The sequence below is a fragment of the Bidens hawaiensis genome, unplaced genomic scaffold (genome assembly GCF_021521415.1).
Source record: "Bidens hawaiensis isolate Kalapana, Puna unplaced genomic scaffold, B.hawaiensis_p1.1 tig00011614_1, whole genome shotgun sequence".
Taxonomy (NCBI): domain Eukaryota; kingdom Viridiplantae; phylum Streptophyta; class Magnoliopsida; order Asterales; family Asteraceae; genus Bidens; species Bidens hawaiensis.
In genome coordinates this window covers 272,411-344,499 of record NW_027491907.1, presented here as the reverse complement: position 1 = coordinate 344,499, position 72,089 = coordinate 272,411, and the positions used below count along the sequence as shown (strand labels likewise).

The 72,089-nt window shown below is 38.2% G+C and overlaps 1 protein-coding gene across 1 annotated transcript; it reads left to right on the top strand.

Moving 5' to 3' along the window:
* The first annotated feature begins 26,257 nt into the window (after positions 1 to 26,257).
* On the top strand, positions 26,258 to 29,392 carry LOC143538379 (ACT domain-containing protein ACR6-like). The gene is made up of 5 exons (XM_077031952.1): positions 26,258 to 26,392; positions 26,457 to 26,524; positions 27,296 to 27,895; positions 28,808 to 28,912; positions 29,008 to 29,392. Exons 1-5 carry the CDS (start codon positions 26,386 to 26,388, stop codon positions 29,344 to 29,346), a joined length of 1,119 nt encoding a protein of 372 aa, XP_076888067.1. The 5' UTR covers positions 26,258 to 26,385; the 3' UTR covers positions 29,347 to 29,392.
* Positions 29,393 to 72,089: the final 42,697 nt, after the last annotated feature.

The window sequence follows — 72,089 nt, the reverse complement described above, 5'->3', positions numbered from 1 at the left end:
ATTCGTTAAAATTAAAGGTAGCGAATCAAGACATGATTCGTTAAATATGCATAACGAAGGGATGATTCGTTACAGAGTGCGGAAGCGAATTAGGTTAGCGAACCAGAGGCTAGTTCGCTAAAGAACCACCTAGTTCGTTATCCATAAATAACGAATTAGATTCTAATTAAAAAATCTTTTATTTAATTTTAAATTAAATAATTAAATGAATTAAATAATTAAATAAAATAAATAAAATTAGGCTATCGAGAGACCTTTTATCCCGACAACCAAATACCTTAAAAAGAACGTTTCAGTTTTCCGAAACATAACTTAAAATTATTTAAGTATTTTGTACAAAGAAGACGAAAATATTTTTGGAATTTTTGTAAAAATATTTAAAGAATGTATTTACAAAAGAATATCCGGTCCAAAAAAAATAGACAATCTTTTTGTGTTTTTCAATGATTTTATCAAACGCAGTACATATTTTTGTATTTTTGTTGAGTTTGAGCAGAGAATCATATTGACTAAATTGCCCTTCCATCACAGTTTTATATTTCAGCGATATTATGACTGGCGATAAGTCGGTCATTTGTATTGTTATCCACATAAATCTAATAACACACATTCAAGTATTTTTGTGATATGATTAATTTGTTCAATTAAAGCACAGAATATCAGAAACTATCAGCCTCTAATCTCGGTTCAAGCTTAATTTGATTTTTGCCAAATCACCCCAACTTGACTTAAACCATTATATTGTTGATCAAAATTTTGATACCGATTTCGAAATTTTAAGAAATGCATCAAGTTTCCTTTGCTGTGAGTGAGTATGCACGAGTCCATCTGTCGGCTTACATACATTGTATCCCCTAGGGTCCTTTTCTTATTGGTATTAAGACGCACGCAAGGGAGGAACAATTGTATGACTAACAGCGGATTTTGATCAAGTCAGTAATTTAAATTGTACGAAGTACAGCGGTGATTAAGTTTAATGACTTTGGGTTTGCTCTAGAAAGCGAGTGAAATATTCATGCTTATGAATACTAAGACGGTTAAGCCGCATAAAGACTCAGAGTGTCCAGAATCTTAACGCTTGTCATTTGCTTTATTTTATTTTTGGGTGATCAACAAATATAAGGCTTGAGTATGACTAGTTATTACGTTTCTGCCATCCTCACCAAGAATTTTTCTAGCGACTAACATCCCTTTCAATTTGGCATTTCTTTATGTTTATATCACATACTATACTCTACTGGGTTGTTTTAAGATCTACCAATGCACCAATGCAACTAAGCACACAGTTTTTTAAGCTTACATTTTGCTGAATTTGGGGTCAAGATAATCAATGTACTATCATATTCTCTTTTAGCTTCAAAAACTCAAAATTTTGAGGAGCATAAAGTAAAGAAAATATAAATTAAAAACACAATATTTTTGTCTTTTTCAAATTTCTTATAAACAAAATAAGTTTCACAATCTTTTTGGATTTTCGGATTTTTCTGTACAAAACATAAATCACATTCTTTTTGGTTTTTCAAAAATTTTAAAATGTTTTCGGTTTTTCTAAATATTTAAACGAAAAACGTTAAAGAACAGAAATCACAATATTTTTTGAATTTTGAATTTTTAATGTTGTTGGATTTTATCTAACCATCAAAAAAACACACTCTTTTTGTATTTTCTAGATTTTCACCCCCTAAAACCAAAATAAATTTTAAAAGAAAAATATGATAGAAAATAGAGATAGTCATCCTTGTTTAAGGATATCAGCGAGGGTCTTCAATCCGTTTAAATCAAGCAAAAATTTAAAACGTGTTTTGTCAAAAGCTTTAGTAAACAGATCGGCTTTCTGAAAATCAGTATGTACTTTCTCAAGATCGATTAATTTCTTTTCATGGAAATCCCGTATAAAATGATATCGAATGTCGATATGTTTCGTTTTAGAATGTTGTACGGGATTCTTGGTGATACTAATAGCAGCAGAATTATCAATCAAAATAGGAGTAGTAAGAAACTTCAAACCGTAGTCGCGAAGATGTTGTTGTATCCACAAAACCTTGGAACAGCAACTCGAGGCTGCAACATACTCGGCTTCGGCGGTTGAAGTGGAGACCGTTGTCTGCTTCTTACACTGCCAGGAAACAAGCCGGTTTCCTAAAAATTGACATCCCACAGTCGTTGATTTGAAATGGTTCTTGCATCCTCCATAATCTGAGTCTGAGTAGGCAGTAAAATCGAAAGTATCATCCTTGGGGTACCACAACCCGATGTCTGGATTTCCCCTCAAATACTGAAGAATTCTCTTGACTGCAGCTAGGTGAGTCACTCGTGGACTTGCTTGAAACCTAGCACAAAGACAAACAGCAAACATAATATCAGGGCGAGAAGCCGTTAAATACATTAAAGAACCAATCATGGCACGATAAAGGGTAGGATCAACGGAATCCTCCAACTCATCTGGTGATAAATTGTGCCCTACTGGAAGAGGAGTAGAAGGGATTTTTTCGACAGAAATCTTGAATCGGCTCAAGACGTGATTCACAAACTTAGTCTGGTGAATAAAAATTCCGTGAGCAGACTGGTGAACCTGCAACCCTAAAAAGAAATTCATCTCTCCCATCAAGCTCATCTCGAACTTTGATTGCATGGACTTCTCGAACTCCTTACACAATGTGTCGTTCGTAGACCCAAAAATAATATCGTCGACATAAATCTGGACTAGAAGAAGATCATCACCAACAGTTTTATGAAATAAAGTGCAGTCAACAGTTCCTCGTTTGAAGCCATTATCTGTCAGATGGTCGGCGAGCGTGCCATACCAAGCTCTCGGGGCTTGATGTAGACCATACAAGGCCTTGTTTAGTCGGTAAACACGGTCCGGATAATCAGGATCTTCAAAACCAGGTGGTTGTTGGACAAACACTTCCTCGTGTAATTCACCATTGAGAAAAGCACTTTTAACATCCATTTGATAAACCTTGATATTCTTATAAGCTGCATAAGCCTGGAAGATTCGAATCGACTCTAATCTTGCAACTGGAGCATATACCTCTGTGTAATCAATACCCTCTTGCTGATGAAAACCTTGCACCACTAGACGTGCTTTGTTTCTGACAATCACCCCTCGATCGTCCTTTTTACACTAAAATACCCACTTAGTCGGAATGGCTTTCTTGACTCTAGCAGGTTTGTCTATTAAATCCCAAACACCCAAACGTGCAAATTGCTGTAATTCTTCTTGCATAGCTTCTACCCAAGAAGGATCTTCAAGTGCCTTACGAGCTGTCAGTGGCTCAACTTGAGATAGAAAGTAATAGAATTTAGCAATATTCACAATTCCCGAAGAATGTAATTTAGTATAAGCACACAATACATTATTATCACTTGACAAAGAAACTTTATGACGTGTACGAACGCCCACATAAAGTTCGCCAATGATGTTTTCCTGTGGATGATATCCATGAATCCGAAGAGGAATTCTCAGGAACAACAACATTATCGAATAAGTTAGTGACGAAACATTATCACTGTCAAGATCAATAACTTGAACTTCAGCTTGATCATCATCCGAAGAAATAGAAACATTATCAATAGCAACTGGAGAAACAACTTGAGGTTCTTCAGTTGGAGCATCTGGTTGAGCTTCAACTTCATTAGAACTTGAAGATCTTGGAATGGTCAAATGATCTTCAAAGTATGCTCGAACCAGATCTTCATCGATGTGTTCAGTCGAAGGAGTAAATGAATTAAATAAACTCTCATAGTCAGACATCCAGTCTTGACCTTTCCCTTGAGGAGGAGTTGTGTACTTTTGACAGTCCACATGGTACCATTCTTCAACACAACCAGATGTGAAATTAAAAACCCTTTTCTTTGGAGATGCATATCCCAAGAAATACCCTTCGATAGCTTTTTCTTCAAATTTACCCGAATCCTTCTTCAACATTGTACACGGACACCCAAATGGTTCCAGGTACTTTAAATTAGGTTTTCTATTATTTAAGATCTCGTAGCTTGTCTTCTTGAATCGTTTCACAGTTAGAACTCTATTAAGCGTATAACAAGCTGTATTCATTGTCTCATTCCAGAATTGGACAGGAAGCGTTGAATCAGCAAGCATAGTACGTGCAGCTTCAATCAGAGTTCTATTTTTCCGTTCAGCAACACCGTTTTGTTAAGGTACATAAGGTGCACTATATTCTCTGTGAATTCCCTTTTGAATACAAAAGAAATCCAATATAGTGTTTTTTAATTCAGTACCGTTATTACTCCGGATTCTTCTCACCTTTTGTTTATACAGTGATTCGATCTTAGTAATAAGGTTTTGTACCAAAACCGGTGTTTGATCCTTCGAACTCATAAATAACACCCAAGAGTATCTTGAATAATCATCAGTCACTACAAGACAATACCAGTCTCCAGAAATACTAGCACGATTCACTAGACCAAACAAATCCATATGAAGTCGTTCAAGAGGAGTATCAATGGAATTCAATAACTTAGAGGGATGTGTCTGCTTCTTCTGCTTGCCCTTTTTGCATGCAACGCAGTGATCGGATAACTTAAAATTCTTTAACGAGACACCCTCAACTAAGTCATTTTCCATTAAATAATTCATCTTTCTGACATGTATGTGACCCATTCTACGATGCCATAGAATCGAGTCTTTCTCGGTTGCTTTCGAGACAATACATGTTTCGATCGATGCAGATACTTTAGAACTCATATTTTAGACATAAATATCATTTGATCGTGGTGATCTCATGACAACCATGTCCTCGGGAATAACATAACCCGGTTTCAATATAAGACATTCTTTGTCAGTAAATATCGTAGTGTACTTTTTATCACAAATCTGCGATACACTCAATAAGTTATGATCAACTTTGTCGCAATAATTTACTTTCTCGAACGTAATGTGGCCATTTGAAACTTCACCCTCTTGTGTGATCATGCCTCCAGAATTCCCTGCAAATGCTACATAACCCCCTTGAATATTTCTTACGTTGGTTAATAGGTCGAGATTCCCAGTGATATGACGAGAACATCCGCTATCCATGATCCAGTTTTCACCAGAAATGGTCTTGGATGAACCCTACACACAAACAAAAGTGATTAGTTTAAAAGGGAAGCCCAGGCCTCAGTCTTGGGCACCTTGTGGTTTTCTCTTTGATCATTAACTTTAACAGATTTCAACTGTTGTTCAGCTACTTGTGAATAAGTTACCGGCTTCCTAGACTTTCGTCTTAAATAAGCTGCCTGAACAATTTTTAAATTCTTGTTTTGACATATGGGCTCAGTTGGAATGAATTTTGGTTTCACTTGACCGTGTGTCTCATTGACATGAAGAACCTTCCGAGGATTCACATTAGAAAACAAAATATGAGTATCATCAGCATACGACACAGGTCGTTTCAGGATCTCCTTGACCACTGGAATTGGCTTAAATTTGTCCTTGATAAAAGGATGAAGATTCTGATATTTCTGCTGACTACAATTCCTTACAACATGACCTTGTTGACCGCATAAGAAACAAGTTCGCATGTCTACATGATGATGTTGTGAAGTAATTGGAATAAATGATGCAGACGGTTGAAGATGACTCACATTTTTAGTCATGCTCTTAGCAAACTCATCAGATAATTCAGATTTTTTCTTTAAATAAAAATCTAAATTAGAACAGTTCAAAAAACTTTTAAGTGTATCTGTTCCTGTTGACTTCACAAAATTAACTTTCTTAGCTTGTTTTACAAATTGTTTTGCCTTAGTCAATGGGTCAGATTGAACTGATGTTTTTGTTTGAGCATACACACGTTCAAGTTCTTAAATTTTTGAAGTTTCATTGACAAAAATACTCTCAATAAGTTCAGGTTTGATAATACTTATTGGAATATCATTTTCAGTGAACATCGTATCCATTCCCTTTAACTTAAAAACTCTAGCCGATGAAGACTTAGAACTTGGAGGATTAATAAAACGCATTAAGTCCTCGTCATAAATCTTTGGCTTAACTGACTTCTTTGCCCTCACTGGTTTGGTTTTCACAGTTTCTTCCTTGTTCATTTGAGATTTGAATGAACCATACACAGCTTCCTCAAACTCTTGAGGTTTGCAAAGAATATGATTAGAACTAGGAATGTTCTTATTCTTGTGTATAATCTCATGTTCAAACACATCCTCAATAATCACTTTGTCAAAATTTTCAACAAAGACCTTTTTACTTTCCACATGAGGTTTTTGAAGAGTAACTTGGGGTTTGACAGTTTCAGATTTAACCAATTTAGGTTTTTCAGAAATCACATTCATTTTGACTCAAATCCTCTTCTTTTCTTGCAAAAGGATTAATTTTATAATCATTATGAAAATGTGGTGGAATTTCAACAAAACAATACCTTTCTTGGAATCTTTTTGTTTTCCAGATACCTGAATAATTTCATTCAACAGAAAAGATGAATTTCTAAATTTCCCCAATTTATTCTTCAATTCAAGAACCTCATTCTCAAGCTCAGTTATCTTAGAACGATGTTTCAAAATTTCCTAAAACTTTTGGTCATTAATGGTCATTTTCACAGATAACTCGGCTTTGAGGTCGTGGTTACTTGTTGACAATGCTTCAATCTTTTCACGAGATCTCCATTGAGATTCAAGAGATTGTCGATAAGTATCCATAAGAGAAGCAATTTCTCTTATAAGATTATCATTTTGATTTTTCAATGCTTCTAACTTAGATTTGTTAGATTCACAATCAACACATCATGTTTTAACAACTGAAGTAGCAGAAATAGAGTTACTAACCTCATTGATCTTGGCCATACAAGCAAACATTGATTCAGAAGGCTTGTTGCAAGAGTCGTCAGACTCAGATCCAGAATCGTTATCAGAAGACATCTCACTACCAGTAGCATCTTAGCAATCTTTATGTAACCCAAACATAGCCAAATTTGCTTGAACATCATTGCATAATAACCGTTGTGACCAATCAGTTCCATCTGCTAACATTGCTTGTGTTGTAGAAGAAGATGGTTTCTTTTCAGCATCACTTCCTCGTGGTGTAGAAGCATTTTGACTTTGACCACGAGGTCCAGTGTATTCTTTCCTTGGTTTGTCACATTCCTTCGCGAAATGCCCAAATTCTTGACAATTATAACACTTTACTTTTAATTTGTCAAAACCCATCTTTTTATTTAAAGCTGGAAGATCTTTTCCAGTTCTCTGCATGAATCTTTTAACTTTTCGAACGATCATAGCCATGTTCCATTTTAAATCCATGATTTCTAGATCATCTGGATCTATCTGATCATAGTCCTCATCTGTTAAATCACTAGTGGCAATCTTACTACTCACTAAGTTTTCATATGAAGACATAAAAGCTGTCAGAAAAGCAAAATTTTGCTCAGCTTCCTTCATATTAACACTAGGTGGTGTAGCAAATGGATTGGTATTGGTTGAACTTCCAGAACCACCCGAATTACCAGCAGAGTAGAAACAAACTTTTGGATCATTAAACATAGCTGATTCTTTTTCACTTGCAACATGAGTAAGAAAACAATGATTGGAGAGATCGTTGAACTAAAGGCATACTTCCACCATAGAAAGCTGGATCTTGATTTTCTTTGGAGGATTTTTGACACTTAAGATCATATTCTCTAGCTTCGATCTTTTGTAGAAATTCAAGTGCCGTCAAGTCTTCATTCAGAAAATAATCATTTTCTTTCAAAACCATTAGAAATGTTGAGTAGGAACTTGGAAGCACACTTTTAATAGTGTCAATTTTATCTCTTTCAGAAATTTCCATTTTCATCTTGTCCATTTCAGCAATTAAATGACTAAATGTTGTAGTCATCTCTTCAAGTGTTTCTCCTTTCAATAAGTTAAAGTTTCGAAACTGAAACTTGAGCATCACCTTTCTTACTCTCAGCTGTGTTTCCCATGCTTCTCATACGCAGATGTTGAAATAAAGACGCACATCTCTTGATACTACCAACTTGATGAAAAATATTTTCTGGTAACGCCATAGTCAAAGTAGAATATGCTTTTATCTCGATTTCTAAAGCTTTCTTCTCTTTTTGTGAGTATTGAGAAACGGCTTTAGGAGTATACCCAATAGTATCATCACCAATCATTGGTGCAACATAAATTTCATCAAGACAATATGAGCAGTCAGGATGAACAGATTCCAAATGTGCACGAAACCGAGGTTCCCACTTGGCAAAGTCACTGAACTTCATCAAACATGGACATTTAGAATGTGAACATATCTCGGTATCAAGTTGCAAAATCTGTTGCATCAACATATTTTGAGACGCTAATGCATACATACCAGCCATCTTTGAAAAATTTAAGTGTTTAACGAATCAGATATGAAATGGCTTAACGAATCAGTGAACAGTTATAGCGAACTGTGAACAGTTATAGCGAACTGTGAACGAATCAACCCTTAACGAAGTTAAGACTGATCAGCAACGAAGTACCTTAACGAATGAGGTGAGTGTTTTAACGAATCAAAAGTCAACTTAACGAGTCAACTTAACGAATCACAGATAAGGTTAACGAATCATCCAAATGGCAAGTAAGATGATGGTTTAGCGAATCACAAGTCAATTTAGCGAATCACAAGTTAACTTAACGAATTGACTAAACGAATCACAAAGGATTAGTTTAGCGAATCAAATGATAATCAACAACGAATCACTAAGAAATACTTAGCGAATTAATATAATGAATCAGCTACAGTAGACTAGTGAATCACACTATAGCGAATCAGGTTGTTACAACCGTTTGTAACAAACTCTGACACCTTATGCCACGTGGCAAAGGTTGTTATGACACAAATCCTAAGAAGAACACGTGTCACACGAATCGGTTAATCTAGTTAACGAACTAGATAACACGAATCAATAACTCACACGAATTGATTAACGAACTGGGTAGCGAATTAACACTGTTGATAACGAATCACCAAGAAGAAGATAACGAATTACATTCATCTTCAAATCTTCAAAACTTCAAACGAATTTCCAGAAATTTTGAAGATCAAACCCAGAAACTCAACAATACCAAATTCGTAATATAACCTCGTTACTCAACCAAAATGCACAAATAACCTACCAATCTACTCGTAAACCAAATCCGAATCCAATACACATAACCTCGTAACCTATTAACACCTTAAACCAAATCAATTTGATCAAAAACAAACCCCTGCCTCGGACTTAAACCAAAACCAAAACCAAACCACACAAATCCAAATCAAACCTCAATCTCTCTTAATCCACACCTATCCAATACCTTAACCAACACAAATTCCATTCAATCCGTCCATAATTCAACCAAACTAAACACAAATTGATTCAAAATCAAACAAAAACCGAAAAACTTGATAACAATAACAATTAACACATCAAATCAAGTGTAAAGAGCACCAACAGCTCTGATACCACTTGTTGGAACCCGGATTAACAATCAATAACAATTAACAGATCTCAGATCTGTGAATATCCGATTAATACTATTAAAGATCTAGCTCATAATTAACCTTGATTTAATGTTATGTATATGTATATATTATCAATATATTAGATGTATAATGTTAAGGTGAAGCTTGAGAGAGAGCAATAACTCAAAATCCTTTCTATTATTCTCAAAAACTTACATTAAAGTGAACAGTAGTTCACTATATATAGAAGGTGACCTGGTTCGCTAACATCCCCTAGCGAACCAGCTTCCCCTTCGTTACTGTAGGTTCCTGGACGGATCGTACACGGGATGTCGCTAACAACGCAGGTGCGGAATCCCTGCGTAGGTAGATACGAGTGTAGAGTATGTAGAGATCGAACACACAAGCAATAAACCAAACACGTTATATTGATAACGAACACGTGACCCGAGGTCACTATTACAGACAATGACACGTAACACACGAAGTGAACAACTGAAACGTAAACCCTAAAACGATCAACACTAACTGTTTCGGCTGAAACAGTATATAAACATGACAACTTCGCCATAGGCGACTTCGCTGATTCAACAAGTTCGCCAGAGCGAACTTGTTGACAACTTCGCGTGTTACAAATATAAACATAATCAAAACATAATTGCATTACAGACTCGATTACAAATGCTAGACTATGAACTACTGACACACATGTACCAACAGACTCCCCCTTGGCAGTAGCTTCATATCTTGATCTTCAAATCTTGAGTCTTGTAATCTTGCATCTCTACGCGTGCGCCCCTTCTCTAACACATACCGACACCACCCGTTGATATTTCCTAGCTTGATCCTTCCAAGCAGGAATGTAGAAGATCTTCTTCTCGTTGAGCACTTTCAGATCAGCCTGCGATAGATTAACAAGATGCATCGGGTCGTAAACCCGAAGTACTTCTTGTTCATCCTCATCTTCCATTACCGCCTCAGCTGTCTCACAATCCACGTACCACCATTTTAGATCTTTGAGCACGTCCTTGGGCATGAACTTCATCGGTACTTCTTTAAGGCACCGGATCGGTTTGTATTTCATGACCATCCAAGGTTTTCCATCAACTCTCAGACCTCTATCCTTGTCTTCGACAAGTTTCCCCTTTTGTGGTTTCAGTAGCTCAAACTTTTTCTCTTTAACGCACTCTTTCCACACGATCTTCGCAATGATTCTAGCCATGTTGTCTTCACTTCTGTTTATCAATCCCAATCTGGCTAAATCTTTTACTTCACATTCTGGCAGTGTGTTTAGAGATCTCAACTTTCTCTGGAAGTACTGAATGCCATCGTATCTCTTGATCACGAAGAGCCGCAGCTGCTCGTCGTATAACCAGCAGATAATACCTTTCTTGGCTTCCGCGTATCCCTTAATATTGTAACTTTTTCTGAACATCTTAGGGACCGCCGGCTTCTTCGTCTTTACGAACCAGTGGGCACAACCCTCCTTCCATTTCGGTTGTTCCTCCCACTCAGCATCTTCCTCCGCGTTCTCATCACCAATCTCTGGTCTCTCAACCTCCGGAATCTCGTGTTCCACGGAGTCATCTATAATCTCACCCTCCTCTATCACGTTTTCAACCGTAATCTGCTCTCCAATCCTCTCGATCTCATCAACAGACAGCACATCATCTTCAATCATAAACTCATCATCCTCCTCATCCAACTCTTTCAATGCGTCGATAACATCTTCAACATCAGCATCATCATCACCATCTACAACGTCGTCACCAGCTGCATTTGTAGACTCCCCCTCAGCTGTGGAAGCCCCAAGAGCCTGAGAGGTTCTTGGCAGCTCACCACCTGCATCTTCCGGTGCATTGGGATCATCGACATGATCTTCTCTCCGTTTCGTCCTCAACTCATCTCCCCTACAAGTCTTCTCCCCCTGAGATGCCAAGAATGCCTTGAAGGCATCTATAACTTTACCGTGTTCAACCAGGAGGGCTGCTTGTAGTCGATTGGATTCCACTAGGCTTTGAATGGTCTTTGTCTGTTCAGCAACAATCCGCTCTAGTGATGTAATCCTCTCGGAATCTGAAGTAGGCGTTGGAGTTGGCGGGACATCAGCAGCAGAAGTGACCGCAAGTGGTACACTTGGTAACCCTGCAGTAGTAGTGATGGTCGACTCAACAAAGCGTGCAACTACCACCGGTGGATTAAGCGGTTGGGGTGGTAGAGACACAATTGCTGGGGCCGACGTCTCGACAGCAGTAACCTGTGCTGTGGAAGGAATAAGAGACATACCAGACAAGGCAGGTGGAGCAAAACGTACCAGCCTCGAAGATTCTCCAGCTCCGGAACCCATACCTGTCCGTTCTCTTCGTGAACGTCTGAGCACAATCTGCACTGCCTCCTCTTCATCAACTTCGTCCTCATCCTCGTCTACAGTTCTCGGCCTCTTTCCCGTAGTTCTCTCCCGAGACACCATAAGTCGTCTCACTTCAGCAAACGTTTCGTCTAGATCGGAGTCAGCTACCGAAGTAACTGCTCTAGTAACATCCATAAACTGAGGACCCGAGACATCCATATCAAACAAACCATGTCCGCCAAAGGCAGCATCAAGATCAACGTCTTCAGCAGTAGACACAGCAGGAGATACCGCAGCTGGCACAGCAGCAGAGGCAACAGTAGATACAACAGGCGCAGCTGATACAGCATGTAGTGCTGCCGCCTGATGTGGTTGCGGGTCTCTGAACTCGTCCCCTCCTGCAGGAACATACTCCGGATTGATGAGATACCCGAATAATGGAGTATGCCTGGGACGCAGCTCAGGCTTGCTATGAGTGCTCGAAGTGCGGCACTGAGCAAAGATACGTTTCGTCACGCATTCGACGTATCTAATCGGGCGTCTCTGCGGTAGCGACGGAGCGACATGATTCAAAATCATCTGTAAGAAACGAGGATACATAGTGAATCGCTCGCGTGCCACAGCCCTTCTCTGACGATCGATCTCGTAGAATATCAGCTGACTAAAAGAATATCGGCGGTTGTAAGTCAGCGCTATCATGGCTGACTGCATCGTCGCGCCCATCCCATCTGTTCCTGCCTTCCTGCCGGACATGCATACAATCAATACATGCATCAGGAAGCGCCATTGATCCAGCAAAAACCCTTTCCTCCTCTGCGAGTCCCCCAGCGGACCCGAATAACCCATCCTCAAATAAGCTCCATCACGGAAAGGAGCTACGAACTCCGTTGGGTCATCTCTTGTTTCTTCACCGAACTGCAGAGCCAACCGTATATCTTCCGAGGAAAACTGTATGTTATGACCATTTACGGTTGCTCGCATCACCGGAGGCTCAGGCCTGCAATCATAGTACACTGTCTGCCAAAAGTCTTCAATGTTAGGCAGAGAAATGGGCAGTGTATTTGTGATCGCATGAAAGACTCTTGATCGCTGGAGAAATGTGATTATCTCCCTGTAGTCTTCTACGCCTCTTACGTCTGGATCTAAAATGATGTACTGGTTATGGGCCGGAAAGAATTGTCGTTGATCATCACCGTCATCACCACCAGCACCTCCAACAGCGGCCATATCTGCACAAAACAAACAAGTTAGAGAACAGTTAAGCAACTCACAAGTTCGCTTGGTACCACGTGCGAAGTTGTGATTAAACCTGTACAGGCGAACTTAAAGGTGAGGCGAAGTTGGGAACAACTTCGCTTCAACTGTAATTTCGTCTAAAAACTGTTAAATAAATTGGTATAGGCGAAGTTGATGATAACTTCGCTTTATCACAACATCGCCTCAGGCGAACTTGAGTTCAAGGCGAAGTTACGGATAACTTCGCCACAGGCGAAATTAAGCTTCAGGCGAAGTTGCGGATAACTTCGCCTTAACCATAACTTCGCCTGAATCTGAAACGGCGACTGTTCAGATTCAATCGGCCAAATCCGATGTTTTCGCACAAATTTGACGATTTAGGAGTGACGAACAACACATAATAATGGTGGTAAGACGTAAAGCTCGTCCATGAACACGTAATACACGGTTGAAAAACTAGGTTTTGAAGGTTCGACGTCCCGAGGTCTCGAACCGGGTAAAACTATAACGAACGAGTAAGTTTGGGAATGATATTGACAACACATACCGTCAATGAACACTAGAAACTGAAATCAAGGATCGAAAACGGAAGGTAAACAAGATCGCCGGATAATTCGGTTTTTGATTTATATGTTCGCCGGAAATTTGAATATATGGTACTGTTCCAGATTTAAGAATCCTTATATAGGGCGGAGTTTGTTCAGGCGAAGTTACGCTTAACTTCGCCTAGGCGAAGTTAAGCACAACTTCGCCGAATTCAACAAATTCGCCCGTAATTTCAAAATCAGCCCTTTAAGTTTGAATAATCTTGCACTTAACATTAGAAGTTTCCAAAAAGAGTTAAACAAAAATGATCAAGACCCAGTAACCAACGATAAATTTATATAACTACAAAAATAGAAAAACTTATAAAAATCTTAACGAAATAAGGGATCAAATTTCAGTCTAGTCAGGGACCACTACGTTTTTAGAAAAGATCCTAACAGGAATCATACTAACTACGTGACTGTCACTTGGATCCGTGTTTAGCTGTATTATGACATAAAGAAACAGGTTGTAAGCATGTAAATAACTTAAATGGTTTTCATCGTTTCTGTGATACGGATTAAGGTTCAGTTAAGCTCAAAATTTTAAGTGGGCAACAACTCAGAGATAATGATGTCTTCTATCTATTCTCAAAGCGTATTTGGCTATACCCAAGTCACCCCGAATTAACTTCGACCCATAGTGTCTGATTAACTTGTATATACTCGTTGTCTGCTTCCCGTTCTTTTCTTACTCCAGAATTGAGAAGTCTTGATTGTGACTATGACTCATAAGTACTGAAAATATACACATTTTTTTTTTTTTTTTAAACCATACATACTTATAGACTTCGGAGTACTAAACCACTGCAAGTCCCGAATCTGGATCACTGCAGTGTCTTGAAATGCTTTCTTTACGGGAATCAGAACACTCACGGGCTCGTGTATGACTGGGTAGTCGCTTTTCTGCCTATCATTCGGAAAGATATGTATGAAGACATACAAAACTCTTAAGGAGTTTCCACGTAAATTCGAGTAGTTTAAGTTAGTATCACATACACTTTTACGCACCATAAAAATTACCATGACATACAATGACTGTTCTAAAGCCTTTTAAGCCTAATAACTTCACTAGTTAAGCACACACAATCAGTATATATATCATTCTCCAAGGTTGGATCAATTTTCTGTTAAACACAACAAAGAACTTCTTACGAAGTAATAGACTTGAAAAGTAATTTCATTTCCCTTAAAAATTTTGATTTCAATCGCCCCGATCACGTCAAAGTCGTCAGGTAAACGGCAATCCTGAAGATCCAATGGATCAACTGGACCGACCACATACAAGTATGTGTCCTTCTTACTAAGAATGACCGACTAATTTTCAGCAACTGAAAGAACACACGTCATAACTGCCCCGGTCACTTTCAGTCTTCCGGTTAATGGCTATCCTCATTCTCTAAGTCGAAACGAGGACCAAAACATATCCGAGGATATGTCCATCAAACTGAGGTAACCGACTAATTTTAAGCAATAATGACACAGATTTTTTTTTTTTTTTTTTTTTAAATAAACACAAAGACATGGTTACTCGGGATTGATCATCCCGTTCAGCTCAATTAGGTTTTGAAATCTGGATTTATCAAACGCTTTTGTAAACAAGTCAGCAAAATTTTCAAGTGTATCAACTTTTTCGATCTTGATCAGTTTCTTCTCAGCACAATCCCGTATGAAGTGATGACGAATGTCAATATGCTTAGTTTTACTGTGCTTCACGGGATTGTTAATTACTGAGATGGCGGCAGTGTTATCAATTAAAATAGGAGTGAGTAAGAAATTCAGACCATAGTCGCGTAATTGTTGCTGAATCCACAAAACCTGAGAGCAGCAGTTGGATGCTGCCATGTATTCAGCTTCGCATGTTGAAATTGCAACTGATGTCTGTTTCTTGCACTGCCAGGAAACTAATCTTCCTCCAAGAAACTGACAGCCTCCTGTTGTTGACTTCCGACTCTGATTGCATCCCCCATAATCAGAATCTGTATATGCCACCAGTTCAACGTCTCCTCCCTTTGGGTACCACAACCCTAGTTTCGGCTTGCCTCTGAGATACCGCAAAATCCTCTTCACACCTTTCATGTGAGATTCCTTTGGGTTTGCCTGAAAACGAGCACAAAGACAAACAGCAAACATTATATCAGGCCTAGAAGCAGTTAAATACATTAAAGAACCTATTATCGCCCGATACAGAGTTGGGTCCACATCTGCGTCACCATCTGATTCAGCACCCAATTTGTGATTGACGCAGATTGGAGTATCATATGGAGAACTGTCCTCCATCTTGAATCTTTTCAGCACATCATGAACGTACTTCGTTTGATGAATGAACATCCCGTCCTTCTTCTGATCAACCTGCAATCCTAGAAAGAAAGTTAGTTCACCCATAGCACTCATCTCGAATCGTTTCTTCATGACAGCCTCAAAATCCTGACACATGGATACTCTTGATGCAGCAAAAATGATATCATCCACGTAGACTTGAACCAGTAGGAAGTCACATCCTTCTCTCTTCACAAACAACGTACTGTCAATCAATCCCCTTTCAAAACCATTTTCCAGCAAGTAGTCTGATAACGTTGAATACCAGGCACGAGGTGCCTGATGTAACCCATATAACGCCTTGCTCAACCTGTATACGTGATCAGGAAAGTCTGGGTCAGGAAAACCCGGAGGTTGCTCAACATACACCACCTCATCAACTTTCCCGTTTAGAAATGCGCTCTTCACATCCAACTGAAATACCTTCATCTTTTTAAATGCAGCAAACACCAAAAACAATCGAATCGCTTCTAACCGGGCGACAGGGGCGAACACCTCATTGTAATCAATACCCTCTTGTTGATTAAAACCTTTAACAACCAGCCTCGCCTTATTTCTTACGATAATCCCCTTATCATCTCTCTTACACTTGAACACCCATTTTGTGCCTATAGCATGCACATTCTTTGGTTTTTCAACCAAGGTCCAAACTTCCATTTTCTTGAACTGAGTCAACTCTTCTTGCATGGCTTCGACCCACGAGCTGTCCTTTAAAGCCATTTGATAGTTCTTTGGTTCAATTTGGCTTATAAAACAGGAGTACAAACATTCGTTCATTATACCCGTTTCTTTAATGCTTGTATAAACACATGTGTGCTCATTCAAGCTACTTCTGGTTTGAACACTGGAGGACACATCACCTATAATATTCTCCAATGGGTGATCTTTGTGAATTCTCGTGGTCGGAACAGCACCGACATGCAAATTATCTTCCAAATTTGAAGAGATCTCATCTATGGTTGTTTCTGGTTGAGAGTGAAAAGGATTAATAAATTCTTCTTCAGTTGAGGCCACAGGGGTATCGATAGGATTTGATGTGGAAGGTTGAGATTTCTCAAACATCTGATGTTGCAATAGATTCTCTTCCTCATCAAGTATCATCTTCGTCACAGCTCTTTCGTCTTCTTCAGAAATTTCCAAATCAGGTACGTTAAACGACTTAAAAAGTTTAACATAGTCGAAAAGCTCAGCAGGTCCATTGCTTGGTTTTGGCGGTTGGTAACTAGTAATGTCGGTGTTACAAACCACCTCCACCTTGCAAGTCGACGTATTGAAGACCCGTCTGTTGGGAGTCCCAACAACATAACCGACTAGGATTCCCTCATCGGCTACTTCTCCAAATTTCGAATTAGTCTTCAAAATCGAACAAGGAGACCCAAATGGTTCAAGACCGCACAAGTTGGGCTTCCTTCCGTGCATAAGCTCGTAACAAGTTTTTCCAAGTCTCTTAACGGTTAACACCCTATTCAGAACATAGCTGGCTGTAGCAACTGCTTCAGCCCAGAACATCACAGGAAGCTTCGAGTCTGCCAGCATAGTTCTGGCTCCTTCAATTAACGTTCGGTTCTTCCTTTCAGCCACTCCATTCTGTTGTGGAGTATACGGAGCGCTGTATTGATGTTCAATTCCCTTCTGAAGACAGAAGATTTCCATTTCAAAGTTCTTGAACTCTGTCCCATTGTCGCTTCTGATGTATTTAACTGATTTACTCATGACGTTCTCAACTTTTGTAATTAGATTCTTCACCATCTGAGTTGTCTCGTCTTTTGTTTTCAGAAAATATACCCACGAGTATCGCGAGTAGTCATCAGTTATCACCAAGCAGTAAGAAGTACCACCTAGACTTTTTACATTCACTGGACCGAAGAGATCCATATGAAGTAGTTCTAGAGTACCGGCAATAGAATTAATCTTCTTGGTGAGATGGGATTTCTTGTGTTGCTTTCCCTTCTTGCATGCTATACATTTGTCTTCAAAGTTAAAACTTTTTAAGGGAACGCCCATCACAAGCCCATTCTTGACAATGAAGTTCATCTTCCGAAGATGAATATGTCCCATTCTCCTGTGCCATAATTCTGATTCTGATTCGCTTGCTTTTGTCATTAAACAGGATTCTCCAGTGGCCATTTCAGTAGACCTCATATCCATCACATATGTATTCGTTTCACGTGGAGCTTTCATTACTATCCATTCGTCTGGTATTTGAAAACCAGATTTCAATACGATCGCTTCATTCTTCGTGAAATGGACAGTGTACTCTTTATCACAAATCTGCGACACACTCAGCAGATTGTGCTTTAATTTCTCCACAAAATTTACATTCTCAAGTGTCATTCTTCCATTCGACACAGTTCCTCTACCGGTAATCCTTCCTCCGCTCTCACCAGCAAAACTAACTCTTGCTCCCTGAACAGGTTTTAAATCTTGCAACAAGTGTTTGTTGCCCGTCATGTGCCGGGAACAGCCGCTATCTACAATCCAAAGATTGTTGGCAGCCCTGTTCAACTGTTCCTGCACAATAAAACAAAGAGTTAGAATCTTGGGACCCAAGACCAATTGGTCTTGGATCGATACGTCCCGTACCCTGGCTTTCTCAAGTTAGCATCAGGATAATTTCTGTAAGTCCTGTTAGGGAATCTCCTTGCAGATTGAGTGCAATGCCTTCCAAACCTATGAGAGTTGAAAGTATTATATCTTGTGGTTTGGTTGAAAAACTGAGGTTTGTTTTTATAAAAACTTGAATTAGTTACATTTTTGCACTTTGAAAAGTTTTCATTTTTAGCAGTAACAAAATGACGCTTATCCTCAGTTGTATTTGGCCTCACACCTCTAAATCTCGGCTTCAGAGGGCAGTCTGCAACTAAATGCCCTAACTTGTTACATCTAAAACAACACCGACTCTCCATTTTCTTGTCAAATGTTGGTTTGGATGTAGAGGCAGTGTTACCATCCGTATGTCTCACGTAAGGTGGGACGTACGGATTGAGTGAAGAACTCTTTTTAGAAATTTTATTTTTATCTCCACCGTTGGGTAACCCTACTTTCTCTTTTGTCTGACCAGATTCGGACAACTTATCCGAATCCGATGAGACTGGACTCGAAACAGAAATATTCACACTAGAAACAGGCGAACTCGTTTCGCCACAGCTAACACTTGGTTCTACCCTTGTAATCTTGATTGGAGTTGTCTGAGTAACCTCGAAATCAACAGATTTCTGAACACTCGGATTATAGGTATAGTTGTGGTTAAAGGGTGGTGGAACTTCGTGATAACCGATTCCTCCCCTCTTTGCAGAGGTACCTTGATCACTCACGAGGTGATCAAGGATGGCCGAGGAATTCCTGAACTGCTCAAGTTTGCGGTTCAGTTCCACCACCTTCACCTGGTGGTCAGCAATCTGTTTATCCCGATCAGCAATCACTTTAGTTTTTTCTTCTAAAACTTCATAACTAAGATCAATTATTTCAATTTTCTCAGCAAGTTTAGTTTTTAGGCTTTGAATGTCTTTTTCACATGCTTTTATTTTAATTTTATAACTTGTTTCTCTTGCTTTCGTAAAATGGTGATCTTCTTTAATAGTTTTAAAATCAGCATCTAAACGGACGTACTGATCAGTTATCGTAGTGAGTTGCTCAGACAATTGCTCACAACTAGTACAAATATTCTTAGTACTTACCTCGGAGCGATTATCCTTGTCATCTGCCATGAAAGCGGTTTCTTCTTCATTAGCTTTCTCATTTCCATCAACCTTCTCACATTCTTCAACTTCAGACTCAGCCATGTTCGCTTGCTCACCAGAACCACTTGAATGCAGGTTCCAGTTGTACTCACCTGCCTCTCTGGTCAACATGGCATTAATCTCTCTATTAACTCCAGAGTGTTGTGTAGGCCGACCTTGTCCTCGTTCAACCCTCTCATTTCTGCATTCCTTGGCAAAGTGCCCGTACTGTTGACAATTATAGCACCTTACCTTGGATTTGTCGAACCCGGGCCTACCACCAACAAACTTTCTCCCAGTTTTGTTCATAAATCGTTTTACACGCCTCACAATCATTGCCATTTGCCATTCCAAATCCATCTCCTCCAGATCATCAGCATCGATCTGGTCGTAGTCCTCATCCAGTACAGCAGGGTCCACAATCTTCCCCTGGATGTAGTTTTCGTAGGAAGCAATAAATGATGCATAGACTGCAAACTGCTCTTCAGCAGATTTTACACTCATAGGCATCTTGGAATAATTATTGCTTGAGGCATTTGCAGAAAAACCACTTGAGGATGCTTGAGGCTTTGAAGTACTTGATCCTCCAGCAACGAAACAGACATCACCGTTCATGTTCACAGAAACGTTTCCTTCATGAGAAGAGTCAGGGGGTGACTCCCCTTTCGAGTAAAAAGCAGCAGATTCAGGCCTCGAACTTGAGCCTGAGTTAATCTTTGCACCATACATACCAGGGTCTTGTATCTGATCTGTTGGTGTTTCTTTTCGAACCATATTAAGCTCATAAGTTCTGAGCTTGTTTACTGCTGTTTCCAGATCATAATTTGGAAAGTCTCTGTCTTCCCTCATAAGAACGGTGTACATTTCCCACTTCGGTGGGAGAGCATCGAGAAGCTTTTCAACAATCTCTTCTTCTCGATAGGCAATCGAATAATTGCTAAGCTCTGTCATTAGATGATAGTATCTGGTGATAATATCATCCAGTGATTCGTTCTTCAAAAATTTGAAGACGGAGAACTGGGTCTTTAAGAGTTTGATCTTTGATGCACGGATACCCACATTCCCCTCGAATCTATTTTCAAGAGCATCCCAAAGCTCTCTCGCAGAAGTGTACTTTCTGAACGTGTGGAGAACCTCTTGAGGAAGTGCCATTGTTATAGCTGCATGGGCCTTGCTCTCAGCCTCATACATTTTCTTTTCTTCGTCCTCCATTTTGCTGTACTTCTTAACCACGTCACGGCCTTCGTATTGCATAGTTGGAGGGATATATCCATCCTGGATGCACACCCACATTTTGGCATCCTGGTATTTAATGTATTGGATGAATCTGTCCTTCCATGCCACGAAGTCAGTTCCTTTCATCAACCTCGGGGCCTTAGTGGCTGACCCCGCTTCTACTTCCATCTTGACCAAATCGGAGATGTTAATTGACGACATCCTTGCGAAAACCTGAAAAACCTGAAAATAAAAAAATATTAAAACAGCTCAGTAGGCGAAGTTAAGAGTAACTTCGTTTGAAAGTTAACTTCGCTGAAAAGAGAACTTCGCTGGGTCTTAAATTCGCTTGACTTGGCGAAGTTAAAAATAACTTCGCTTAGGATGAGCGAACTTAGGAGGTAAGCGAACTTGGGTGAAAAGCGAAGTTGCGGATAACTTCGCTAAGGCGAACTTATGAGGTAAGCGAAGTTGTGGTTAACTTCGCTAATCCTTATATCTTCGCCGAAACCCTAATTCCAGTGACGGCAACTTCGCCTGAAGAATGGTAACTTCGCCCGAAGAACGGTAACTTCGCCCGATGAACAAGGAAACTGTTCAGATCTGATTTCGTCAATCCAGCAGTTTCCGATCAATGCAATGGCTTGAAAATGACTGTCAAGCACGAGCAAAACACAATCCCAACAAAAACACGTCCCGCGAATAGGTCAAACGATACGTTTTCTACACCCGCGTGAAATCCCGAACCTCACAATCGAGCCGATGGCTCTGATACCAATTGTAGGTTCCTGGACGGATCGTACACGGGATGTCGCTAACAACGCAGGTGCGGAATCCCTGCGTAGGTAGATACGAGTGTAGAGTATGTAGAGATCGAACACACAAGCAATAAACCAAACACGTTATATTGATAACGAACACGTGACCCGAGGTCACTATTACAGACAATGACACGTAACACACGAAGTGAACAACTGAAACGTAAACCCTAAAACGATCAACACAAACTGTTTCGGCTGAAACAGTATATAAACATGACAACTTCGCCATAGGCGAAGTTGTCAATAACTTCGCTGATTCAACAAGTTTGCCAGAGCGAACTTGTTGACAACTTCGCGTGTTACAAATATAAACATAATCAAAACATAATTGCATTACAGACTCGATTACAAATGCTAGACTATGAACTACTGACACACATGTACCAACAGTTACATAAATTATCATAGCGAACACCCCCTGATTTGTTAACATCCCCTAACGAATCAGGAGGGAATACATTATAATATCTTAGTTCGCTGACATCCCTTGCGAACTAGACTTAACCTTAACGAATTAGTTAATTATAAACATTAAATATTACATTACTTAATAAATAAAAACATTAACGATAAATACAAAGACTCTAGACGCAAAACCGTGCACTAACAAGAACATGCCGGGGCGTAACGTTTTGATTGGACAGTAGCTCAGAAGACACTAATTAAAGCGTTAATAATTATGTAACTTCATTAACATTAAACAAGTACACAAATTCAATAATCGAAACAAATACATCATATTTATTGTTTGAATATATATATCCTAAGGTAAAAACTAATATCTTCAATCTTGATCAATGTAAATTACTTGTACCTGTAGCATGTATAAAAATAGAGTTTGTCAACACGAATGTTGGTGAGAGTACATAAGTTTTAGTTGAGATACATATACAGATAAAAACCACAATTCATATGTAAATGATGAGTATTACAATTCTTATGAAAATGTAAACTACTAAATAGATGTGGACCCGTACTTATTGATACGAAATCAAAGTACTTGGGTAAATGTATGATCATACTAGATGAGAATAGATGAGGATGAGATACAAACCACCAAACATAAAATAAACATTCAAGCACATAGAACATAATCATAGAGCATGCAATAATCACACATAAACATATATTGAATTCTGCTTTGAATAGATGTAGAAATAAAATATGAATATCGTAATACGGTATACATGCTACCCCCAAAATGTGTAAAAGATAAAAAGGGGGTATGTAAACTAACATGAAATATATAGGTGTTGTTAACAAGTTGTCGGTTTAAGCGAGTAGATCGGTGTCACGCGGTGAATTCCACAGGTTGTCCTAAGTTAAAGTATAAATGAAATAAATATCTAATCGGAAAATAAACAAACTAGGCACGATAGAAGAAGTTTATAAAGGATTTGGATCAATAAAGTGTTAAATATATTTTTATATCAACTTATAAAGTTGAATTGAAAAACTTAATCATTTTTTTGTCTTTTTACTAGTTTTAATTTTTAAAAGCCAATATAATATGTATATATTATATTTAGTCATTTATAATAAACGAACCATTGTTATGAAAGATTAGTGGTGAACGTTTTGTTAATCGGGTAAAAATATTTTTAATATAGTCACCTTTTAAAATTATATTAGCTTTTTAAATCAAGAAAATATAAATTTATAACTATATGTAAAGTTGTATGTGTGTGTCTATATATATATAAATATATATATATATATATATACACGGAGTTGGTAAATCAATAAATTATTTTGGGAAGTTTGACGGGTTCGTTCTTTAAACTAGTGAACAGAAAAATAATATATTAGTTTTTAAAAATAATTAAATAATAACATAGAATAAAATAGATTAGTTAAGCAAAAATCATAAACAAAAACCGGGTCAGGGGGGATCGAACCTGCGACCTCCGCCTCCAAACACCCTAGTGTTACCAACATACCATTTAAGGCGACGTGCAAACATAACCAGTTTCAAAAATTAATATACATAAACTGTTTATCCCAAAATTGATTATATAAACCCTAAATCCGATTTGATTCAATCTGTTACAATTAATCAAAACAAGTTTAAGGGTTTTGATCCTCTTGCAAACGCGATCCAAACCATATGTTCAATTACCTTGTATAGTGAACAGAAGAGGGAGAACGACGAACTAGGGTTTGCGGCTCAAGTTGAATCGAAACTGATATGAACGAGCTTGTATGATAAAATTGTGTTAGGGTTTTGGTTCGTGAGGCTGTAGCGATGGTGTGGTAAGGTTTAATTGCGTTATATGCGTGTATTTATAGTGTAAACAACCTAAGATGGCCGCGGTTTGTTATTATTCAAATTAGCTGTCAATTCATTGTTATTTACCATGTTTATGGTGTCGGTGGACGCGATTTTTGGTTAGGAATTGATTGGTTACATAATTTTCGTCAATTAATCCGAGAATTAGGGGCTGCAACTAAGGAAAGAAAGGGTGACGGTGGTGGGTCGACAGGGAAGGGAAGAGAGGAGGGGGTTAATAATTTTTGCAATTAGGTCCCTGCAGGTGCAAAAGTTAATCAAAGTTGACTAAGGGTTGATTTTGTACAATCTTATAACCAAAATCAAATAAATAAATAATAAAAAAAATATTTACGAGTCGGGTTTTCGGGTCCGAAAATTGACGAATGTTGCACACACGGTCTATGGATGTATTCAATATTGTAACTCCAATTAATAGTTTTCCTATATTTTATTAACTAGTGTTTTAATCATATTGGACCTCGTGAGCGACAACTTTTAATTGTTTTTCATTCTTTTTTTTGAAAGGTGAATTTCTTAATCCCTTGTTGGAAGTGGGTTTTGAACTCACAACCTCCCCAAATCTTAGTGTATTAGAAGCTTTGCCTCTACCATTGGACCACAACCCCAATAACAATTGTTTTTCATTCAAGTATTCAATATTGTAACTCCAATTAATAATTTTCCTATATTTATTAACTAGTGTTTTAATCATATTGGGCCACACCATATTGAATCAATGTAATGAAATAGTGTTTTATCCAGCGAAATGCGTCGGAGTGTGTTGGTAAGATCCGAGTATTGATAAACTCAAGCATTGTCAATTTCAGACGTTGAGCCGTAAGTCGATATGAATTTGTTTATTTTTATTATGTGTGTTTCGATGCCATAACTAAAAACCAAAAATAAACAAATATAAAATTGAGGTGGACCAGTGAGGTGGTGTCAGTCAGTAAGACTCGAGCGATTGGAAGATCCAAGCATTGTCGGTCCTGGGCGTTGAGGCGCTGAGTCTACACAAATTCGGTCGGTTTCCGTCACGTTCGTTACAATACCGTAATTAAAACAAATTACGGTTAATGTATGCGAATTCGGTCAGTTTCTATCACATTTGTTACGATACCCGAACAAACACAAAAGTGGAATTCGGTCGTCGTCGTTATGGTACCAAAAGTTAAAAAAATGACATGGATAAATATGATGTTGTCAAGTGGACCAATGGGAGATTGGTGACGTCAAATCTCTCAATAATAATAATAATAATAATAATAATAATAATAATAATGTGTCTTAGGTAATTGCTTCACCAACTTTGCTTGTATATTCATTTCCTCATCTTTATTTGTTGGTGATATGGTTATTATAGTGCTTAGTGTCACAATACATATTCATGTCAACTGTACTGAAAATAGTTTAATCAATCCGTCATTTTCAGACTACACGTCTATCTATCTATAATATATATAAACGAAAACTTTTAAGCTCTCTGATTGCTTCCTATATTTTCTTAAGATATCGGATTTCATTATTTATAAATCGAGATTTCTCATGCATTTGACCCGAATTCACAGGTATGGGTCTCACCAAACCTAAATACTCTTTAAACGGGTTATAACATCTCATTAAATTAAAAATTAATCTCAATAAGTATTTGATATGAAAATCCTATAACATAGGGATATACTAAAAACTAATATATGATTTCTTTAAAAAAAGATATGTATTATTTATAATAAAAAAACATTTTTATAGTAAAAAGAATAAACCGGTCACGAGTTTCATCAAGCCCAACTAGCTTTTAAATCGGGTTATGTACAATAAATAAAATTAAAATTTAAAAAATATATAAATATTATAAACATATAATGTAAAAAACTCTCGTAATATGGGAGATAAAATCTAGTTATATATAAATGTATAAATAAATAGTCATTTTGACTAGTTATATTATTAAAGCAGTCATTAACAAATTTTTAAAATTTAACTGTTACAATCTCTTTTAGTGAAGAGTATTAGACCATATTAGTTAGAGAACACGTCATATAACGACAGTTAGTATATAACATATCACCGTTTAAACCCTAATCATAACAATCAATACAACTTATACTCTTTTACACACACAAAGGCTTTATGTTTAAGAGAAACTTCATTGCAAAAAATATATTGCATATTATTAAATGTAAACTTAGCTAACTTTTACTGATAATAGAAAATTCTATTACTGGTAGATTAGACTTACAATCCAAGGCCGACCTTAAGGTGTGGCAGGGTGGTCGACGACCATAAGCCTAACACCCTGATTTGACTGTAGATTCAGTTGACTTTTTGGTTGTATGTTAGGTTGAAAGTGTTAATAAGCATGGTATACTGCTGGAAGTTGTGCAAGTGCTTGCTGATTTGGACCTTGTTATAAAAAAAGCTTATATTTCATCCGATGGAGGGTGGTTTATGGATGGTATGAATACAATCATTTTGTGTTTATATTTCAGTATCTGATTCTGTTTTTGTGCTTTTGACAGTGTTCAATGTTGTGTATCATGATGGAAGCAAAGTTAGAGATGAAGGGGTGGTTACTTATGTTAAAAAGGTAATTAACTGAATATATATATATATATATATGTATATATATATATATGTATTAAGTTTCATGTTATTGATCTTGTTGGTTAACGGGTTTGGGTTGAAACTTGACACCGTTTAGTAATGGTCAAAAGCTAAACGGGCTGGGTCGGGTTTATTAAATATTTAACAATTTAGATTGAGGTTAAGACTTTGTGTGACTCTCAACATGTTTGGCCAAGTTGGCTCTTTTCTCTTTTAGTTAAATCTGTCCTTTAACCCGCTTGAGATAAACACAACCCAAGTCAATCCATTATACTTAAGGCTGCTCATAAAGCGCGCAACTTGGCTCATTGCTCACTCTTTAGGTTCATTTAGCTTGCTCGTCGACCTGTTTAAATTATAGGCCAAATATTAATTTATATTAATAACCCAAAAGTATGACCCAAATTTTATTATATATAATCTATAATTTCTGTAGCTTACCCCCTTTTTTTTTTTTTTTTCTTTTTTGAAAATTTCTGTAGCTTACTAATTATGCATTATGTTTATGTTTAAATTTTCTTAGTACACATATCAATATATGTAAGAATTTAAAACAATTTTTTTTTAAAATAATCAAGCTGGCTTGACGAGTCACGAGCCGGCTCGGGCTATCTATGAGCCAATCTTAAGCTCAACATTTCAACTCGTTAAGATAACTAAGCCAGCCTGAGCACAACCTAGGTAAGCTGGATCGGCTCGTCTATTCGTTTGTTTTGCAGTAAACACCTATTTATGCATATAATTTCTATTTTAGGTGCTAGAAAGTGATGCGTTTTACACACCTTCACTAACCGGTTCAGTTGGATTAAAACCATCCAATGACTACACAGTAATAGAACTAGTCGGAATTGACCGGCCTGGATTATTATCTGAAGCATCCGCGGTTCTAACAAACCTTGGTTGTAACGTGGTCAATGCGGAAATATGGACTCACAACACTCGAGCTGCAGCCGTGGTCCATGTCACGGACGATAAAACAAACCATGCGGTTGAAGACCCGAAACGCCTCTCGGCTATCAAAAAACTTCTATGCAACGTTCTCAAAGGAAGCAATGATTTAAAGACTGCGAAAATGACACTTTCGCCCCCAGGTCTTGTTCACAGACAGAGACGGTTACATCAGATTATGTTTGCTGAACGGGATTATGAAAAGGTTGAAAAAACAGACGAAAAGGATAATAGGTTGAAAGCGAGGGTCACGGTTTTGGATTGTGTTGAGAAGGATTACACGGTGGTTACTATGCATTGTCGGGATAGACCGAAGCTGTTGTTTGATATTATTTGCACGCTTACTGATATGCAATATGTGGTGTTTCATGGTGTGGTTCATACCGGGAAAATGGAGGCGTTTCAGGTAAGTTTACTCTTTTTTTCTGTTAATGTTAAAGATGTTGGGTTTGATTTGGTATCTTGGAGTGCCAAAAACCTGATTGAATGAGTTTACAATTAAAAAACCGAAATATTCAGTTTGTAGGATTTTTGTAAACTGTTTGGTTTTGTCATTTGGGTTTTAATTTCAGGACAAAAAGTAGTCCAAAAGTTTATTCGGGCATGAAATTTGGCGTAAACCTTTTGTTTGTTAGTTAATGATTGATTGATTGTTACACATTTTGGCCTAAATATTTCTTGGGCTGTAACATTCATTACTCCAATCTTTTATAAGTTACTTAACACTCAAATGTAAAAATTGTAATCCATAAACTAGATAACAAAAGGCGGTTTTTACGTGTTTGCTTTGGTTGGTTTTTACATGTGTGGTTTGGTTTTTTCAGTTTTTGGTACATGCAAAACTGAAGCCTTAGCATAACTTTGTTCTTTAAAATCACATAAACTAAACCATTTAGTTTTTGGTTGGGTTTATTTCTGTTTCAGGCCGGTTATTTTTATGATTCAAAAATTAAAGTTATAATCCATCAACTCAATAACAAAAGTTGGTTTTCTCGTTTTTACATGTTCAGTTCGTTTCTTCAGGTTTTGGTACCTGCAAAACCGAAACCGAACCATAAATTCGGTATATGAAAAAACACAAACCAAGCCGTCGTTCTTTGTTGGGTTTGGTCATTTCAGTTACAGGTTGATTATCTCGGGTTCATGCACACCATTTTAACCCATTTGCACATAAACGGGTTAATTTAAGTTATGCTTTATGTCAAACATGTTGAAAGTCAACCAAAGCGTATACAATATCTGAAGTTTTTATCCAAAAAAGTGTTTGTGGGTCAAAATGGGTTGAAAGTTGACCAAACTACATCTTCTATGGATGTAGGAATATTACATTCGGCATGTTGACGGAAGCCCGTTAAGCTCAGAGGCAGAACGAGAGCGTGTTATGCAATGTCTTGAAGCTGCAATAGAGAGGAGAACATCCGAGGTTAATATTTAAAGTTCCATTTTCACAAAACAATTAATAGATTGCCTCTTATAATTTAAAAGGCCGTTTAATATCATATCATTGGTTTTATATAGGCATTAGAGTTAGAATTATGCACAGCGGATCGTGTTGGACTTCTTTCGGATATAACAAGAATCTTTAGAGAAAACAGTTTATGCATAAAACGAGCCGAGATTTCAACCGAAGGTGGAACGGCTAAAGACAAATTTTATGTGACAGACATGACCAGTAACAACCCGGTTGACCAGAAAACCATAGATTCTATTAGAAGACAAATCGGTCAACAAGCAGCACTTCATGTTAGATGGAATAATAATAATTCTAGTCAATCATCATCGGATCCGCAACCTGAAGAAACAACAATCGGGTTTCTGTTTGGAAATCTGTTTAAAAGCCGAACATTTTACTCGTGATATGTGGATAAAAGAAAATACTGCAGTTAGTATTATTTTCATAGGACACATGTTAGATACAAAGGAACTGTAAATAGATAGGTGTAAATAGTGTGTGATGTTAATGTGTATAGACATGGTGCACATATGATGTATACAATACAGGCGGATTTTAGGATGTTAATATGTAAGGCTCTTTTGTTGTGTCATAGCCTTAAGAATATATTGTCACAATCAATATAAACAATAAAAGCTTGTTTATTAACTACAGTGAAAGAGTATGCGTTACATTAAAAAGTAAAGTTTACATATGTTTAAAACCTTTGTAAACAAATTAAAGGTTAACTATTACTGAATGTCATAAACTCTCTTTATGATAGCTGGTTAGTGCCCTTAACATCGTCTCCTTTGCTACTAGTAGCATGTTACTCTCCTGGAATAAATGTTAAAACAAGTCTGCTTATATTGATGAGCTAAAGTTTAAAAATTATAACTAGTGTGATGCCCCCGCGTTGCGGTGGGGCATAAAATCATGCAAAATAGCATCCAAGTTACATCATTGCCAATGACCACCAACACCGGAGAAAACCTCGTATAAAAACTAAATGAAAGGAAGAAAAATAAAACGATACGAAAAGTAGACGTAAAAACGTTGAACCACACACGACACGTAAACAAAGAAAATAGTAACTAAGTCGATCTAGGACCCGCAAGTTGTTAATTAAATGGGAAAAAAATAGTCGTAAAAACATTGAATCACACACGTAAAAGATTATGCTGAGATTTTGGCATGAATTATAGCCAGACGGTGAAAGAACACAAAAATGACCAAAAAATCAAAATTATAGAAAAATGATACCTAGTGGATATAAGAATTGATATACTCATGTGTAGACCGTATGACCTTAAACAAATGAGCTAGAAAATGGTTTGATCATAACCAAACCTTTGATTTGTTTAGAGGCTCCGAAAGATACGATGGAAATGACATGACCAACTAGATGTGGCAAATGCCGTTGTCAAGGAGCGGAGGTTGAATTATTAAAAATTGAACCTATGTAATAAAGGAAACCAATATAGGACAGCAACAATCATTCAGATTTTTATTTTCCCTCTCATTGCATATTTAGGGTTTTTATTCTTTTCTATTCCACGGGTGATTTATATTTAGGGTTTTTTTTCTTTTCTATTCCACGGGTGATTTGTGATTTATATTAAGAAGATTAACCTTTTTCTCAATTACGCTGTTGTTGAGCCACAAATAATTAAGTATTGAGGATATGTTAATCTTGATGGCGAGTCTGGATCAGTTATCCTTCTGAAGAGTTCCGAAGTTGTGTCAGGATTAAGGATCCTCGGTATTTGATATTCTTAACGATTGTTTCTTGTGTGTAGGTTAATATTCAATAAGTGTAACGGCTCCAAGACCTAGTCCACCACCTATTTCGCTACTAGACCTGTTCAGCACGTGGTCAAATGGCACGAATGAAGCGAGTAGGAAGATGGCGGATTAGTAGGAGAAAGTAGTTAGTTGTTTTTATTGTTAAATACTGAGTTATGATCAAATTTAGGTCACTTGACACTTAGCTACACACGAACACATTCACCTACTGCCGTCACTCATCAACACTTTCAAGAACTCTCTAGCAGTTCACACACACATAGTTATTTTGTAACCTTTGATCATCAACTCCACCTTTGTAACTTGATCTTTACATTAATAAAGTGGTGATAGACAATTGTCATCACCCGGGGTTTTTGTGCCGGTGATCCGAACAAGACCAAGGGATTTTCCTCGTAACAAATCCTTGTGATTGTGTTTACAATCGATTCCTTATCATATTTGTTAACTTAGCACTAAACCTCACCAAACGAATTTGGTTACATTATCCTTGTTAGATTTTTGACCAAAACAATTTGGCGCCCACCGTGGGCAATTGGTGCTATAATCCAGAAAATACCTTATCAATATTCAACCTTCCATACCCGTATCACCATCAATGGCCTCTCAAGAATCTTCTACTTCATCAACCATGCCCTCATCCGTTTCTTACTCATCAAGAACTTTGCCACCGATGCCTCCTCCATTGACGGGAGCACCAATGGCTACTACTGCAGGAAACAAGACACGACTACCAGTCTTCCAGAGCTCGAAAACTACTGCTGCCACTTCAGTGGTTAATACTAACAATGATGTTTCTGCTATGTTTTCACAGGTTAAAGATTACATTGAGCAGCAGAGTAAGACTAAACAGAGGATCCTTCGGGAGATAGAAGACCTCAAGAGAACTAAGAGGACAGCATAGGATCAGACTCCTCTAATGCCTAAGATGCTGGATTTTACCACTCCAAGATCCTTGGCCTAACATGCGCAAGGATCATCTATCCTTCAACCAGGATCCATGAGTCAGCAAACTCAGGGATCCTCCGTTTTCTAGCAAAGATCATCTATCCTTAATCCAGGGTTCATGGGTCTACAAGCTCAAGGATCCTCTTTCCCGCAGCAAGGATCATCAATCCTTCAATCAGGATCCTCCGGATTGTATCATCAAGGATCCTTCAACTCCCAGCCTCTAGGATCCTCAGGGATTCAACATCAAAGGTCTTTGGAGGTGCATGAAGGAGACATTATCCCCATGCAGACCATCGCCTATGGTGGACCAACTCCTGTAGCAAACACTTCTTACCTCAGCTACTCTTATGGAATGCCAACCTTCACGCAACAAAGAGGTAACACGCATGATCCTATATCCTTAAATTCTAACTGTGGTTCCATGCAGGATGCAGGTATCAACCAAGCTATGGCTAAGGAATTGCAGAAACTTAAGGATATGATATCCAACGTACCAGGGGTGGTCCGACCGATCCCTGAAATACCAGAAGGAAGCCACAAGTTGTCCAGATTCGCTCCACCTATTTGTGATGCTGAAATCCCAAAACGATTTCAGACTCCCAACATGAAGGTATATGATGGAACGGCTGACCCTGAAGAGCATGTAGCTCAATATAGGGAAAGGATGGAGATCAACCCAATTCCTGAAAGACTCAAGGAAGCTTGTCTATGCAAGGGTTTCGGATCCACACTAACAGGATCTGCATTAAAATGGTTGCTAAGTCTTCCTCCCTACTATGTTACTTCTTTTTCACATTTAGTTAACTTGTTCAATAGCCAATTTTCTTGCTGTAGGAAATTTGAGAAGTTAACTAGTGACTTATATAGAGTTGTCCAATCCAATTATGAATCCCTTAGGGATTTTGTCACGAGGTTTGGCAGGGAGGCCCTAGGAATTCCTAATCTTTACATGGCTACGGCTGTAGAAGCCTTCAAGACGGGACTAAATAGGGGATTCCCCTTTTATGATGTTCTTGTGATGACTCCTTGCAGGACTTTAGATGAAGTAAGGAACAAGGCACTTAGGTTCATACGGCTGGAGGATGACAAAAGGATCCAAGAACGATTATGGGCTCAAACGAAGCAAGAATCCCCTGACAATAAATACTCGTTCGGAAACAACAACTCGAAGCTGTACTCCAAATTCAACAATCAAAACGTTCGAGTGGTTGAAGAAGGAGATGATGATTAAGATTACCCAAGCATCTCAGAGTATTGCTTCTCTGTGGATACTTATGGCTTGATTTGTGCCATGAAGGATCTAGGAGAGAAAGAAAGATGGCCTCGAAAGAACGAGAAGTCAACGACCTTCAGAGACAAGTCCAAATGGTGTGCGTTTCATGAGGATTTTGGCCATACGATGGATGACTGCATTGGTTTAAGGAGGGAACTTGGATACCTCCTTAGCAAGGGACATTTAAAGGAACTATTGGGGAGAAAAAAGTCAAGGATCCAAGATCCTGAAGAGGTCCCTCAAAAAGCAACTCCGCCCCCACAAAAAGCACAAGTGATCAACTTCATCTCCGGAGGCTCAGATATATGCGGCACTTCTTTCTCTTCAGCAAAAAGGCACGCCAAAGAAACCAAGCTGGAGAATGGAGAACGACCGGATATATCCACCACTTTGACGACTGACAAAAGAATCTTCTTTGATGAAGAAGATAAATCAAGCATCCAGGATCCTCACTCTGACGGTTTGATTGTAACTTTGTTTATTGCTAACTATTATGTGCGCAGGATCCTAGTCGATTGTGGAAGCTCGGTCAACATCATCCAACACGATGTACTTCAGAAGATGAATATCCCAGACTCGGAGATCATCCCAAGGACATCGGTGCTAGTTGGTTTCAGTGGCGAAACCAAAAAAAGATTGGGGGACATCAAACTCCCAATATACACCGAAGGGTTAAATTCTAACCGAAGATTTTGTGTTATTGATAACCTATCTTGTTGCAATGTTATTTTGGACAGGCCTTGGCTACATGGAATGAAGGCTGTAGCCTCTACTTACCATCAATGCATTAAACTACCAACTCCTTAGGGAGTAGTAAGGATATATGGTGACCAAGTGGAAGCTAAGAATTATTATTCTTCATCCATGAAGCCAACAACTAAACAAACGATAGCATAGCAACTACAACAACATCCTAGGAACGTGTGGGAGGCTCGAGAACAGGATCTAACAGAAGTATCCTTGGATCCCGAGGATCCAGACATGAAAGTGTTCCTAGGATCCAGTATCCCAAATGAGATAGAGGAGGATATAGTATCCTTCCTAAAGCGACGGAAATCCACGTTTGCCTTCAGACGTTTAGACATGACAGGTATTTCTAAGGAGGTAATTATTCATAAGTTAGGCCTTGATCATTCTATTAAACCCGTCCATCAGAAGCGAAGAAAATTCGCTCCTGAGAGGAACGCGATCATACAAGAAGAAGTTAAAAAACTTATTAAGGCCAGTATGATCAGAGAGGTTAAGTATCCTCGATGGTTAGCTAATGCGGTTGTTGTTTCTAAAAAGAATGAAAATTGGAGGGTGTGTGTCTACTTCACTAATTTAAACAAGGAATGCCCCAAGGATCCTTTCCCATTACCACATATAGACTCCATGGTGGATGCGACGGCAGGACATGAGATGCTTACCTTTATGAATGCTTCATCTGGATTTCAACAAATTCAGATGGAACCATCTGATCAAGAGGATACAACATTCATGACTCCTACTGGTATATATTGTTATTGCTATGCCATTCGGACTAAGAAATTCAGGGGCAACATGTAAAAGATTGGTCAACATGATGTTCAAGGACCAATTAGGCAAGACCACGGAAGTCTACATAGATGACCTGGTAGTGAAGTCAAAGAAGGCATGAGGATGCACTAAAGGCTCTTAAGGATTATATATCCTCAGCGCCTGTCTTGATGAAGCCAATCGATGGTGAGCCACTGTCTCTATACTTAGTCGTATCAGGTAATGCAGTTAGTGCTGTTCTGGCCAAGGATCATGAAGGACAACAGCACCCGGTATATTATATAAGTAAAAGCCTATTAGATTCAGAGGTCAGGTATTCTCACCTTGAAAAATTAATTCTTGCTTTGATCATGGCCTCAACCAAGTTAAGACACTATTTCGAAACTCATACTATTGTTTTAAGGACTAATTATCTTGTTAAGAATGTGCTTCGAAAGCCGGAATTGTCAGGAAGGATGGCCAAGTGGGCTGTGAAATTTAGTGCATATGATATTCAGTATGAGCCCAGAACAACCATTAAGTCACAAGCGCTTGCAGACTTTGTGGCTGATTTCAGTAGTGACATGCGGAAGGAAGCTGATATAGAGGTCCAGCAATTAGAAGAAACCGAGGATCCTTGGATCCTCTTCACAGATGGAGAATAATGTAAGAGGAACCGGATTGGGTATCCTATTGAAATCACCACAGGGGTACATAATACCCCAGTCCATTGCATGTTCATTTCAAGCCACCAACAATGAGGCTGAATACGAAGCACTTATCGCAGGTTTACTTTTAGCCAAACAGATGAGGATCAGGTATCTTCAAGTTTATATAGACTCTTTACTTATAACTAACCATTTTGACGGTTGTTATACTATTAAAGGTAAGAATATGGTAAAATATTTAGAAATTGTGAAGGAGTTAGCAAAATCCTTCGAGTTGTTTAGTATCATATAGGTACCAAGAGAAGAAAATGCGGGGGCAGGTGACTTAGCAAACTTAGCATCATCATTGAAGATCCCAAATGATGTAAAGATTCCTATCATTCATATATTGTCTCCGGCAATTGGTGAACAAGAAGCTGTGGAGGAAACAGTGGATTGCACAGAAGAGATTAAGGATCCTTCATCCTCTCCAAAATCAGAATCTTGGATCCTCCCAATTAAGAAGTTCCTCCAAGATGGAGAAATCCCTACAGGGGAAAATTCTAAAGCTTTCAGATTGAAGGTATCACAATTCATTATTTTCAAGATATTGTATTTAGAAAATCTCTTGCAGGTCCCTATTTGAGATGCATTGAGGATCCTGAAATACAAGAGGTACTCCAAGACTTCCACGAAGGCGACTGCGGCAACCACACAGTGGAATGAGCATTATTCTCAAGGATACTTAGGACTGGATACTTCTGGCCAACAATGAAGAAGGATGCAATGGAGTACTCAAAGAAGTGGGATGCTTGCCAAAGGCATGGAAACATCCTTCACCAACCAGCAGAACCGATATATCCTATATCCTCTTCATGGTCTTTCATGAAATGGGGAATGGATATTGTTGGCAAGCTACTAAAGGCACCAGGCGGAAAGGTCTTTATGCTAGCTATGACAGACTATTTCTCTAAATGGATTGAGGCAGAAGCATTCGTGTAGGTCCGAGAAAAGGAAGTTATATCCTTCATTTAAAGAAACATTATAACTAGACTTGGTATCCCATCTGAAACTGTTTGTGATAATGGATCCCAGTTTATTGGGAAAAGAACTACTAACTTTTGTGACAGTTGGGGCATCAAGATGATTACTTCTACATCAGTTCACCCTCAAGCCAATGGTCAAATAGAATCAAGTAACAAGATAATCATCAACAACTTGAAGAAGAAGTTAGGATCTAAGAAAGACAAGTGGGCTGAGGACCTTCCTTATGTTCTTTGGGCTGACAGGACCACACCAAAGAATGCAACAGGCCAAACACCCTTCTCATTGGTGTTTGTATCAGAGGCTGTAATCCCTACAGAGATGGTGGTTCCTACAGCTAGAACAAGCTTCCGTGATCCTGAAGCCAATAGAGATATCCTTCTCGAAGATCTGGATACCGTTGAAGAGCTGAGAGATCTAGCCAAGATCAGGATGGCGGCATATCAACAAAGGGTAGCTGGAGCATATAACAAGAGTATAAGGATCAAAAGATTTCAAGAAGGAGATCTGGTCTTGAGGAAAGCCTTCCAAAACACAACTAAATCGGCAGATGGGAAGTTACACCTAAGTGGGAAGGTCCGTATCTGATCGAGTCGGAGGTAGGAAAGGGGGCATATCATTTGCTCACTATGGAAGGCGACATGCCAAGAGCATGGAATGCTATCCATCTCAAGAAGTACTTTTTTTGATCAGGAGCAAGTATCCTCCGAGGATCGAGTATCCTAAAAGGATCAAGGATCCTAAAATTGGTAATATCTATTTGATCACTTATTCATTTAAGATTCTTATTAATTTAAATAACAATGCAGGATTCTAATTAAATGATCATTAACTAAGAGGTTGGCCACCTCTCCTTCAAGTTTAAGGTACTTAACTATTTCCTTTGGCCTAGCCCATGATTAAGATGTGACCCCCGATGGTCATATCTGTTGAAACCTTCCAAGATCTAGCCGCGTCGATACACCGATTATACAATATGAACGATTAATACTTTAAATATGGTTTATTGATAAATATGTGATAAATACATTATGGAGAGTAAATACATAATAACTTATGTATCTCACTTATTCTATGTGTGTGATCTCTCTTAATTATTTATCACATATTTATCAATAAACCATATTTAAATTATTAATCGTTCATATTGTATAATCAGTGTATCGACGCGGCTAGATCTTTGGAATATTGTATTAATTTATAATATTAAGTTACATTAATTAACTAATTAATAATATATTTTTTTCTTTTTAAATGTCATTCGTTATCAAAACAGTTTGATTCGTTATAGAAGTATAACGAATCGACTGATTCGCTATCATGTAAATATTTTAACAAAAAAGAACTTAGCGAATTACTATTAAATAGAGAGAACAACCCTCTAGTTCGTTAAGAATGAATGAATTATAAATTCTGATTCGTTAAATAATTCATTCGCTAATCTAGTTCATTTAAATCCTTAACGAATTGGACACGGAGGAGTTCCAATTCGCTAAGGGTAACGAATGGTCACTAATTAGACTTAATCTTTGACTCTCATAGTCAAAGTCAAAATTAACATGAACACAGACGGTCAAAGGAGTAAATTGAAGATTAATTACTCCATAATTTACGATGAGTAGCCAAACAAACGACTAATCAAGTCTCAGAAACTCATTGCGAAGCAAAAAATACTGGTTATGAGGTTCTAAACCAACAAATAAGTTAGGTTATTAAGAGTATGTACCGTGTATAAACACCCGAAACAACAATCAAATCATAAACCCTGGCATTCAATAATCAAGTTGTGATTAAAGATCACCAAGGGTGTCGGAACACTATTCTGATCAAAATGATAACAACTTTAAGTGTATAAACAGAGTATGAATCCAATTAAGCAAGGTTTCAAAAAACGTAAAACCCTGATATCAAAATCATATAATTACCCTATCAATACTGTGTCATTTTTGATGAAAATCACAAAGAAATGACCATCGATACCTTACGAATAAACTGGTATATTCAGAAATTCGAATTTCGAAAGTCGAAAAATCGGAGAAAATTTGAACAGGGTAACTTTAAGAGTAAGGAAAATGAATGAATAGTGTAAGACTATTCGTTTCACGTCGTCCTATATACCCAGTCCCTACACGCTACCCAATGTACGAATCATATTCGTTAAAAATTTAAATAACGAATCAGCTAATTCATTAAAGAAAAAGTAAGACGTGGCATAACGAATTAGAATTGATTCGTGTCTTGATTCGTTAAAAATGTATAACGAACTGGAATGTTTCGTTACAGAGTGCGGAAGTGAATTGGATGGACGAACTAGAATGTAGTTCGTTAAAATCATTCCAATTCGTTATCCATAATTAACGAATTACAATTTTATTTAATTTTAACTCTAAATAAATTAAATAATTCAAATGAATTAAAATAAAATAAATAATTAATAAATTTAAATTAATTTTACAAGAATCACCGAGAACTTTTCTCTCGATAATCAAATACCTTAAAATCCGTTTCACTTTTTGAAACCGATAAAATAAAAAAATTTAAATAATATGCAAAAACGAAATGAAAAATATTTTTCGTATTTTGGAATATTTAAAGAATGTATTTACTTGAAAAGAATCCGAAACAAGAAATATAAAATCTTTTTTGATTTTTATATATGTTTTTCAAAAAACAGTACATATTTTTGTATTTTTGTTGAGTTTGAGGAGAGAATCATATTGACCAAATTGCCCTTCTATAACAGTTTTATATTTTAGCGATATTATGACTGTCGTTAAGTCGATCATTGGTATTGTTGTCCACTTAAATCTAATAACAAACTTTCAAGTGTTTTTGTGATATGATTAACGGTTCAATTAAAGCACAGAATATCAGAAACTATCAGCCTCTAGTCTCGGTTCAAGCTTAATTTGATTTTTGCCATATCACCCCAACTTGACATAAACCATTATATTGTTGATCAAAATTTGAATTTTATAGAAAGTTATGAGCAATGCATTGATTTTCTTTTACTATGAGTGAGCATGCACGAGTCCATCTGTCGGCTTACATACACTGTATCCCCTGGGGTCCGTTTCTTAATGGTATTAAGACGCACGCAAGGGAGGAACCATGTATGACTAACATCGGATTTTGATCAAGTCAGTAATTTAGAAATTTGTACGAAGTACAACAGTGATCAAGTTTAATGACTTTGGGTTTGCTCTAAAAGTGAGTGAAATATTCATGCATATGAATACCCAGATGATTAAGCCGCATAAAGACTCATAGTGTCCAGAACCTCAAAGCTTGTTAGTTGCTTAATTTTATTTTTGGTGATCAAACAATTATAAGACTTGAGTATGACAGGTTATTACATTTCTGCCATCCTCACCGAGACTTTTGCTAGAGACTAACACCTCTTTCAATTTGGCGTTTATTTATTTTTATATCACTTACTTTTCTCTATTTGTTTGTTTTAAGACCTACCAATGCACCAATGCAATTAAACACACAGTCTTTTAAGCTTATTTCTTGCTGGATATGGGGTCAAGACAGTCAATATACTATCATTTTCTCTTTTTGATTCAAAAACTCAAAATATTGAGGAGCATACAAAAAATAAAGATAAATTTAATCGCCCCAATTAACTTAAGTCTATAAATAAATGGCTAACCTATCAATTCAACAAGTGAATAGTAGGACCAAGACATGCAAGCATACTTCACAAACTTAAATAACTGACATAATTTTCAGCGAGAAAATAATCTAAAAACGCATAACGAACGCCCCAACTATTTTCCATTATCAGGTAAATGGCTATCCCGAAGGTTCATAAGAAACTATCAGGACCAAGCATATACAAGTATATGTCCTTCAAATGTAGATAATTGACATAATTTTCAGCAAACGCATGCAAAAATCTTTTTGATTTTTCTCTATACATACTTTAAAAACACAATATTTTTGTTTTTTTCAATGTTGTTATAAACAAAAACAAACTTCACAATCTTTTTGAATTTTCGGATTTTTTTGTACAAACTGAAATCACAATCTTTTTAGATTTTCAAATTTTAAAATGTTTTTGTTTTTTTCAAAATATTTTAAAAAGAAAAACATTAAAGAAAAGAAATCACAATCTTTTTGGATTTTCGGAATTTTTCAAATATTTTTGTATTTTAAGAATTTTAATGTTTTCAGGTTTTATCTATACAAACGAAAAGCACAGTATATTTGTATTTTCTATATTTTCACCCCCTAAAACTAAAATAAATTTAAAAGAGAAATAACAGAAAATAGAGATAGTCATCCTTGTTAAAGGATATCAGCGAGGGTCTTCAATCCATTTAAACCAAGCAGAAATTGAAAACATGTTTTGTCAATAGCTTTGGTAAACAGATCGGCTTTCTGAAAGTCAGTATGTACTTTCTCAAGGTCAATCAACTTCTTCTCAAAGCAATCCCGTATAAAATGATATCGAATTTCGATATGCTTTGTTTTTGAATGTTGTACGGGATTCTTTGTGATAGAAATTGCAGTAGAATTATCAATCAAAATAGGAGTAGTAAGAAACTTCAAACCGTAGTCGCGAAGATGTTGTTGTAACCACAAAACCTGGGAACAACAACTCGAGGCTGCAACATACTCAGCTTCGGCGGTTGAAGTGGAGACCGTTGTCTGCTTCTTACACTGCCAGGAAACAAGCCGGTTTGCTAAAAATTGACATCCTGTAGTCGTTGATTTGAAGTTGATATTGCAACCTCCATAGTCTGAGTCTGAGAAGGCAGTTAGCTCAAAGTGATCGTCCTTGTGGTACCACAACCCGATGTCTGGATTTCCCCTCAGATACTGAAGTATTCGCTTAACCGCAACTAGGTGAGTCACTCGTGGACTTGCTTGAAACCTAGCACAAAGACAAACAACAAACATAATGTCAGGGCGAGACGCCGTTAGATACATTAAAGAATCGATCATGGCACGATAGAGGGTAGGATCAACAGTATCCTCCAATTCATCCGGTGATAAATTGTGACCCACTGGGAGAGGAGTAGAAGGGATTTTTCCGGCAGATATCTTGAATCGGCTCAAGACATCGTTCACATACTTGGTCTGATGAATAAAGATTCCGTTTGCAGACTGGTGAACTTGCAACCCTAGAAAGAAATTCATCTCTCCCATCGAGCTCATCTCGAACTTCGTTTGCATGGACTTCTCGAACTCCTTACACAACGTATCGTTTGTAGACCCAAAGATAATGTCGACTACATAAATCTGAACTAGGAGGAGATCATCACCAACAGTCTTATGAAATAAAGTGCAGTCGACAGTACCTCGCTTGAAGCCGTTATCAGTTAGATGGTCGGCGAGCGTGCCATACCAAGCTCTCGGGGCTTGATGTAGACCATACAGGGCCTTGTTTAATCGGTAAACTCGGTCCGGATAATCAGGATCTTCAAAACCAGGAGGTTGTAAAACAAACACTTCCTCATGTAGTTCACCATTGAGAAAAGCACTTTTAACATCCATTTGATAGACCTTGATATTCTTATAAGCAGCATATGCCAGGAAGATTCGAATCGACTCTAATCTTGCAACTGGAGCATATACTTTTGTGTAATCAATACCCTCTTGCTGATGAAAACCTTGCACCACTAAACGTGCTTTGTTTCTGAAAATCACTCCTCGATCGTCTTTCTTACACTTAAATACCCACTTAGTCGGAATAGCTTTCTTGACTCTAGCAGGTTTGTCGATTAAGTCCCAAACACCCAAACGTGCAAATTGTTGTAATTCTTCTTGCATAGCTTCTACCCAAGAAGGATCTTGAAGAGCCATACAAGGTGATGTTGGTTCAACTTGAGATAGAAAGCAAGTGAATTTAGCAACATTTACAATTTCAGAGGAATGTAAGTCAGCATAGGCACACAATACGTTATTCTCACTTGACGAAGCAACTTAATGACGTGTTTGTACACCCACATCAAGGTCTCCAATGATGTTTTCCTGTGGATGATATCCATGAATCCGAAGAGTGGGATTCTCAGGAACAACCAAATTATCAAATAAATTAGTGTAATGTTCACCAAGTTCAGAAGACGAAACATTATCACTGTCAAGTGCAATAACTTGATCTTCAGCTTGATCATCATCAGAAGAAGAAGATAAATTATCAACAGTAACTGGAGAAACAACATGTGGTTCTTCAGTTGGAGCATCAGGTCGAGCTTCAACATCATTAGAACTTGAAAATATTGGAATAGCCAAATGATCTCCAAAGTATGCTCGAACCAGATCCTCATCGATGTGTTCAGTTGAAGGAGTAAATGAATTAAATAAACCATCATAGTCAAATATCCAGTCGGGACCTTTCCCTTGAGGAGGAGGAGTAAATGAATTAAATAAACCATCATAGTCAAACATCATAGTCAAACATCTATTCTTTCGTTCAGCAACACCATATTGTTGAGGTACATAGGGTGCACTATATTCTCGGTGAATTCCTTTTTGAACACAAAAGAAATCCAATACAGTGTTTTTAAATTCAGTACCATTATCACTTCATATTCTCCTCACCTTTTGTTTGTATAGTGATTCGATCTTAGTGATAAGGTTTTATACCAAAACAGGTGTTTGATCTTTCGAACTCATAAATAATACCCATGAGTATATTGAATAATCATCAGTTACCACAAGACAATATCAATCTCCAGAAATATTCGCACGATTCACAGGACCAAACAAATCCATATGAAGTCGTTCAAGAGGAGTATCAATGGAATTCAATAACTTAGAAGGATGAGACTTTTTCTTCTACTTGCCCTTCTTGCATGCAATGCAGTGATCAGATAATTTAAAGTTCTTCAACGAAACACCCTCAACTAAGTCATTATCCATTAAATAATTAATCTTATGAACATGTATGTGACCCATTCTACGATGCCATAGAATAGAATCCTTCTTGGTTGATTTGGAGAAAAAACATGTTTCGATAGACGTTGATACTTTAGAACTCATATTAAGACATAAATATCATTTGATCGTGGTGATCTCATGACAACCATGTCCTCGGGAATCACATATCCCGGTTTCAAGGCAAGACACTCTTTATCAGTAAATACTGTGGTGTACCTTTTATCGCAGATTTGCGACACACTTAATAAATTATGATCCACCTTGTCACAATAATTGACCTTTTCAAAAGTAATGTGACCATTTGAAACTTCACCTTCTTGTGTGATCATGCCCCCAGAATTCCCAGCAAAAGCTACATAACCTCCTTGAATATTTCTTACATTGGTCAATAGGTTGAGATTGCTGAATAACCTTGGATGTACCCTACACACAAAGTAAGGATGATTAGTTCAAAAAGGCAGCCCGAGCCTTAGTATTGGGCACCTTTTGAGTTTCTCTTTGATTAGTAATTTGAACAGACTTCAACTGTTATTCAGCAACTTGAGAATATGTTGCCGGCTTCCTAGACTTTCGTCTCAGATAAGCAGCTTGAACAATATTTGAATTCGTGTTCCAACATATGGGCTCAGTTGGAACGAATTTTGGTTTCACTTGACCATGAGTTTCATTCACATGAATTACCTTTCGAGGATTCACGTTAGAAAACATGATATGTGTATCATCCTCACACGACATTGGTCGTTTCAAAATCTCTTTTATCACGGGAATTGGTTTAGAATAATCCTTGACAAAAGGGTGGAGATTTTGAACTTTCTGTTGACCACAGTTTCTCACCAAATGACCTTGTTGACCACACAAAAAGCAACTTCGCATGTCAACATGACCATGTTGAGGTCTGGCAGAAACATATGCAACTGAAGGTTGATAACTTACATTTTCAGTGAATCGTTTGGCCAAATCATCAGAAGTGACAGACTTCTTTTTCATATAAAAGTCAAGGTTAGAACAATTGGAAAAACTTTTCAAAGTATCTGTTCCTGGTGATTTGACAAACTGAACCTTTTTAGCTTGTTTTAACAATTTTTTTTCTTTCAGTATTGGGTTTGATGACTTTGATGTCTTGGCACAAACATATTGACGTTCCAAATCTTTCAACTTATCAGTTTCGTTGTAAAAGACGCTCTCAATTAGTTCTGGTTTAATGATACTAATCGGGATATCTTTTTCAGTGAACATCGTGTCCATACCCTTTAACTTAAAAACTCTAGCAGATGATGGCTTAGAACTTGGAGGATTAATGAAACACATCAATTCCTTATCAGAAATTTTTGGTTTCTCTGATTTCTTTGCCTTCACAGGTTTAACTTTCACTTGTTCTGCCATTGTCTCATGAGGCTTATGTGAACCATATACAGCTTCCTCAAATTCATGAGGCTCGCAAAGAATATGATTAGAACTAGGAATGTTCTTATTCTAGTGTATAACCTTTGGTTCAAACACATCCTCAATAATTACTTTGTCAACATTCTCAACAAAGACTCTATTGCTTTCAACATGAGGTTTTGGAGGAGCAAATTGGGTTTTAACAGTTTCAGATTTAACCGGTTTATGATTTTCTGAAATTATAGGTTCTTTCACAATTACCTCTTCTTTCTTTTTAGAAAAAGGGTTAATTTTATAATCATTGTGAAATGGTGGAGGAATTTCAACAAAACCTATCCCTTTCTTAGAATCCTTTTGTTTTCCAGATACTTCAATAATTTCATTCAACAAGAACAAGGCGTTTCGAAATTTACCCAATTTGTTCTTCAATTCAAGAACCTCATTCTCAAGCTCGGTTATCTTTGAACGATGTTTCAGATTTCTTGAAACTTTTGGTCATTAATTGTCATTTTCACAGATAACTCAGCTTTAAGATCATGGTTACTTGTCGACAATGCTTCAATATTTTCTCGAGATCTCATTTGAGATTCAAGAGATTGTCAATAAGTATCCTTCAGAGAAGAAATTTCTCTCACTAGATTATCATTATGATTCTTTAAAATTCTAACTTAGATTTGTTAGATTCACATTCAACACATGTTACCTTAACAGATGAAGTAGCAGAGATAGAATGACTAACCTCATTGATCTTTGCCATGCAAGCAAACACCGTTGGAGGCTTGTCACAAGAATCGTCAAAATCAGATCCAGAATCATTGTCAGAGGACATCTCACTTCCACTTGCATATTGAAAATCTTTTGTCAGCCCAAAAATAGCCAAATTAGCTTGAATGTCATTACACAACAGTCGTTGTGACCAATCATTTCCATCAGCTAACATTTCCTGTGACCCAGGAGTAGATGGTTTCTTTTCAGTATCACTACCTCGTGGTGTAGAAGAATTTTGATGTTGACCATGAGGATTGGTATACTCCTTTTTTGGTTTATCACATTCCTTAGCAAAATGCCCGAACTCTTGACAGTTATAACATTTTACTTTTAACTTGTCAAATCCCAATTTCTTATTCAAAGAGGGAAGATCTTTACCAGTCCTTTGCATGAATCTTTTAACCTTACGGACAATCATAGCCATGTTCCACTTTAAATCCATAATCTCTAAATCATCTGGATCAATCTGATCATAATCCTCATCAGTTAGATCACTTGTGGCTATCTTACTACTCACCAAGTTTTCATATGAAGTCATAAAGGCTGTTAGAAAAGCAAAATTCTGTTCAGCTTCCTTCATGTTGACACTAGATGGTGCAACAAATGGATTAGTAGTAGTTGCATTTCCAGAACCACCAGATGATCCAATATTACAAGAAGTGTAAAAACATGATCTTGGATCATTATAAACAGTTGTTTCATTTTCACTTGCATGCTGTGTGAGAAAAGCAGTGATAGGAGAAATAGTTGAACTTAGAGGCATACTACCACCATAGAAAGCAGGATCTTGGCTATCATTGGAGGATTTCTGACACTTAAGATCATATTCTCTTGCTTCAATCTTTTGCAAGAATTCAATGGCAGTAAAATCTTCATTCAAGAAATAGTTATTTTCTTTCAGAACCATTAAAAATGTGGAGTAAGAACTTGGTAGTACACTCTTAATAGTGTCAATCTTATCCATCTCAGAAACTTCCAATTTCATCTTATCCATCTCAGCAATTAAATGATTATACCTGGTAATCATCTCTTCAACTATTTCACCATTCAATAAATTAAAGTTTCAAAATTGAAACTTAAGCATCACCTTCTTACTCTCAACTGTATTCCCATACTTCGCATACGAAGATGTTGGAATAAAGAAGCACATCTCTTTATACTACCTACTTGGTGAAAGATATTTTCGGGTAAAGCCATAGTAAGAGTAGAATAAGCTTTTATCTCGATCTCTAATGCTTTCTTCTTTTCTTGGGAATATTGAGAAATAGCTTTGGGAGTAAAACCAATAGTGTCATCACCAATCATTGGTGCAATATATACCTCATCTAGGCAATAAGAGCAATCAGGATGAACAGAACCCAAGTGAGCACGAAAACGGGGTTCCCATTTAGCAAAATCGCTAAATTTCATCAAACGTGGAAATTTTGAATGTGAACCAATCTCGGTGTCCAGTTGTAGCATTTGTTGCATCAACATGTTTTGAGAAGCTAGTGCATACATACTGGCCATTTTTGTAAAAGTTTCAAACTCTAAGGATTAAAATTAAAATTAGTTAATGAACTGTGAACAGTGTTTAGCGAATCACACTTTAACGAAGTAAAGTGTGATCAAGTAACGAATTGGAAATGGTTTTGACGAATTAGATGGGTAACGAATTAGAATTAGATGGTCAACGAACAAGTCAACTAGCGAATTGACTAAGCAAATCACGAAGTGTAATCTTAGCGAATTAGAAAGAACCTATAACGAATCACTAAGAGATACTTAGTGAATTAGATAACGAACCAACTACAGTTGATTAACGAATCAACTTATAGCGAATCAGGTTGTTACAACCATTTGTAACAAACTCTGACACAGAATGACACGTGGCAATGGTTGTTATAACACAAATCCCAAGGTAGACATGTGTCACACGAATCAGTTGGACACGAATCGGATTAAGTAGCGAATTGGTTAACGAATCAACCAAAATTCATAACGAATTAGTATAACAAATTAACGAATATGATAACGAATTGGTAAACAGTGTTAACGAATTGACCAAAAGGTCAACGAATCAACAAATCTTCAAATTCGTTTGAAGATCTTCAACTCTTCAAGTGTAATTTCCAGAAACTGGAAATTATATGAACACAATATGAACGATTAATACAATATGAACGATTAATACTTTAAATATGGTTTATTGATAAATATATGATAAATACATTATGGAGAGTAAATACATAATAACTTATGGATCTCACTTATTCTATGTATGTGATCTCTCTTAATTATGAGCATGGAACCACCTATTTATAGGCCACATGCTCCATTTACAATAAATATTCAATCTAGACTATGTATAAATTATTCGAATGCTACGGACAACAATTTCGTGCACTAACAATATCTTCCAAGGTTTATAGGTTTTCACCTTTCTTATAAATTAGAGTTTCTACACTCTCGCCTGGAGCGCACGTTATCCAATGTATAGTTCGGGGCAGCGGGACCAGTACACGCTTAGTGGCTGACAATTTCGTTGTCTTCGGCTATATGGAGGATCCTACGATTTATGGTAGACATACCATACCACCTGTTTATAACATTTTCATGTTATCTCACGTTTGGGCTAAATCCCGGTTTGGGCGAGTCCCCAGTTAACATCCGTATTTTTGGGCTGGTCCCTAGTTTGGGCTTGTCCTCAGTTTTTGGGCTTTTCCCCAGTTTTTGGGCTTGTCCCCAGTTTTTGGGCTTGTCCCCAGTTTACGGGCTTGTCCCCAGTTACACGGGCTTGTCCCCAGTTTATGGGCTTGTCCCCAGTTGCAGGGGCTTGTCCCCAGTTTATCTTATGGGCTTGTCCCCAGTTTGTTTGGTTTAATCCGTGTTATTATCATAAGTTGTTTGCATCAGGTATCCTAAGTTCGATTACAAGGATCACAGAAGGATCAACATCTATGGATTCAAGATCCTTAATTTATTTTTGCAAGGATTACTGAAGGTTCAATACTTATGATAACTTAGATCTAATTATATCATATGGTATGACTTCTACTTATTGATTTCCATTTACTTAGTTTAAAACTTTATAAGTTCTTTTTGTGAAAGAATCTGAGATCCTTAATACGTTTTAAAAATGATATTATGTTGTTAAAACTTTCTATTCAAGAATATTTCTTAAAAATTCCCGATAAAGCTAAGATTATATTAAACATATTTTTAGAATAACAGATAACAACACATAAATAGTCAAAAGATATTGTTTATTAAAACTTACTTAGATTACCAAAAGCTAACCTGGACTTAACCATTTAAACATGGACCATCCATCTAGGTTAAAGTAAGTTTTTACGAATAGTTCAAACAAGTGTAGGAAAATAAAAGCAGGGGCATCAAAGGCTTCATCCCCACAAATAGAGGATCCATCCACCTTTGTTACCCATGATAATTGTCTTAAGGATCATAGAGCCTTCGTCCTAGATTACTATGGTCTTGAAGTACACAACCAAATATCCTGAAAACATCAACAAAATAAAAATAAAACGGGCTCTAGCCTTGTCTTTATCATCCTTCATTGCCCGTCTCCACAGCATCCCCATCTGTTGCTGTTTCCTTTCCTTCATCCTTGTCACCCACATCATTCGCACCACCCATTTCGGCTTCTCCTTCATCTGCCGCCTTGCTCCCTTCACCGACATCCTCCTCTTCTTCTGCTGCTCCAAGCCTTGTCAATGATTTCTTCCACTCATCCACCTCCTAGTTAGCCCTATCAAAAGAAGGATCATTCGTCTTAGACACGACCTGGATGCTTACCTGCAATATAAGCTTTGCCGCATACATCTTGGCTTTATCAGTTGCCACCTTGATCCCGTCCTTCATCTTCATTTCCATAGCATGGACTTGGGAGTCGGCCTGTTTCTTCTCCTTTGTGAGCTTAGCAACATGCTTCTCCTTGGCAGCAGTAAGACTCCTCATTCCCATCAAAGTATCCTCAAGGTCCTTGATGACTGAACCATCGTAAGAGTGGAAACCTTGGATGCCCTATAAATCAAAAGCCTGGGATCAATAACAATTATCAACCAAGACTGATGAGTAGAATAAAGGATCCTAGCCTGAGTAACCGCATGAGTGACTGCTTCTTGAAGATGCTTCTCAACATTATGGACTTCGGCTTGAGGTTCTGGTAGCTTCCTCTTCTTCCCAGACTGAGCCATAGCTCTAGTGGTCACAATGTAAGGACTAGGAGCAGGGGTGGACTTGGACAATTCCTTTTTAACCATCTTTGAGGAAATCAAATGGTCTATATCATCCAGAGAAAATTGGGCAGCAGGCTTGTTAGCAGACTTATTCATGTATTCAAAACATAACAAAACATATAAGTTTTTCATTTTATAATATAAAAAATTAATATACTTATCTTTATAATTATATTTACTTGACATATTACTTTGAGGTGAGATGTCTGACTGTTCAGCTTCTGAATCAGAATCAGGGATCCTGATCTTGAAAGTCCGGATTGTTGGGCTCAATGCGAGGAAGGCAACTACTCTCTCTTTGGTTCTTGGAAGCTTGGCCAGATGTGCAAAGTTGTCAAATGCGCTAAAGAAAGAAACAAATCAGTACTTCAACCTTAATCAGTAAATAACACTAAATTCAGAAACCCTACCATGCCTAATCCACTTAGTAGGAAGGGTATTTTAATTTGGAATTGAATTTTGCTTGACAAAGAAAAACTGATTCTTCCAATGAGAATCGTTTTGTGTGACTTTATCAAGCGGAATCGGTTGGCGAGGCTTAGATTTGAGCAGTAAGCAAGTGGAACCATGGGTGTACAGAGAATATATGTACGACAGTTCAGAGAGTCCAAACTCAAGGTCATGGTCGGCTATGATTTCTTCAAGAGTCAGTAATGCTCGCCATATCATTGGCATAGCCTGGATGTAAGTAATGCCGGTAAGGGTGAAGAATCTTTGGGTAAACTCTGGGAATGTGTACGAGTAACCAAGCAGGAAAGGACATGCCGGAAAACAGACCCATATCTTTGAGGATATGTCACTTGGGGTTGAGGAAACGTAAGGTCTGAATACGGTATTGGAAGGAAAAGAGGATGCTATTTGGTCAATCTCGAGGGTCCGTAAATTTGAAAATTTCCGATGAAAGGTTTTGTAGTAACCCATGACTTTTCATATCTCCGGCCATGTGGTTGGACGAATTTGAAAAGCAACTATCGGTAGACATTGATCGATACTGAATATAAAAGGAGGAAAAGAATAAAGGATTACCTGGAATATAGAGGATTAAAGTGAGAAGCTTCCAGAATGAAGAGAATTTAAAGGGAGCCGAGTTTTATCTTTGATCCCAAAGTCAATTATTTAATTTTATCTAACCCCTATTTGAGTCTTTTCACCTAATCTCTTTGACAACCTTTTCGAAATTTGAATGCAATTTGACAGCTGTGAATTTATTATCAACCGCCAAATTGGGGGCAATTGTTAAGCCACAAATAATTAAGTATTGAGGATATATTATTCTTGATGGCGAGTCTGGATCAGTTATCCTTTTGAAGAGTTCCGGAGTTATGTCAGGATTAAGGATCCTCGGTATTTGATATTCTTAACGATTGTTTCTTATGTGTAGGTTAATATTCAATAATTGTAACGGCTCCAAGACCTAGTCCACCACCTATTTCGCTACTGGACCTGTTCAGCACGTGGTCAAATGGCACGAATGAAGCGAGGTCAAATGGCACGAATGAAGCGAGTGGGAAGATGGCGGATTAGTAGGAGAAAGTAGTTAGTTGTTATTATTGTTAAATACTGAGTTATGATCGAAGTTAGGTCACTTGACACTTAGCTACACACGAACACATTCACCTACTGCTGTCACTCATCAACACTTTCAAGAACTCTCTAGAAGTTCACACACACATAGTTATTTTGTAACCTTTGATCATAAACTCCACCTTTGTAACTTGATCTTTACATTAATAAAGTGGCGATAGACAATTGTCATCACCCGGGGTTTTTGTGCCGGCGATCTGAACAAGATCAAGGGCTTTTCCTCGTAACAAATCCTTGTGTTTGTGTTTACAATCGATTCCTTATCATATTTGTTAACTTAGCACTAAACCTCACCAAACGAATTTGGTTACATTATCCTTGTTAGATTTTTGACCAAAGCAGTTGTGTTCTCGAGATTATTAAACTAAAGAAAGGGAAGGAAAGGAAAGGAAAGGAATCTCTTTTTTTCATTTCCTTTCCATCTCTTTACTAGCTTTCTTTCCTTTCAATTCCTTCCAAATTAGATGGAAACACTTTCCCACCAATTTACTCTTTAAAACCCATGTTTTCCTTTATTTTCCTCCTTTAAATGAAACTAAGGAACACACTATATTTAACTTTCTTTTCCTTTTCTTACTAAAAAAACTACGGAACACACTTAATTCTCTTTTTCATTTCATCTCCTTTCCTTTCTCTCCCTAAGTGAGGCTCAGGAACACAACGTCAGGGTTCATAAATCATAATTAATATTACGGCTCCTGATATGATGCGTTCTGACAAGGCTGCTATGTTCATTAATAAATGAACAATCGGCTCCAAATTGATTCAATTCAATCGGTGAACACTCACCCATCATCTTAGGATTCACAATATGGAAAGTATGTTATTCAAGTTGCAATTTTATGTTTCCTAATTCATCAATTTTATAACGAACTCTAACCCTAATTCACAGTAATCTGTTCATTGTAATGAATGATAATTAGGGAATGATTGACAATATGGAATCCAGCTATTACGAATCAGGCCTATATGATCGACAATTCTGGCATGAATGTTGTCCAGATTTGACGATTAACGTAAGCTAATTCATTCTCTAATTCGATATTTTATTTATATGTTTTTATATGTTATTATGATTATTATGTCATAACAGCTAACACTACATATTAGTCACCAAGTGAAGATGGTATATGTATTTTAAATGATTTTAAACAATATTTATTTGTCAAAATTAGGAACTATTAAAAATTAAAGTAGCAATTTTTTCATTATTCTTTTGTATAGTTTGTTGGAGTGTATACTAATTGTATTAAATAATTGTTTTGAGAATTTAGGTCACTTATGACAATATTTAGGAAGGGATCATGGAGTCAAAAGACAAATCAACCGTTATTAAGTGGTTTCTAGAAAAGATTTGACACGAACAATGGATCAAAGAAGAGTAATAAAGACATCTCAAATAACTCGAAACCTGAGGAGCTGCATATAACCTTGTTAATGGCCCGAATTACTTGTAAGTTTTCTAAGATTATATATTGTAGTTTTACTTTTAGATTTGTATAAGTGTTTTGACTTTGAACTTAACATGAAATTTTAGGATTATTTTTTAAGTTGATCAGCACATATAAGTCTTAATTATGATTTATATAAACTTGGAGTTATATTTGTTATATGAACCATAACTATGTGATATGTCATTCCGACTTTGTGAGGAGATTAAGAGAACGATAGTTTTGTTAATAACATCATCAAAAGTCCTTACTGTTATGTAACAGTTGAATCATATTGAGTTATTTCTATACTGTAGTTTGCTGTTATGTCAAATTGAACTATATACAAGAAACTGGTCTTTTTGCGACGAAACCAATCCCGATGACATGATGTTTTCGGTATATCTACTTCTATCCCGACGACATGTGGTCGGGATAGATAATCCCAAAATTCTTTCCACGTGTCAGTTGTTAATATGCGTATTCAACTTTAAATAAACCAGCTTTTGACTCCATACTTATCCCGACGACATGTCATCGGGATAGAGTGTTTATATTTTATTTTTCCTTTTCTTTAAAAACATCTTAAATTAGAAATAAATAATAAAAACTTAAATACCCAATCCCGACGACATGTCGTCGGGACAAAGTGTTTATATTTTATTTTTGCCTTTCTTAAAACCATCTTAAATTAGAAACAAATAATAAAAAAATTAAATACCCAATCCCGACGACATGTTGTCGGGATAGAGTGTTTATATTTTAGTTTTTCCTTTATTTAAAATCATCTTAAATTAGAAACAAATAATAAAAATTAAACACCCAATCCCAACGACATGTTGTCGGGATAAAATGTTTGTATTATATTTTTTCATTTATTTAAAATCATCTTAAATTAGAAACAAATAATAAAAAATTAACTACCCAATACCGATGACATACATACATTCACACACACACACACACACATACATACATACATACATTCACACACACACACACACACACATACATACATATATACATACATACATACACACATACATACATACATGCATACATAGAAATGGTTACATACATACATACATACACACACACATACACACATACATACACATACATACACACATACATACATGCATGCATGCATGCATGCGTGCATGTGTGCGTGCGTGCATGCATACATACATACATACATATATACATGCATACATACACACATACATACATACATACATACATACATACAAACATACATTCATTCATACCTACATACATACATACATACATACATACATACATACATACATACATACATACATACACACACACATATATACACACACACACACATACATACATACATACATACATATATAAATACACATATACACACATGTGCAGAAACTCTTACCATACACACACATATACATGTATATTCATATATACATACATACACTCCCATACATGGTTACATACATACATAGTTGGTTGCATACGTACATACATTGATTGTTACTGTTAGGGCATGAATTTTATGCTGAGGATCCTTAATCCTTAACTATCTTATGGATAGATTATCCTTAAGATCTGTATTAGGCTATGAAGGATCAATGATCCTCGGTATTATTTGTTTACTAATGATTGCGTTTAGTATGGTGATGTGTTAGCCATGTATAAACAACTTTATGATCCAGTCTACCGTATATCCCATTACATGGCATCTGTAGCACATGATCGATATTGAAGAATAAGTTGAAGCAAGAAGCAACAAGGTGATAAGATTGAATACTGAGTACTAAAGACAAGATATGTTATCCTTGAAGAGGTTCTTAGACCAATTATCCTCGTGGAGAATTCTCTAGCTGAAGTCTGGATCCAGGATCCTTAGTCAACATAACTATTAATGGATGAATTTTGTATAAAGACCGATGTTTAAATATCAACAACGGCTCCTAGACCTAGTCTACCACTTAATTCGTTACTAAACGTCTATTAGCACGTGGTCAAAGAGCACGATGATGAAGAGTGGAAGACTAGAGAGTTTATAGGACTTAGTTGTTAGTTTGTTACTTGTTCTTTTTCTTTATATTTCGAGTTGTGATAAATATTAGAACACACATTCACACATACCCAAGCTGCTAAGTTATCTGTAATCACACACACATAGCATTCATTGTATATGTTGATCAACAACTCCAACCTTTGTACCACCCTTTTTTGATTAATAAAGTGGTGATAGACGATTTGTCATCACCCGGGGTTTTTGTGCCGGCGATCCGAACCAGATCAATGGTTTTTCCTCGTAACAAATCCTTTTGTTTGTGTTTGTAATCGATATATACTTGTTTTTATCACCTTAGCACTAATCCTCACTAAACAAATTTGGATACATTATCCTTAGCAGATTTCTATCCAAAAAAATTTGGCGCCCACCGTGGGGCAATTGGTGCTATAATCCATATTATTTCCATCATTTTCAACCTTTTCATTCCCATATTACTATCAATGGCCTCTCAATCAACCTCTGCTTCGTCAACTATGCCGTCTACGGTTCCTCTCTCATCAAGGACGTTGCCACCGATGCCTCCGCCAATCACGAAAGCACCAAGGGCTGTTGCTGCTGTAAGCAAGACGCAATTACCAGTCTTCCAGAGTTCAAAAACCGCTGCTGCCGCGCCGGTGGTTAATACTAACAATGATTTTCATCTATGTTTTCGCAGGTTAAAGCATATATGGAACAGCAGAACAAGACCAACCAGAGGATCCTTCGTGAGATAGAAGATCTCAAGTGAACTAAGCGGCCAGCGGAGGATCACACTGCCCTGATACCCAGGATGCTGGATTTCACCAGTCCAGGATCCATGGCTCAGTTCACTCAAGGATCATCTATCCTTCAACAAGGGTCCATGGGTCAACAGACTCAAGGATCCTCACTGTTTCAGCCGGAATCATCTATCCTTCAACAAGGGTCCATGGGTCAGCAAACTCAAGGAGCCTTGTACTTCCAGCAAGGATCATCTATCCTTCAACAAGGATCCATGGGTCAGCAAACACAAGGATCCTCACACTTTCGACAAGGATTACCCATCCTTCAACCAGGATCCTCTGGATTATATCTTCAAGGATCCAATAATTCCCAACCTCAAGGATCTTTCTATCAGAATCAAGGATCCTCAGGAGTCCAACATCAACGATCTTCCGAAGTCCATGAAGGAGATTTCATTCCCATGCAAACTATCGCGTTGGGTGGTCCAACTCCTATCGCTGACTCTTCTTATCCCAGATACTCATCCGAGATGCCAATCTTCGCCCAATAAAGAGGTAATTTGTATGATCCTTTATCCTTAGATGCTAACCGTGGTTCCATGCAGGATGCAGGTATCAACCAAGCTATGGCCAAGGAGCTACAGAAGCTCAAGTATATGATATCCAGTGTTTCCGGGGTGATACGACCAATTCCCGAGATACCTGAGGGAAGCCACCAATTATCCAGATTTGCTCCGCCTATCTGTGATGCTGAAATCCCGAAGCGATTCCAAACCCCCAACATGAAGACTTATGATGGAACCACTGATCCTGAAGATCATGTGGCACAATCAATAGAAAGGATGGAGATCAATCCCATTCCTAAGAGACTCAAGGAAGCCTGCTTGTTTAAAGGCTTTGGATCCACACTGACAGGATCAGCATTAAAATGGCTGCTAAGTCTTCCTCCCTTTTCAATTATTTCTTTTCACATTTAGTTAACTTGTTCAATAGTCAGTTTTCATGTAGTAAGAAATTTGAGAAGTTAACTAGTGATTTATACCGAGTTGTCCAACCAAGTGATGAATCCCTTAGGGATTTCGTCACGAGGTTCGGCAGGGAAGCTCTAGAAATCCCTAATATTGACATGGCTACTGCTGTTGAAGCCTTTAAGATGTGACTTCATAGTAGCTCCCCCTTTTATGATGATCTTGTGATGACTCCTTGCAGGTCTCTAGATGAAGTAAGGAACAGAGCACTAAGGTTATATGGCTGGAAGATAACAAAAGGATCCAAGAAAGATTGGGGGCTTAGATAAAACAAGAATTCCCTGATAAGAATAAAGGATCCTTATACAGGAACAATAACTCAAAGCCATACAACAAGTTCAACAATCAAAACGTACGAGCAGTCGAAGAAGGAGATGATGAAGAAGACTATCCCTGCATCTCCAAGTATTGTTTCTCCGTAGATACCCATGGCTTGATTTGTGCCATGAAGGATCTAGGGGAGAAAGCAAGGTGGCCCCGAAAAAATGAGAAGACGACTACCTTCAAAGACAAGTCTAAGTGGTGTGCCTTCCATGAAGAATTTGGCCACATGACAGACGAATGCATTGGCTTAAGAAGGGAAATTGGATACCTCCTGAGCAAGGGTTACTTTAAAGAACTCTTGGGAAGGAAGAAATCCAGGATCCAGGATCCTGAAGATCCTCCAAAAAAAGCAATGCCACCACCACCAGATGCTCACGTGATCAACTTCGTCTCAAGAGACTGTGACATATTTCAAACAACTTATCCTAAAGAAGAATTCAAGTTGAACGATGAAAGAAGGCCACTCATCCTTACTACTCGAATAACTGATGAGAGAATATTCTTAAATTCGAGTATCCAGGATCCTCACCAGGGTGAACTGGACGTACGAATGGTCAACTTCATCTCTGGAGGATCCGACATATGTGGAACTTCCTTCTCCGCGGCAAAAAGGCTCGCCAAAGAGATCAAGTTGGATAACGGAGACCGACCAATAGTATTCACCATTTTAACGACATACAAAAGAATCTTTTTCGATGAAGAAGACAAACAAAACATCCAGGATCCTCACCATGACGGTTTGATTATTACTTTATTTATCGCTAACCATTATGTATGCAGGATCCTAGTAGACGGTGGAAGCTCAGTCAACATCATCCAGCATGATGTCCTTAAGAAGATGAACATTCCAGATTCCGAAATCGTCCCTAGAACATCAGTGCTAGTCGGTTTCAGCGGAGAAACCAAGAAGACATTGGGGGACATCAACCTCCTAATTTATATTGAAGGGTTAAATTCATATAAAAAATTATGTGTTATTGATAACCTTTCTTATTGCAATGTTATTTTAGGCAGGCCCTGGCTCCATGGGATGAAGGCGGTAGCCTCAACTTACCACAAATGCATCAAACTACCTACCCCATGGGGAGTTGTGAAGATAGTTGGTGATCATGCAGAGGCCAGGAACTATTATTCCTCATCAATGAAGCCAACAGCCAAGCAAATTATAGCATAGCAACCACAGCAACATCCTTGGGACGTACTGGATGCTCGGGAGAAAGATTTAAAGGAAGTATCCTAGGACCCCGAGGATCCAGACGTAAAGGTGTTCCTAGGAAAAGAAAGATCTTGTTGTTTCTTCAACAATTTCTGATCTCTAGTGGACCTCTCAGTAGGATTCGAACCCAGATGAAGTTCTGACCATCTGTCAGAGAAAAAAGAACGAACGGATCCCCAAGGGCAAATGATTGATTTGCCCATTCAAAGCAATTTACGCGAAGGACTCTATTTAACAGAATATATTATTTCTTGGGGTGGTGAAGGGAGGGCCCCAATTGGTAGAAAAAAACCCACAACCCCTTGGGGTTATCCTGCACTTGGAAAAAGAAGTCGAAAAAGGATCCAGTATCCTCGATGATACTGAGGAGGATATCATATCCTTCCTAAAACGAAGAAAATCTACGTTTGCCTTCAAACATTCAGACATGACAGGTATTTCAAAGAAGGTAATCACTCATAAGCTCGGCCTTGATTTATCTATTAAACCCATCCATCAGAAGCGAAGGAAATTCGATCCTGAGAGGAACAAGATTATACAAAAAAAAGTTGAAAAACTTCTTAAGGACGGTATGATACGAGAGGTTCAATATCCTCGATGGTTGGCTAATGTGGTTGTAGTTTCAAAAAAAAATGGAAAGTGGAGGGTGTGTGTCGATTTTACCGATTTAAACAAGGCATGTCCCAAGGATCCTTTCCCGTTACCACATATAGACTCCATGGTGGATGCAACGGCAGGACATGAAATGCTTACCTTTATGGATGCTTCCTCTGGATTTCAACAAATTTAGATGGAACCATCTGATCAAGAGGATACCGTATTCATGACCCCTACCGGCATATATTGTTATATTGCTATGCCATTTGGACTAAGAAATGCAGGGGCAACATACCAAAGACTGGTCAACATGATGTTCAAGGATCAGTTAGGTAAAACCATGGAAGTCTACATAGATGACATGGTGGTGAAGTCAAAAAGGGCTGAGGATCACCTCAGGGATCTTGAAGAAGCATTCAATATCCTTGATCAGTATAACATGAAACTGAATCCGTCAAAATGCCACTTCGGTGTTAAGGCCGGAAATTTTCTGGGATACATAGTGACTAAAAGAGGAATTGAAGCAAGCCCAAAACAAATTGAAGCCATCATCAACCTATAGTCACCTGCAAATGCCAAGGATGTACAAAGGCTCACGGGAAGAATAGCCGCTCTCAATAGGTTCTTCTCAAGATCCTCCGAGAAATGCAAAGACTTCTACGACATTCTTAGAAAAAAATAAGAATTTTGAATGGACAGAAAAGCATGAGGCTGTGCTCAAAGCCTTAAAGGATTACTTATCCTCAGCTCCAGCCCTAATGAAGCCTGTGGATGGAGAATCCTTATATCTATATCTAGCAGTTTCAAGTAATGCAGCAAGTGCCGTCCTCGTCAAGGATCATGAAGGTGAACAACACCTAGTGTACTATGTAAGTGAGAGTCTTTTAGACACAGAAGCCAGGTATTCTCATTTAGAAAAGTTAATCCTTGCTTTAGTTATGGTTTCTACTAAATTAAGACATTATTTTGAGACTCATACTATTATTTTGAGAACTAATTATCCTGTTAAGAATGTACTTAGAAAGCCAGAATAATCAGGTAGGATGGCTAAGTGCGCTGTAAAGTTGAGTTCATACGACATTCAGTATGAGCCTAGAATGGCTATCAAATCGCAGGCACTCGCAAACTTTGTGGCTGATTTCAGTAGTGACATACAGAAAGAAGCCGACTTGGAGGTTCAGCAACTAGATGCAACCAAGGATCCTTGGATCCTCTTCACAGATGGAGCATCCAACGTAAGAGGAACGTGATTGGGCATACTACTGAAATTGCCACAGGGGAGATAATACCCCAGTCCATTGCATGTGCGTTTCAAGCTACCAACAATGAGGCAGAGTATGAAGCACTCATCGCATGTTTACTTTTAGCCAAAAGCATGAGGATCAGGTATCTTCAAGTTTATATGGATTCTTTACTTATAACTAACCACTTTAACGGTTCTTATACCGTAAAAGGTGAGAATATAATCAAGTATTTAGAAATTGTGAAGGAATTGGCAAAATCCTTCGAAATGTTTAGTATACTACAGGTACCAAGAGAAGAAAATGCTGGGGCAGATGCTCTGGAAAATTTAGCCTCATCTTTGAAAATTCCAGAAGATACGAAGATCCCAATTATCCATATTGCCAGCAATAGGAGAGCAAGAAGTTGGAGAAATAACAAGTGATAAGCAGATTGTACTTTGGGATCCATTATCCTCAGACAGTCAAGGATCCTGGATCCTCCCAATCAAGAAGTTCGTTCAGACTGGAGAGATCCCGGCTACGGAGAATCCGAAATCCTTCAAACTCAATGTATCACAATATATTTTATTAAATGATATGCTATACAGAAAATCGCTTGCAGATCCATACTTAAGATGCATAGAGGATCCTGAAATCCAAGAAGTACTTAAAGATTTTCACGAAGGATATTGTGGAAACCACATAGGGGGAAGAGCATTATTCTCCAGGATACTTAGGACCGGGTACTTCTGGCCGACAATGAAGAAGGATGCAATAGAATATTAGAAGAAATGTGATGCCTTCCAAAGGCATGCAAATATCCTTCATCAACCAGCAGAACCAATGTATCCTATATTCTCTTCATGGCCTTTCATGAAATGGGGAATGGACATTGTTGGTAAGCTACCAAAGGCACCAGGTGGAAAGGTCTTTATGCTTGCCATAACAGACTACTTCTCTAAATAGATTGAAGCAGATGCATTTGTACAAGTCCGAGAAAGGGAAGTTATATCTTTCATTAAAAGGAATATTATAACTAGATTTGGTATTCCTTCCGAGATTATATGTGATAATGGTTTCCAATTTATTGGGAAAAGAACAACTAACTTTTGTGACAGCTGGGGCATAAAGATGATTACTTCATCTCCAGTGCATCCTCAAACTAATGGTCAAGCGGAGTCTAGCAACAAAATCATCATCAACAATTTAAAGAAGAAGCTAGGATCCAAGAAGGGAAAGTGGGCCGAGGAACTACCATACGTTCTTTGGGCCGACAGGACAACACCCAAGAATGCAACAGGCCAAATACCCTTTTCGTTGGTATTTGGATAAGAAGCAGTAATCCCAACAGAGATGGTGGTTCCTACAGCTAGAACAAGCATCCGTGATCCTGAAGCCAACAAAGAAATCCTTCTTGAAGACTTGGATATTGTTGAAGAACTCAGAGACCTGGCCAAGATCAGAATGGCAGCTTATCAACAAAGGGTAGCCGAGGCATACAACAAGAATATAAGGATCAGAAGATTTCAAGAAGGAGATTTAGTTTTGAGGAAAGCCTTCCAGAATACTACCAATCCGGCTGATGGAAAGTTAGCAGCCAAATGGGAAGGACCTTATCAGATCGAGTCGAAGGCAGGAAATGGGGCATATCATTTGCTCACAATGGAAGGCAACAGGTTACCAAGAGCATGGAATGCTATACACCTCAAGATGTATTTCTTCCGATCAGGAACAAGTATCCTTGAGGATCCATTATCCTTAGAGGATCCAGGATCCTGAAATTGGTAATGTCTATCTGGCTTCAAAGGTTCTAATTGCAGGATCCAGTGATAGAAACTTCTCAACTCTATCTTCAACTCTAGGTAGATCAAATAGCAACTCGAAATTTTCAACTACGCGAGCAATGAAACATATAAGCAAAAGAATAAAGTATCCTACCATGGTTACCTAAGGATCCTAGATCCTACCCTTTGGTATCCACTTTTTGGGAAGGTTAGTTCCACCCGGTATGGAATCCCTTTTTACAAAGAAAAATTGGTTCCTCCAGAGGGTACCATTTAGAGTAACTTTTGAAATGGGGATCACTTGGTGGGGTTTCGATTTGAAGACGAAGCGTTTGGAACTATGGGTAACCAGATTGTACAGGTATGATAACTCTGCTAAGCCAAACTTGACACCCTCTTCTTCGATTATCCTCTCTATGGTATGAAGAACTCTCCACAACATCGGCATGGTTTGGATATAACTAAACCCCGTCAAGGTGAAGAATCTTTGGGTTAAATCAGTAAAAGGGTACTTGTAGCCTATAAGAAACGGTTGGGCTGGAAAGCAAACCCAGTTTTTCGATATACTGTCACTACGGGCTGAAGAATCGAAGGGTAGGAAAACTGTGTTGGCCGGAAAGTGTGATCGGATTTCGTCAATCTCCGGATCTGTGAACTTACAGATCTCGAAGGAAGGGGCTTGAAGGATACCTTGTTAGTAGAGATCATCGGGGTCGGTATGATTTAAAGAAGAAGAGGAAGAGGATACGGAAACAGTCGACATGTTAAAAGAAAATAAACAATAAGAAAGAAGGATACCTGAAAGACGGATGGATGTATGGTTATAAGAGGATTATGATCATCGCATATATAGGCGGCGTATAATTATGTTTATCAATATTAATCGCCTGACACACGTCTAATCATCTTCTTTTTTGCAGGGGTTTTGAAATTCAAAATGACAGTTGTTTTACACAATCTCCCGCCATTTTGGCGGCAATTGTTAGGGCATGAATTTTATGCTGAGGATCCTTAATCCTTAACTATCTTATGGATAGATTATCCTTAAGATATGTATTAGGCTATGAAGGATCAATGATCCTCGGTATTATTTGTTTACTAATGATTGCGTTTAGTATGGTGATGTGTTAGCCAGGTATAAACAACTTTATGATCCAGTCTACCGTATATCCCATTGATGTGTTGTAAAACACATTCACTTTCCGTATCATTTTTATCATGTTTTAATTGCTTTTTAGTTTAATTATTAAGTTTTATGGTTTATTTATGCTTGATTTTACAAAGTTGATTGTTTACTTGTAGGTTATGAGGTTTGGTGGAAAAAAGAGTTAAAATTGAAGAGTTTAGGGGCTTAATTGTTCAACTTTCAAACTTATAAGTCAAGGCGCGACCCAAGCCCACATCTTAAAAGCCTTTTATAATATTATATTAAGTTAATAACAAGAGTTTCCAGCCATTATTGAGGCCATAATCCCGAAATCAAGAAAAAAAAACCCTAAACCCTAGTTTTCTAACAGTTCCGATCGCGGCAACTATAGCAGCGGCCAAAAGAAAGAAAAAAAGAAGTAAGTGGCGGCTGTGGAGGCTAGAGGAAGAAGAAGGAGGCTCGGGGTGATCTTGGGCAGCTGCTAGGGGTCAATAACAATCATAAATCTCAGCCATACTTGATAGTAAAACACTCATAAACTTTACTTATTGTTCAAGAACCCTAACTTTGTTGATTTAGTCTTTTGCTTTGAATTGTTTTGCAATTGATTGATAGTTTGTGTTGTGATTGATATTGTTTGGATCTTGAATGAATTTAACCATGTTTAAGTTGATGTTTGTGATGTTTTTCTTAAGTATACATGGCTGTCCAAAATCTATGAGTAGCTAAACTTGCTTGTTCTACCTAGGATAGATGATTGTTGGGTAGTTTAGACTTGTTTAATGGATTGTTAATGTTCAAGACTTGAATTATTGATGTAAAGTTTAACTAAACCATAAATTAGATTGTGTGTGATGGTTGTGTTTTATGTTTTATTACTTATAATCCTCTTGCATTAGTTAATTGAATTGGTTTTGATTAATTGATTGCTTGTTAGACTCTTGACTTGGTGTTTCGGGTTTATTTGCGGGGTGTACAACCGTAGGGATAAGTGGGTAATATAATCATCTAAAATCAGTTAAAATACACCTTCTTTGAGACCAAGAGGTGATAAGAAGTAATATTGTCTCGTTGCTTTTACTTGTTAGAATTAAGACCGCGCGAGAGCGGGTTTTTGTCTTGTCAAGTTTGAGTGTTTATGTGCAATTAGTTGGTTTAATTTGGGTTAAGTTAAATTGTTCCTCTATCCTTAGTGACATAGTATTTGTCTCCATTAGGATAGTGTGTCGATGAGACCGAGAGGAGAGTCGACATTTGAACACGTTAATAATTGTTTTTCCGGTTTATTCTTTAAAATCAATTAAAATAAGTTGGAGTTTGTTAGAGAGACTGAGAGGTAATTTGACTTTCTTAAACAAGTTTTAGTTGTGTTATCTTTTATAACCGGTGTCGTGAATATTTTCAATCCATTGTCTTGTTATTTCTGTCAACATGATTCATTCCTAGGTAGACGTCTTTATTCATTGAATTTAAACCAAAGTTTTCAAAGTTTTGTCAAAAGTTTTCATTCAGTTAAGTTAAGTAGTTAAATTACATTTAAAATAAATTAATTAAATATTTTGGTGAGTCTTGGTTAGAGTTTCGTAATTTTAAACGTTTTCACGTGTCTTCGAGTTCGATGTCCGGACTTTCCTCATCTGTGTTATATGTGATCGGTACACTTGCCGTTTGTGTGAACTAGGATAGATTGTTTGGTTTTTAAAACTTAGTTGCGACTTGTGTTTTATTTATATATATATTTTCGCACATCAAGTTTTTGGCGCCGTTGCCGGGAACACGGTTTGAGGCGTATTAAGAACGACTCGAGTTAAGACTTGCCTTGTTTACTACTTGTCTTTCTTAATTGTTTTGTTTGTTAGTTTAAAATAGTTTAGCTTATTATAATTTCTTTTATTTATTTTAATAGTTGTATGCGACGTACTCGATCTCTAGGACCACCAGAAGTTGAAGGATTTCCCGAACCAGAGAGAGAGCTTCTTGAGAGACGTCGTACAAAACCGTCTTCCAGTTCATCTACATCCGTCGGTAATACGTTTTCTTCTCCTACTTTTTCTGAACCCGTCACTAGGGATAGGATTATGGGCGACGCGAATCCACTACCGAAGAGGACAGTTGCAGACCGGGCCCGTCCGGTCGATGCTGGCGCGAGATCCAGCATTGCTCCACCAGCTATAGGAGTTCAAACGACTTGGCAGATTCCATCTAATGTTCTGAACACGATTGCTCATTCTGCTCAATTTCACGGGTTGCTCCACGAGAACCCGCATTCTTATCTCACTCGTATTACACGTATCTGCGACACGTTTCATCTTGCCGGCGTATCCGAAGATGCCATAAAACTCCGAATCTTTCCGTTCTCACTCGTTGATCATGCGAGTCTATAGCTTGAGTCCCTCCCACAGGGGTCCATTGCTATTTGGGCTGCCATGCAGACCCAATTTCTTGAGAAATACGATCCTCCGGCTAAGGCCGCTCGTTTGCGTAACCAGATTCATTCTTTCCAGATGGAGGACACCGAGAGCTTCTACGAGGCGTGGGAAAGGTTCAAAAATCTACTTGCTTTATGTCCGAACCATGACCTACAAGACTGGGCGGTTGTCGAGAAGTTCTACAACGGAGTGACGTACGCAACTCAGAGTATGCTCGAAACAGCTGCAGGAGGTAACCTACTAACGACGAAAGATACGGATGAGTGCATTGCCTTGTTTAACGGTTTAGCCATGAGTGGATACCAGCGACCACCAGTTAAGAGCACCAAAACCATCGATTCCCTATCACGCGGCATGCATTCGGTCGACACGAGTACTGCACTTGCGGCACAAGTTGAAGTGTTAGCATAGATCGTGAAGGACTTGCAGGTGAAAAGTAAGTTATGCGAGATCTGTAGAGGGGGACACGATACCGTTCAATGCCCCGTAGGTTTCCAGGAGGAGGCAGTCGACTTTGTTAATAATCCAAACCGAAATCAACATTCTTTCAATTCTTATAATTCGGGGTGGAGAGGTAACCAAAATTCCAACTGGAGGAAACGAAATCAGTCCGGCTTCCAGCAACGTCAGAGCCTATTCCAGGATTCCGGTGAGGGACCGAGTAGTGGGGAGAAGAAGCCCACGTTAGAGGAGATGATGGCACAGCAGACACAGATGCTGTCGCAACTCATGACTCGAGAGGACTCCCGTCACAAAGAAACTCAAGAGAAATTCCGGGAGCACGAGTCATTCATGAGAAATCAAGGAGCGTCAATTCAAAATCTTGAGCGTCAGATGGGAGAGATAGCGAGTCATCTAAATGAGAGGTCGCCAGGAACACTTCCAAGTAACACTGAACAAAATCCGAAGGCGTTTGCGAAGGCTGTGACGACAAGGAGCGGTGCGGGGGCACGTAGCGAGCCCGTGATTCAAGAGGCGACTAGAGGAGTCGTTAACGAGCCTGCGGTAGATGTAGAGGAGCAGGTAGACGAGGAGATTCAGTTGGAGTCTCCACCGGCCAGGGTGCATCAAAGGCACAGCCCAGGAAGTACAGCACAGGCCGAGAACCAACCATTACCCAGCACACCACCGAGAGTCTACAAACCTAGACTCCCATTTCCTGGGAGAGTCCGTAGGGATAGAGACGAGGAGCAGAACTCCAAATTTCTTGATCTTCTGAAGCAACTTCATCTTAATATTCCTTTCCTTGAAGCACTTACGCAAATGCCCAAATACGCAAAGTTTCTTAAGGATATTCTTTCGAACAAAGAGAAGTTAGCCGAAGTCTCTTCCATTCCTTTGAGTGCTGGTTGCTCTGCAGTCTTGCAGAGAAAGTTACCAGAAAAGATGTCCGATCTTGGGAGTTTCACAATTCCCTGCATCTTGAGTGATAATACGGTCGTCCATGCGCTGGCAGATCTTGGTGCCAGTATTAATCTCATGCCGTATTCCGTGTATCGCAAGTTGGGTCTAGGCGAACCGAAGCCTACCCGTATGAGTATCCAGCTTGCTGATCGTTCTGTGAAATACCCCGAGGGGTGGTCGAGAACATGCTTGTTCGTGTCAACAAGTTCATCTTCCCGGTGGACTTTGTCATCCTGGACATGAACGATGACGATAGTGTCCCACTCATCTTAGGCCGACCATTCCTTGCCACTGCACAGGCATTGATCGATGTCTGCGAGGGTAAATTAATCTTAAGAGTTGGGGATGAGAACGTCACCTTTGACGTTCGACAGTCACTGAAACACCCCAAGTCTGCTGATGACTCCTTATACTTCATTGATACTATCATGGAGCATGTTGGAGAGTTTCTCAGCGAAATTTGTGGAGGATCTGCCTCCGACACCCAGATTCTCGATAGGGAGATTCCAGAGATTGAAATGGTTGTCGTAACCAATCAATCCTTAAATGACGACACCGAGTCGCATACCCCTGAATCTTGCGTGTCTACTGAGATCGTACGAGATGATCCGATGGACCGACCTTCGGTCGAGAGCCCTCCTCTTTCCTTAGAGCTTAAGGATTTACCTTCCCACCTTGAGTATGCTTTTTTAGATGAAGAAAGGAAGCTTCCGGTTATCATTGCATCTGCGTTGACCGAGGTCGAGAAGGAGAAGTTGTTGAGGGTGCTACGAGAGCACAAGGAGGCTATTGCTTGGAAGATTATCGACATCAAGGGTATCAACCCTTCGTTCTGCACTCATAAAATCCTCATGGAGGAAAATTTCAAAACTGTCGTCCAGCCGCAACGGCGGCTTAATCCGAAAATGCAAGAGGTCGTAAAGAAGGAGATCATTAAACTCCTTGATGCGGGGATCATTTTCCCCATTTCTGATAGTTCTTGGGTGAGTCCAGTCCAAGTGGTTCCTAAAAAGGGTGGCATGACTGTCGTCACCAACGAAAGGAACGAGCTTATTCCCACGAGGACTGTGACAGGATGGCGAGTCTGCATCGACTATCGCCGATTGAATGACGCCACCAAGAAAGACCACTTTCCTCTCCCATTCATTGATCAGATGTTAAAGCGTTTAGCAGGTCAGCAGTACTACTGCTTCCTAGATGGTTTCTCCGGGTACTTCCAGGTTCCGATAGCTCCCGACGACCAGGAGAAAACCACTTTCACCTGCCCTTACGGAACGTTTGCTTACAAACGTATGCCGTTCGGACTTTGTAATGCTCCGGCCACATTTCAGAGGTGTAGGGTGGCCATTTTCCATGATATGATCGAGGACTCCATGGAGGTGTTCATGGACGATTTTTCCGTATTTGGGAGTTCCTTCGATCAATGTTTATCAAATCTTGAGAGGATGATGTCCCGCTGCGTTAACACCAACCTAGTCCTTAACTGGGAAAAATGTCATTTCATGGTTCGCGAGGGCATTGTTCTAGGTCATCGAATCTCAAGTGCGGGGATAGAGGTTGATCGGGCAAAGGTCGAGACCATTTCTAATCTTCCCCCGCCTACTTCTGTGAGATCAATTCGTAGCTTTCTAGGTCATGCCGGGTTCTACCGCCGGTTCATCAAAGATTTTTCTAAAATCGCGAGACCCATGACCAAACTTTTGGAGAAGGATGCTCCATTTATTTTTTCTGAGCAGTGTATCGAGGCGTTTGATCTTTTAAAAGACAAACTCGTTAACGCCCCAATCATGGTTGCTCCCGACTGGTCGTTACCATTCGAGTTGATGTGTGACGCGAGCGACTTTGCAGTAGGAGCGGTTCTTAGACAACGGAAGGATAAACATTTCCATCCGATCTACTATGCAAGCCGGACCTTAAATGGCGCACAGGAAAGCTATACCACCACCGAAAAAGAGCTTTTAGCGGTGGTGTTCGCTTTCGACAAATTTCGGTCCTATCTAGTTTTGTCCAAAACGATTGTTTATACGGATCATGCCGCTATTAGATATCTTTTCAGCAAGCAGGATGCTAAGCCTCATCTTATCCGATGGATCCTGTTGCTTCAAGAGTTCGATATAGAGATCCGTGATAAAAAGGGGGCCGAGAATGTGGCGGCTGATCATCTTTCACGACTAGAGGGAGTTGATTCAGGGGATTCAGGAGTTAGGATCGACGATCGTTTTCCAACGGAGAGTCTGATGTTCGTTACTGCACAAGAGGAAGGTTTTTCATGGTTTGCTGATTTCGCGAATTATCTCGCTGACGGATACCTCCCAAAGATGCCTTACCAGCAAAAGAAGAAATTCTTTGCTGACATCAAATTTTACCTTTGGGACGATCCATATCTTTTCCGCATTGGTGCTGATCAGCTTATTAGAAGGTGTGTAGATGTCAAGGAAGGATGGCAAATTTTGAGCCATAGTCATGTGGGACCGACTGGAGGTCACCACGGTGTGAGTTCTAAGGCAAAGAAAGTCTTTGATTCTGGTTTTTACTGGCCGTCTATCTTTAAGGATGCTCACCTGTTCGTTAAGAGTTGCGATCGTTGCCAGCGTATCGGCAACATTTCTTCGCGAAACGAAATGCCCCAGAATGCCATTCAAGTTTGAGAGGTTTTTGATATATGGGGTATTGATTTCATGGGACCGTTTCCATCTTCGCGTGGAAACAAATACATACTCGTGGCCGTCGATTACGTGTCTAAGTGGGTTGAGGCCAAAGCTCTACCCACCAATGATGCCCGAGTGGTAGTCCGTTTTCTGAAAAGTCTATTTGCTCGTTTTGGAGTCCCGGAAGCCTTGATCAGTGATCAAGGTACTCACTTTTGCAACTCGCAGATGGATAAGGCGTTGAAGCGTTATTGGGTCACCCATCGGCTTGCGACCGCCTACTACCCACAGACTAGTGGGCAAGTAGAAGTGAGTAATCGGGGAATCAAACGTATTCTCGAGAAAACGGTTGGTTCAAATCGTCAGGATTGGTCCGACAAATTAGATGACGCTCTGTGGGCCTTCCGTACAGCCTACAAAACTCCGACTGGTTCCACACCATTTCGGATGATTTACGGGAAGGCCTGTCATCTTCCGGTTGAATTGGAACACCGCGCTTCATGGGCCCTTCAAAGGGTTAATCTTGATTTACCCGCCGCAGAGGGTAATCGTTTCCATCAATTACATGAATTAGAGGAGCTCCGGGATCACGCATATGCACAATCATTTCGGTATAAGGAGCATACGAAGGAACTGCATGACAGGAAATTGAAGGGTAATAAGCAGTTCAAGTGTGGGGATAAGGTTTAACTGTATAACTCACGATTGAGGTTATTCCCGGGAAAGTTGAAATCCCGATGGTCGGGACCGTTCACAATCACTGAGGTTTTCCCGTATGGCACCATTGAGATACAAGATCGAAGCGTGAAGTTTAAGGTGAACGGCCATAGATTGAAGCACTACATAGGAGAGCCGATAACTGATCAGACAGTCGAGTGTTCTACCTTGACTCATTCACCGAGGAATAGGCGTGATGGATGCATCACTCGGGAGACAGCCCGAGTTGTAGAGTTTGTATTATGATTCTCTTTACTATCTGTTTTTATTTGTTTTATTTTTATTTATATTTATAAAAACATAAAAATACAAAAAAAATAAATACTTAATAAAAATCAAAAAAAATTAAAAAAATTCAAAAACACAAAAATATGTTTCTTTTTTATGTTTCTGTTTTCTGTTTTACACGCCGCTACATGCGAGCGAGTTTGAGTTGTTACAGGTATTATATTGCGCATGGTAGCTCTGATGGCGTTTTGGAACTGGTTCACCCGAGGTTGCGGCCGCGAATGAAATGCTATACGGTCGTTCGTTTGAGTCATACATAGCTGATGAAGAATTTTGCATCTAAACCAGGGGAGTAACCCGTTCCCTATTTTAATTTCGTTTCTTTCAAGTTTTAATTTTATACTTTACGTTTTATTTTTATTTTATTTCTTTTCCTTGTTCTCATCGAGGACGATTTCGTTCTAAGTGTGGGGATGGAAATTTATTTTACTTAGTTGTAGAAAAAAAATAATAAAAATTAAAAGTAAAAATTTTTCACTCGTTTTTCGTTTTCGTACGTTGTTCAAGTTTGATAAAAAAATAAAAATAAAAAAAAATGTCCCTTGTTTTTAGCTTCTGTTGCATTAAAGTGGGAAATGATGATATTTATCGGAAATCGGTTTTTCAAACTACTAATAATATGAGATAAATAAAAGAAAACACATTTAACTTGGGATGTGTCGGTAGGCTCAGCCTTGAAAATGAAAGGGCAAATTTGATAAAATGGTTAAACGGAAATCTTTTGTGGGTAAAGCGTTTTGTCCGTGGAAAATAAGCAATGAAAGGTCGGGCCATACTCAAGCCTCAAATTTTGGTATGAAAAAGTGGAAATATCATGAGTTTTAAAAATCTGAATACGTTATCATATGATGCTTGGGTAGGTTTAACGTTAGATTATGCCGTGTAGCCTGTGATATAAATCTTAAAATGCTAGTTTAGTGTTTTACACCTCATCGGCGTATGGTTTTATAACCTTAAATCCTGTATTGATGGGATGCTTCGGGTCCGGAGACCATGGGTCTGTATGCAATCTATTTAGCTGGGTATTCACAATTCCTAAGTGGGGTTGTGTATATTTAAAATAAAGCCAAAGAGCAAACCCTTATAAGTCTATAAACATGATCACAAAAAGTACGAAAGTACAAATACACTACAGACTTGATCATCCACGCTGTTAGTCATGTGGGGTCCCCTTGCTCGCGTCTCATTACCATTAAGAAACGGACCACAAGGTACACGCTACATGTAAGCCCTACAGATGAAATTTTGCATACTCACCTATGGTGATGGATTTGGGGTATTGCTTGATAACGTGGGTATGTCATGTTGTGGGGAGCACTGGCTATAAATAATTGAACCTTAATCATATCTAACGGCTGCTTGGTAGACTTTGATTCTTAAGCTTAGGTGGATAAACAATACCCTTGATTGTCTTAACTATTCATAAATATTGAGCAACAAAGTTTTAAATCTGCTAATTTTGAGGTTTAAGTCAAGTTGGGGTGGTCTGGTCTGGTAAAAGCAGAAAATAAGAGGGTCTTAATTGTGTAAACCACTAAGTAATATTATTGTCGGATCTTATTTGTCCCGGTAAAGATTAAGGCATGAGTTTAGGTGGACAACAATATCGATGATCGCGGTTTTTGCGTTTTTCTGAGCTTTAAAATCTAACCTATATGTTTGATTTAACTTTGATTTTCCGATTCTGATCCAACTGCATTAGACTTTTTCAGGGACGAAAAAGACATAAGTGTGGGGATGTTTGATGTGTTGTAAAACACATTTACTTTCCGTATCATTTTTATCATGTTTTAATTGCTTTTTAGTTTAATTATTAAGTTTTATGGTTTATTTATGCTTGATTTTACAAAGTTGATTGTTTACTTGTAGGTTATGAGGTTTGGTGGAAAAAAGAGTTAAAATTGAAGAGTTTAGGGGCTTAATTGTTCAACTTTCAAACTTATAAGTCAAGGCCCGACCCAAGCCCACATCTTAAAAGCCTTTTATAATATTATATTAAGTTAATAACAAGAGTTTCCAGCCATTATTGAGGCCAAAATCCCGAAATCAAGAAAAAAAAACCCTAAACCCTAGTTTTCTAAC

Bases quoted from the DNA above. Each gene is read 5' to 3' on its own strand.
- LOC143538379 (XM_077031952.1), top strand. The intron at 26,525-27,295 runs GTAATTAACTGA...TTTCTATTTTAG, and splicing joins TGGTTACTTATGTTAAAAAG to GTGCTAGAAAGTGATGCGTT. The intron at 27,896-28,807 runs GTAAGTTTACTC...CTATGGATGTAG, and splicing joins GGAAAATGGAGGCGTTTCAG to GAATATTACATTCGGCATGT.